The sequence below is a fragment of the Epinephelus lanceolatus genome, chromosome 8 (genome assembly GCF_041903045.1).
Source record: "Epinephelus lanceolatus isolate andai-2023 chromosome 8, ASM4190304v1, whole genome shotgun sequence".
In the NCBI taxonomy this organism is placed as follows: domain Eukaryota; kingdom Metazoa; phylum Chordata; class Actinopteri; order Perciformes; family Serranidae; genus Epinephelus; species Epinephelus lanceolatus.
Window position 1 is genome coordinate 33,829,887 of NC_135741.1, and position 72,089 is coordinate 33,901,975.

Sequence of the window (72,089 nt, forward strand, 5' to 3'; positions counted from 1 at the left end):
ACATAAGGACTGGTATTTACTGTTGTGATTAGCCTCTGCTAATCCCCCTGTCTAAGAACGAGCGGGGATTTGTCCCGCCCTGACTCTGTATTAAACTCCTCCATGCCTCAGCCATTGTCTTATAGTAATCTGCTAATCACATCAGTGCAGCATCACCGACTGCTCAAGTTCATGTTTAGTAAATAGCGGGCAATTAGTTTTCCTGCCTTGTTGTTCTGCCTGGTGCTTATGAGTGGAAACCATATGGATGTAATGTGTTGTTCTGCAGGTGTTTTCATCCTGGATAAAGGGTTTATAATTAAATGTTTTCTTCACAGCATTACCTGGAAGTTTCTGTTTATAACACACCGCACATCCTGTTACTGTGTGAAAAACAAGCATGTGTGTAGCTGTGTACATCCTGAAAATGGTATCACTGAATTGAATACACTGCAGCTCTGAAAAAGGTTGTGCAAGAGGCTCTCCTCTTTTGTTTGACATATTCGGTTCCAAAATGTGACGCATAACATGCCAAAGAAAACCACAGAGGTTGAAAGCTGCTTAAATGCTTTTTTCACTTCACAGAATGTCACCGCTTCTTCCTCCAGAAGTCACTGATTCTAAAAAAACCACATTTAAACCAGCCTAACCGGTATTGTCTCTCTACAGCTGTGAGGAAAAGTACAATAAATAACACTTCATTTACGTTTTTGATGAAGTAATGATGCTGGTTGCGCTTTGTTCCAGGATCCAAGTTCAGCAATAAATGTGTTAATTCCCCACCACTACTTTTCTGTTTTTGCTTTAAATTGTAAATGTATCTTTGTCTTACCCTAAATTGTCTCCAGAGAGTTCCAGGAGCTCAATCTCATCAGGGCCCACCTCGTCCACTCCAGTATGCCTCTGGGTCACACTGCAGCATCCCATGACGGACGAGGAGTCTGTCCCTCTGCGCCTCGTCTCAGCTTCTAGTCCTCACACTGAGCACCATCTGCCCAGACAGTCATCCCCTCTGTGTGTGTGTGTGTGCCACACTAAAACCAAAGAGATAACAAAACACGGGGGCTGGTTGGGTCCAAAAGAGGATATTGTGCACTGGAGAGGAGGAGGAGGGAGGGGGGTGGCACTGCTAAGCTCTAGTTCCCCCTTTTTGCCAGCATGTAGTGTATGTTTCCATCCAGCCACGAGAACGAAAGGTGTAAAAGCTTTTGAAGAGGAATTGAAGATAAAAGTTCTTGTCGAGTTGCAGTGTAGTAGCTGTTCCTTCCTTCCTGTCAGTTGGCTGTCTGCAGAGAAGTGAGCAGCTTCCTCACTCTGTTTTTTTTACACTCCGAACTCACACCGGGAACCTGCTGACACATAACAGCATGACAAATAAAAAACGGCTCTAGTGTCATTCCAACCTTACCATATGTAGATATTAAAAGAATGCCTCTATACCTCTTGGTGTTGATAAGTCAGGCTCTCCGATGCACTCAGCCTCCTTGTTGAGAAGCATATGGATGAAGCAAGCATCCTGTTGGGAAAGATGGGACCATGCCTGCCCGTGTTTGCATGCAAAGGGCCCGAATATGGATAGGCAAGTGAGATAATTATGAGTTATGAAACGGAGAGGTAGAGGGCTGCAGTCAAAACAACAAGCCACAACAACTGTACAGTGGAGCCATGTGTTGATCTTCCTGGTTAGAATTACAGTAAGATGGTGGGAGGGTTTGTACACAGTCTGTCTGAGCGGTTATGGATTTCCACGAGGCAGGAGCTATTTCTGTTTCTGTAAAGTGACGCAACGCCATGTAAGATGACTGATGGATATATTTTCCATTTGCAACAGCTTTCTATGTGTGCTTTGATTACTGTAAACATGTCTGACTCTGGGACAAATAAATAAATAAATCAAAATCAACCATTATTGGAGGAAAAAGCTTTCTTTAGAACATATTCCTTACATAGCACCAGTTAAATGAACGCAGTTATCATTATTCAAGTAATAAATACATTCTTTCATGTCACAGTAAACATTTATTTCTTTGAGAGGAAAACAGCACCAGGTGTCAAAAGTATAGGTCTTTTTTATCCAGATAAAGCTTTAGATCTCAGCTGTTTGCATCTGATGCATCTCAGTTCCTCTTTCTTCTTATAAACTCAGCTCTGTGTCCTCTCTCAGCTCTTCTTCACATTTGTTCCCACACACTGGAGGTCCATCATGAGGAGGGCTCTCTGAAGAGTCACTAACAGAGATCCCTGGTGACGACAGCGCCATGATGATCCTCGTCTTCTGCCGTGCCGTAGAATGCGTCATGTCGTCTGCAGCTTTTAAATGATGATGCAAAGTACATTTGCTGGGCTTGAATACAACCCGCGGCCTGAGGTTCTTACTCCTGACAGTCTGTACGATGGTGCTGCTGCTGTGTAAATGTAAAGGCCCCTGCATTGACAGAGAGCTTTGATGGAAAGGTGAGGCAGCAGTGGAGGTAGAAGTGGAGGTGTTGGGGTGCTCGTCAGACTTTGAACTACCCCTTCCTTCACTGCTCGCGGAGACATTCACATTATCAAGGGGCACAACTTTGCCCTCTGTCCCTGACTTAAATTGTCTGGCTTGAGTCTTTTTGGTGCTTTTTTGGTTGAGGTCACTGTTTGTGTTGCTCTTGCTCCAGGCCAGCACTGAATCAGGAGGGAAAACTCCATTGTAAAGCAGCACAAAGTCCCTCTGACTGGCCAAAGGAAGAATCCTCTGCTTGAGACGACACTTGCTGAAGATCTCCAGAGTTAAATCTAGAGCATGAAGGAGTGACAGCAGATATTACCAACATATTATGTTGGGCGGTATCACACATCAGCCTGCTGAGCAAACAAATAAGTAGAGCAGCATATTTAATGAAGGGAACTCTGATGCATGCAGAGAAATGATGTGAGAACATTATAAACTGTTAGTAAAAAAAAAAACAAAAAAAAAACTGTTGTGTGTGCGTGTGATCAGCTCTGTTAATGTGCGCTCACCCAGTGTCTCAGCAACAGTGCTGGGTATCACCTCCTTCAGCACTTCACAGTTCGTGTGAAGAGCTGGGTTACAGTTCATTTCCAACAGCCACACCTATTTCATACACATGAAAACGCATTTAGTCCCAAACCGCGCAAACTCTGACCAACATTCAGATACTCAGCAGTGTCTCACCCACCTTGAAGTTCTCGTCAATCATGAAGTCACAGCCGATCAAGTCAAAGAGGCCCAGTCGACGGTCTAACTTGGATTTGACTGCCAAGAAACACTGCGTCATGATCTGCTGCATGCGCTTCTGATGCATGAAAAAAAACAACAGTTGGTCAAATTAGGCGTCAGAGTCTAAGTGGCATACATCATAGCAGTTCTTCCAGCAGCCATTTTAGATGTCTGCAGCTCTCAGCAACAATATCTGAGAATGTGTAGTTAGATATCTTCAATGATTTATTTTTCTACTCTTTTCAAATGATTTGATCATTTATAAATGGCCTAATTCTGAAACATTTCGCTGCATTCTTGATTTTTTGGCCACTTGGGGGTATCAGAACAAGGTATACACCAGGTATAAATACATCATTGACTGTTTGCTGTTATGTGCCGAGCACGGAACGTACAGTGGGTTTTAAGGTGAAAACAGCTACCTGCTGCTGCTGGAACCAAGGCTGATGGGAGATATATCTGTGGGTCAGACAACCAAAACAACAACTGATATTCCCCTGGGATCATTTTAAAGTATTTTACAACAGAATCCCCAGTGCAGGGTTTGTAATGAATGTAAGTGAGCACTGTGCAGGAAGAAGTGGACACACTATGACTTTTTTCTAACCTACTATACAATGACTTTTTTTTAAGGTCATGTCTTAAGACATACTACACTATGAATTTTGAATAACTTGTTGACTTTTTTAATGACTTTAAATAACATACTTTTTTTTTGATAAAATACTATTTTTAAGACGTACTGTACTATGACTTTTTAATGACTTTGTCATGACATACTATACTATGATTTTTGGATTGCTTTATTTTTACATACTATACTTTTTCCATGACTTTCATGACATATGTATTATTACTTTTTCTATGTCTTTTTTTTTAACAAACTATAATTTTAATTTTTAATGACATAGCCTACTGTACTGACTTTTAAATGCCTTTTATAACGTACTGTATTATGCCTTTTATGGGTTTTTAAATGATTTATAATATAACATACTATACTATGACTTATATGGATTTAAAAAAAAAAAGAAACTATATTTTTTAATGGCATACTGTACTATGACATTTTTAATGAATTCTTCATGAGACACCATACCATGACCTGTTTTTTCAAAATGATTTTAAATGATGAATTTTTTTTTATGAAATACTATACAGTGACTTTTTCAACGGCTTTTTTAATGACAAATTATAGTATGACTTTTTAACGACTTTCTCATGACATACCATACTATGACTTTTAGAATATATATTTTTAAATTACACACTATATTTTAAGGCATACTACACTATGACTTTTTAATTACTTTTTAATTACATGCTATACAAGGACTGTTATGACCTATGACTATACTAGACTTTTTTAATGATTTTATACGACATGCCATAATGACTTTTTAATGACATTTTTATGTCATACTATGCTATGAGGTTTTTTTTTATGATTTATGGCATATTCTCCTATGACTTTTTTTTATTACTTCTTTGTGGCATATTATACTATGGATTTTTTAACTTCTTTTTTAATGACATACCGAACAAAAGCATACTTTAGTCCTGCCATGACTTCTTTATTACATTTTTTTACAACTTGCTGTGTCATGAAATATTGACATTTCTATGGCATACAATACTATGACATTTTTATTGTGACATTTTTTGTGACATTCTATGTTGTGGACCAAAAGGAGAGCTTGTCAGACAGCTGGGAACTATCGTCAGCTGTTTATATCTATTAGTAGAGTGTAGACCCCGCTCACCTTAGCATCACTTCGCTGTTTAGCTTTAAATATTACAAAAAATAAGGTCACAGATTATAATAACTATGCTTCGCAGTCTTGACTAAACTAGTATCTGGTCTAGCCACCATCTGAACAAGTGCTGATTCTCTTTCTTTTGAATCCAGATTTGGAGCATAAATGCATTCTCGTTAAATGTGTTTACTGCTAAACTGGAAATTAGGCTACTGTCATTTGGTGTTAATTTTATGCACTTTATAAGATCACAGCAGTAAAACTAGTCAAAGTCAATACATGTAGTTGTACATTATTTTTCAGGGCGATTTGATACTTTATGAATATTGGGGGAGACTTGTTCTGTAAGCTTTGTAGTATATTCACCAATAAGAAGCTATAATTCTAAGTGAAGTATTTAGATGTAATATTTATTAGTGCAGCTTTAAGCTTGTTACTGTATCTCACTAACTCACTAATATCTTACCAGCTAACACATTACCTGACAAAGGGTAAGTTTAAAAATCACGTTAAGGAAATATTAAGCTGCACTTGTAGCAGTGTTAGTGCAGTAACATAAGTTGCAATATCACTGTAAAGAAGTTTTTATCACATTCCAGTAGGCCTACATTAGTACTGCACTTCCATAAAATCTGGGGAACTGCAAGTGTTTGGAAAGGACAGAAAAAAAATCAAAGCAACAGAACACAAGATATATGCTGACTTTTAGGCTGTAATTTGATTTCATTTCCAAAAATACTAAATCCTACACTTCCTATGATGTAACTCCATGACTTTTAAATCAACTTTGACATAAAATATTTGTGGAGGGCCCTTTTAATTCATTCATTCATTTATTTTAATTCATGTATGATTAATAATAAAGTCATGATGTGTTGAATTCTTATTCTTATAAATCTAATGATGTAAGTTTTTAATGTCTACACAGACAGGCTTTACTAAGATTAGGTTCTTTAACTGTAAACAGTATGAAAGGTCTCACTTGGACTCTGTTAAACCAAACAACCACACTGTGGTTTGTATACACTGAAATATATGTCACTATCAGAGTTTGAGGTTTCATGGGAACAGGTGCAACCCAAAAATGATTCAAATGTACACACTGTACCTTTCTATGTACTGTAAGAGGCACTATGGATGAAAATATAGAAATATATTATAATAACATGATGTATCCTCGGACAGGAATGAGATCATCCGAGTCTAACCACTACCTCAATTAGCTGCAAACGCCAACAACCATCATTATAATGGTAATTGGTCCCCGAGAGCTACAACACACAGCAGCACTCACTGCAAAGGTGCCCAGCACCCAGTCCCTGGGCAGACCCATGGCAACCTGAAACCTGTCGTTGACGTAGGTGTTGAAGCTCTCCATGGACCACACGGTATCCTCCTTTAACTGGCTGTACAGAGGGTTCTTCTTCTGCATGTACTGGAGATGGACACCAGGGGGACCAGAGACACACAAAGCAGTCAGCAGGAGCAGAGAGACAGTTCGTGCCACAGCTAATGCCACCTCTTGGGAAATTACAAGAGTAATGCAAAGAAGGAAGGGAGGAAAATATCTCTCCGCTATTATCATGAATGAATTGTCCTTTTTTAATTTGTGTTAAACAGGAATCTACATAGCAAACATTAGGCCTTAAACAGCCTAAACAGTTAACTTTTACATGAAGTATTCTCCACTGGAAGTCAAACCCAGAGTTTCAAAATCAGGCCTTTGTGCCTAGCTGGTGAATGAATGACAGGGTGCCTTTTAACTCCGAAAATGAACAGTCATCTAATAATTTCACCCACACAATACTGTACTGTACCAAAGGAAAACAACAAAACTGCTTGTTCACACCCAGTGCTTCATTTTATTCAGTGCATTCAGTGGTTTCTATTATTTCACTCAATCTCACTGGTATATCTTTATCTATAAAGCCATTTTGGACAGACTCCCCGGTTACTTATAGGTGAGTACCTATGCCAAAAACTTCACAACCCTCTCATGGGTTGTGATCCCAGGACATTATCACCATGACTGTCCCGAGAGTTCGGACTGAGATGGGCAAAAAGGCTTTCATGTACTCTGCCCTCACAACATGGAACATTCTACAAAACACACTAAAACTAAGGACAGAATCACAATAAATGAATTCAAATGTGCTGTAAAGGCACCTTGAGCTAGTTTGTGTCAACATTTGTTGTCACTGTTGTGGCTATTGCTCTTGTTGATGTTTTTGTTATCTTGTTGTGCGTCGTAGCCTTTATGTCGTTTTCAGGAATCTGCGTTGCTGCCTTTCTTGGCCAGGATTCTCTTGTAAAAGAGATTTTAATCTCAATGAGTCTATCACCTGGTTAAATAAAGGTTAAGAATGTCTGACTGGGAAATAAAAATGGACTGAACGAGCTGTGTGTAGGGACTGTTTAGTGTTTCAGTGCTGATAACCCAGTAACCGCAAATAACGGGATATCTTCTAAAGTGTAAAAAAAATCTACATGATTTGTTTAGCTCTGACTGCTGAAGCCTTTTATCAGCTTCAGATATATATTTGAACAACTGTCACTTACACTGAAAGCTTTAAAAGGCCGGTATGAACAGCAGAAGTGATTACAGCCAGCAAAACCTATTTTAATGCTCATATGGACACATGACTACTGTTCTAACACTGACTTCACAAACGGTGAATCTGTCCTTTAAACTTCGGCCAGTTAACCCTGGATATTTTGGCAGAGTTTGACACATATTGAGGTGTACCTGATTGGTCAGGTGGGCAGAGAGGTTGTTGGAGCTGGGGTCATAGAGGTCGCAGGTCAGTCGTACATATCCATGGCGAAAGAAGACCATGTAAGGTGCAGTGCAGGCAATCAGAAGGTAAGAGCGCACATCAAACTTTTTCCCTTTCAGGAGCAGTGGACTCTGGATGTAACTGGGGGCAAAATGACAGTTGACTTTCAGGACAATTTCTCAAGTTGTCATTTGTCAACAAGAAGATGCTGCCTTTTTGGAGCCATAAAATGTGACATGCTATTCATTTTAACAACCCAATAGTTACGTATGTTCACCCACTGCTGAACAATGCGAGCCTGAGGCTGGCGGTGGTGCGTCTTCCTGTTGGTCTGGCTGTCTTCTGAGTGCTGCAGCTTCAGTTTGAAGGCGTCGATGTCCTCTTGGCTCTTCAGCAGAAAGATGCCTCTGCCCTGGTTCAGACCCGTAGGCTTACAGATCCACATGTGACTCTCATCATTGCTCACACCTGGTAACAGTCATTAAGTTGTGAGTAGTGCTGAATCTGAATTTCACTCCATAACTGTGTCCTAAACATCCCACAAGGCAATTCTTCACCTTTTGTAATTGTGTTTTCTAGATTTGTATGCTACTTTATACTACACCAATACATTTTAGAGAGAAACACTTTAACTTTTTACTCCATTTATATGATGGCTGTAGTTACTAGATGCTTTGAATATAAATAAAGCATATAAAATCATATGATCAACCTATAAAATATGCTGCATTGTTATCAGTCAAGCTACCCAAGTATACAAAGTAGCTAAAATTAGCTTTGCCTCAAGTAGCTAAAACATTAAAATGTTACTTACATGTTGATGCATCAGTAACAATAATGAAATAATATCATGTGACACTCTAACAGGAGCTATTATACTCTATAATGAGTACTTTTGCAGCTGTACTTCCTCCACCACCGACATTACTTGACAGTACTACTACTACTGCTTTTCCAGCAGAGTTTTACACATGCTGTGATCAGTTTTTAAAATGTTTCTGCTTGTATAACTGTTCCGATGTGTCTTTTTCTCTCGTCTTCCTTTTCATGGATTCATCCGTCACCCAGAGATCTCAGCCAGCTGTCTGTCTTCCCCTGTTTACTTAGTGATAACCATGTTTGCCATACCCCGCACACCACTTATCATAATTCTGTGTGTCTGTATCACCACAAACATTACAGGAACCAGGGTATTGTTTCATTCCCAGTTGGTAAAATTGAGGAAAAATGTTTTTCAGTTTTAATATTAAATGTATTTCCTTTGTGTCAGGCCAGCTTTACATCCACATCCTGTCGAGCGTTTCTCCTTGTGTTTGTGTCTCAGCCCTGCCCTCTACTGACTCATCTCTATGGTAACAGCATGTTCCCCTGGTGATTTAATCAGGGCCTTATGGGAGGTGAAGTGGATTATTTTCCAACGTCCTCAACCTCTTGATTAAACAATCACCAAGGCAACAGTTGTCTTAACACCGCCAAGCACAAACTATTCTGTTTCTTGTCATTACCGGATAAATGACAGGTCAAATTTGACTGATCTTATCTTAAACTGGAGCCTCCTCATCAAACACAAATCCAGTTGAATCAGTGTTCGTTGGGTTATTGTTGCATGTATTTTACCCTCCTGCTGGGCAAAGAAAGCCTCCCTTTCTTCCCTCACATCCATGCGGAAGGTAGTGGGAATAAACTCTTCCATTTTCAGCCTCCTGTGAAGAACAACACAACAAGGAGGAAGTGCACGTGAATGGCTGTTTTCTCAGCTGTTTGAACCTGCTTGTGTCATACACTGAAAATCAAAACTGTGAGAAAATGACTTCAGATCACTTTATGTTTAAACCACAAAGTCATTGAGTGCTTAAAGGACCATACCTGTGTGTTTACATGTTTTTTTATCTATTCAAAAATAAATCATACTCTAGATTACTGCTGAGCACTTTTCAAAGCATGCTGTCATCTTGTACGTGTGTAATCGCGTACCTTTTTGACAGCCATGTTTGTCTATTAATGTATTTAACTACAGTAGAGAGCTTACTTGGGTTTGATAATACATTGCAATGATTATCATATTTGCTTTTAATATTTCACAGTAACATAATCATTCAGTGGTAGGACATTTGCACCATGAGTGCAAGTTGATTTCATATCTCATATATAATGTTTACTGTAATGCACTGACGCAAGAAAGTTTTATATCTCTAAAAAGTTGATTTACCAAAAGAGTAAAAGGAAAAACACATTCAGGAATTTAAATGAATCAATACACTTGTAAATTTTCAAAGATGCTGTATGCTGGATTTGTTGCATATGGCTACAGTATTACTACTAATTTGGTCCATTGTAAGTATTGCATATCTAACACGAAAATGTATTTTTTCAGCTTTAGTTTAAGTTTTTTATACAGAGAATAATATTATATTATTTTGTATATATATTTATTTTGTAAGTTATGATATATAGGCCAAAATTCACAATATAAATACAAATGTAATATAACTATAAATAAACTAAGCAGTTATTTTAATAATTGTTGCAAAGGAGTTTTTATTTTTTCTAAGTGGAATCTGCTTGCACTGTACGTGAGAGAGCAGTTTACAAAACATTCGGGGTCATTTAATCCAGTATAAGTAACATTACTTGTTGGGTACAGTTACTGGAATACTGTATACATGTGTTTATGTATGTACATGAATACACATACAGTACAGCATACTGTATGCACAAAAAATGTAGATGTGGTATATGTGTGTTGTATTACAATTATCCTGTGCAATTATCAATCATGAGCATACAGTTTCTTTATGAGTGAAAAGTGTAAATAGCGTTTATATTATTTTATTTATTTATTTTGCCTTTTTTTCATTCATTTCATTTCACTTTCATTTATCAGTCAGTCACTTTTCCGTGTCCTTGCTTTTGACTCTTCAGCTGCTTCAGGACTTCCCCAGTGTGGGTTATTAAAGTTTGTCTTATCTTACATCAAAGCATATTCACTACTGTACTGCTACTTTACTCTGTTAAGTTTTCTTCTTCTTCTTCTTATATTGTTGAGGCCTAACAAACATGCTCAATGCATTTCCTACCTTAAATATCTACAAATTATTCTTTTATAGCTTTAATTCTGCATTGTCCACATCAGTGTTTGCTAGCTAGCAGTTTTCTTCCTGACCTTTGCTGAGGCACTGCTACATCTCTTGGCACTTTACAGCCACCAGCTGTTTGTTAATGGAATAGTGTGAAACCTTTGACAAGAATGTGTATACAGTAGTTTTGGGCATGCATGTACTTGTCCTAGTCAGTGTTATTATAGTCTTGTTTTTACCTTAGTTTTTATTTTATTTCATTTTTAAATTAAGTTTAGTTTTAGTTTCCAGAGTGCCTTGCCTTGTTTCACTTTAGTTTAAAATGCTTAAAGTGATTAGTTTAATTACTTTCAGTATTTGTTTTAGTTTTGTTTTTTTAAATAAAATGTCAGATGCAGTTGACGCACAGTCATGTATACATCCCAGTCTCCGTAAACATTTGCACCAATGCATCAATATGCTTGCTGTGTTGACAAATTTGACCATATTAAAAAAGACTAAAACTAAAGACATTTCCTGTGGATTTTTATTTAATTTTAATTAGCTTTGTAAGTGTAGTTTACATTTCTATTTCACTTGACTACATTATTTTTCAGGTGAAGATTTTAAAAGAATCAGGTTGTAAAACATTATAACTGTATTCACGTACTGTCAATATGTAACCACTGGAATAGTTTATATAACTGTCACACATAATGCTCGATACCAAGCTTGTGTGATTCAGGTGGGAGGTCTGATTTCTAATGATGCCGTTTGCCCGTTTATTAAATAGTATCACAGGCTGATATGTCTTTCAGTCAGTATTTGCAGAGCCGGGACTCTATTGAACACCCATGATGGCACCAGATTGTTGCCAGGAGATTTGTGACACAACTATAAATTCTGTAAAGGAAAATAGCTGTTATATCTGTCTGCTTTTCACACACACAACCTCCGTCCTCGACCGTGGCTGACTTTGCTGCTGACTCGCTCATACTCCCGCAGACTGCTGAGGAGGCCGATCTTGGTGGTGAGCACCTTGTTGTTGGGAATCTGATACACCAACTGTTCACCTGGGAACAACACATGAGGATTACAAGTTTTCTTTCTGTGAACTGAAAGCAATAAAGCTCTTTTTCTACTAAAAGCAAAATGAGATTTCCAATTTTATTTAATTTTCTATGGCATCTCTTTAAGACAGGCAACATTTTTACAGTTTATAGTAGAACACAGCATACAGATTATGTCTTGTGATTAATATAGTACTTGACCTTCCCTGAAGTTACAGTAGTTGGCTGGCGATTTGGTCTCACACCACTTGAGTTTGAAATCCTCCCTGTGCTTGTTGTAAATCCTCTTCCATCCTTTGCTTTCACAGTAACCTCTCACTCTAAAGGAACAGTCCCAAAGGAAATCAATCACACTTCTGCTTAATTACACAACAATCAAGAGGTCAGGTGTCACATGTAAAACTAGGGTTCAACCCAAAACAAAATGGTGGATAATTTTTTTCTCCTAGTGTGAGAGCAAATGTCTCCAACACCTTTCTTAAGCTTTTTATTTGTACTTAAAATCCAACACATTATTTTATATTTCTCTACTTACATTTCAGCTCCGTTAGCTCCTCCAAAGAAGTAGAAGGGCCCAGGCCCCCGGGGCTCCTCGACCTGCTGCTGCATGTCCCTGTCTGGGAATGAGAAGGTCGACAAGTCCCTGGGGAAGGACCTCCGGAGGTATGGCTCCACCAGACCCGCACCTGATACTTTTACACGCACAAACACACAGAAATCACACAGTCACAGTCATTTATACTCACACAAACATATACAGTAAGTTCACTATGCACATGTAGACTGTGTTTTTGAATTGTATTTTGTTATGCTGCAACAAAGGCTCAACATATGGAAAGAATAACAAACTACATCACACTTGATTATCCACTTCTCCCTCCACACACCTGACCCTCTATCCCGGCTTTCCTGGTTGACAATCACATGGGAAAACCTCTCTCTCTTTTCCCGAGTCTGCGTCTCCTCCCTCTGGGCCTGCTCCAGTCCACCTTCTAATGTCACTTCCTGCATGCCACTATGGTCAGGTGATAAAGGCCGTTCTCTGGGTGGCTCCTCCTGCCTCAGGCTTTCTGCGGGCTGACTATCCCCACAGAGAACCTCCACTTCCTCCTCCTCCGCTTCTTCCCCTTGTTGCCTCTCCAGTCCGGTCTCCTCTGCCTGGCCTTCACCGCAGGGCTCCACCCAGCACTCAGATGACATGACCTTGTGTTGGTGCAGATCGCTGGCAATGGCTAAAAATGCTCCAACATGGGAGGACAGGTGGGCCCTTTTTTGGTTTGTAGTGACACTGTAGTCAGAAATTCAGACCAGCAGTGAGGTGTGTTTGCACTGAAGATTTGTGGCAGTATGAAAGGAATAAAACAAGGGAAGCTGTTTACCCCTCATCAAAAGTTCATGTACATGTCTGCTGGTAACATTATATTATTTTCATCAGCCATGCTGACATCATGGCTCTAGGGATAGCTGTGTCAGTCTCTTGGCAGGTCGTTCAGACTGAAAATGTGTCAACAACTACTGGATGGGTTGTAATGAGAAGTTTTACAGGTATTCATGGTCCCTGTGGGATTAATCCTAATGACTGTGGTGACTCCCTGACTTTACTCTGGTGGTCATCCTTTTCAGAATTTGTCCAATATTTTGAAAGAAATGTCTGCAAAACTAATGACATTCCCACCATCCTTAGCTGTACTTTGTGTTTGGGCTAATTGCATTAGCCTTACAGCATTACATCAGCATGTAAATGTGGCATGATGAGCATATTAGCATGCTGATGTTAGTATTTGGCTCACAGCACCTCTGTAACTAAGTACAGCCTCACAGAGGGGCTGATGTAACAGTCATTTTATTCAGAGGTAACCCCTTGACCTTTTGTTTAACACCAAGCACTCAAACTTTGCACCTGATCATCACTTTGGCCCATGGACAGTTGGGCCAAAGTAGTCCCCAGAGTCGTGGTCTTTTTCTTCTAGCAACAACATCAGCCAAAAATGTCGAAATTTCATTTTCTAACAGGCAGATTGCAATGAAATCCATCACCTTTTACCTTTTTATCAGAAGAACCCTTAAATGTTAAATGTAACTACTGAAATGTTTGGTTTAGTTTAATGACCATTTCATCCTTTAGGGTTTGCTAGCACCGTTTATTGGGTTTATACTTTGAGCTTTTTTATCAGTATTATTATTTTGTCTGTATAGTTCAAACTTAAATTACATTTAGCAGACTTGAAAAATACAATAAAAGATAAAAAAGAAGTGTGATGATGTGCTATCAGAATAAATGTGTTGTTTAGTATTAGAAAACAGGAGCTGAACTGTGACCATATTGTAGCTACAGTTACAGTACAAGCAAAGGGGTTTACCTGTACCTCCAGTGTCACCCACAAGGACAGCCAAACTCCATGAAAACCTACTCAGCCTGTTCTTCCACCATGTGCACTCAACCTTGCAGTCCAACGGTAAGGCCCAGGCAAACAGCAAACCTACAGACTGAAGGACAGGCTTGGCGGAGGCGGAATCACATGGTCTCTCAGCAGTTTAGCCCACTCTAACCAGCCATAGTCTGTCACACCGCAAGTAAGGAAACCCACTAGACCAATGTAAACAATCACCGGTTACTCGGGTAATGGGAACTTAGCAACAGTTGCCACTCCTGGATTGAATCTTACAACAACAGCAGCTCAAGACAAACTAACTACTCAAGATTATGTATCCCACACCTACCCCACCTCTAAGTTTAGCTTCATACAATATTAATTGCCTGTAAGCCTCTGTTGTGCAAACCCTATGGTAACATGAGAGGAGAGTGTCAATCAACATGGATTTGCCAGTTTTCCGGGGTATTATATCCTGACACAAAAGGTAAAATAATATTTTCTGCAGGCTCTGTGACATATGTTTAACAGAGTGAGAATCCTGTCCAGGGGATATGTTTTAATGAAGGTATAGTGGTATTCACCTTACATTTCATACCGGTTGACTGTTTCTTTTGGAGCCTCATATCTGTAGCTCCATTTACACCCTTAACACCAAAGCCTGAATGGTTATGTATCTACAAATACCAAAAAAGTTATTTACTGTTTCAGATAATGCAGAAACAGTGCACTAACGGATAAAATGATGAATACAAAGATGAATTCCACCTTGGTTATACCTACAGCCTCATTACATTTTTTTATATTTCACATTTATTGTGAAAACCAATTTATTTTAACATTTAATTTACCCAGATGCATAATTCCTGGAATCATTATTCTTAAGTGCAGTTATTATCATGAACTGTATTGTCTAGAGCCAGATCCAGTGGCAGGTATGCAGTTGAGCAACATAGTATTTGTCTGCTCGCATTGCAAATCCACTTATCACCTTTCTGTCTCGGTGATTTGACTCAGGAGGAAACACCCAGGCCCAGCTACGGTTGGCAATTATGCATAATCTCCTCTCTTCCTCCCAACAGTCTGATAATTGACAGGGGAGGGTGCCTCTTAGATCCAGCATCCATGCAACCTTATAATTATACATTTAGTAGGGTAACCAGGAGTGACGCAGGCACCTAACACCTGTAGTTGAGGAGCATATTTAGAGTATTTAGAACATATTTAAAGCACCTCAGTAAAAAAAGTGTCATAAAAGATGGGGAAATGGGGAACAGCCCTCAAAAATGCAAGGGTTTAATTGCTAAGGTGTTAAGTGCAAGGTTTATGGTATCAGAGAGAACTGATGTTGACAGCTGAACAAGCCGACACAACCACAAACCTTGAGATTTTCTTGTTAACAATCCAAGAAAAACAACAGCCAACTCTTTCTACATGGTTCATAGCAAAGAAACGCATACTGTATGTTACATCGCACCCTGCAGTATGTTGTTACATATTTCATGCATGACTAAATTTACAAGAAGGAAGCAATAGTCTTGTCAGCCCAGTCATTTACAGACATTGCAAAATGGCAGCGATAAAAAAGAGCTGCTTGGCAATGATGCCAGTTCGGCCACAGCACCCCACTTATTAGAAACGGGCCTCCCATATTCTTGTTTAACAGAGCTTTGTGTTGAGCCAGTGTCAGCCACACCTTGATAAAGAGCCGCCATCTGATAGACACACTGTGCAAAGTGCTGCGTAGGTGGACAAAGAGAACAGGCTTGTTTTACAGCCCTGTCGACCTCATGGTTCACCATCTGCCAAGAGGCTGTGTGCATTTGTGTGTATAGGAGAATAATGTGTGTATGCATGTGTATTTTGTGTGGCTGTTTGTATGTGCGAGGCTTAAATAAAGGTTTGAGTGTTTGAATTAAAGTTTTCTTTTGTGTATGAAATATTTTTTAAATGAAATGTTCTCTCTTTGATCTCAAACAGTGGGGGCAAAAGTGTGCCACTTTTTACCTTTTGCTTTACTTTTGTTATCTTTGAGTTTCTGTGGGTGGTGCTCGTCTGTTCATCCATGGCAGCTGCCACCGCTCATATGCTAACAAGCCAGTTTTTCTCCTATTTACTCCAAACAAACCACACACGTAAGAAAGTAACATCAGCACAGTGCATCACTCCTTCAAATCCTGATTTTCAAAAGAAAGACAGCGGGTGAAAATGTATGAGCATTTCCACAAACACGGTAATGTGATCTATCGGAGAAACAAAATATTCACTAAGTTATATGAAAATGAAACTGATCAATGTATATCATTAGACAAAGTGTAGTGTGCGTGTGCCTGTCTGTCTCAGGGCGGTTACACCATAAAGTGTGTGCCTTTGGAGACTCGCCCATTCCCATGTCATCTCAACTGCCTCCTGCACCAGGAAGTGCTCAGCAATTACAGGGATGCAGCCTGAAGCAATGGTGTCCCTACACAACCTATTATTTGGAGGGATTCTCCTTGTCAAGGTGTTATAGTGGAAGGGACGGAGTTAAGTTTCGATGTAAAGAAAGGCTCGTCTCAATAGGGTCTCTCTCTCGCCCGCTATTCATGATTTCCTTACAGAATTACACTGGGAAAGCAGAGGGGGCTGATGTAGTGGGGGGTGACATTTTATTCCCAGGGTCTGCATTCACTCATTCCCACTGGGATGACTTCAAAGTTCACCAAGACTAACTTCAACATGGGAAAATGTAAATGCCATATGCACATTTCTGTCCTCAGATAAACAGTTGTTTAGAGGCAGATATATAAAATTAAATACATGAGGTGTCATTGTGCTTTTACATGTCTGTAAGTCGGGCGAGCAGTAAGAAATCTGAGTGCTGCTGAGGGTTTATGGTAGTTTTCTGGTTCACTTTAACCTTACTGCAGTAATCATCAAAAAAGCACGACCAAGTAGGAAAGACGTGGTTAATGTGACACACATGATGTAAAAATCACTGATATGGCTTTAAATAATGACTTCATGTACTACATGCACCTTTGGTATTTCCATGAAGGTTGAGAGATACTGCCTCAGTCGCACCCAGCGGAGCCTTTGTGGTTACTCCAAATGCAGAGAGACATGTATGTGATGCGTACTATTGGCAACCTCCTGGATTAACGTCATTCAGGTTACACCCTCCAGAGTTATGAAACGACACTCAAGGAATAAAGCTTGGTTTTGAAGTGGAAAATGACTCACCGATAGTAGACTTTAGCAAAAAAGAGTAGAAGGGGAAGAGATGCTCCCGGTGTGCGAAGTCTTAAAATATACCAGCTAATGAGAAGTGCTTGATAACATGAGTGCAGGTGCAGTACTTCAGAAATTAGTCAAGTCATTCAGGTGAAATCCATCAACATAGGTCTATCAATACAGAGCTGGGAAAGAAGGTAATATCACTGACATAAATGGTTGGGTAATCAAACTAGAAATGTCCTGGGCCAGTGCTTATGTGGCAGAATATTTAGGCCTTAGTTAATGGGACATAAGCGCCAGTAATATATCACGGTGCCCAAAATTAATTAGAGGGATAAAACAGGGAAACTTATGTACTTGTAAGAACACACCTCTTCAAATTACCATCCATGCATCCATAATGAAAATGATTCATTCCCATGCATTCATTCTCTTTTTTACTACCAGTCACTGGCAGGTATCACCATTTCTGTGCTTTGGTAAATGTAACTGAGTACCTGAGGTGAGTCAAGTCAGCTACTGTGGAAATTTACCAGCAAAGAAATGTCAGCCAACTCTGTAGAAAGACCTGACTAAAATGGAATTGGGGCAAATTAGAAATATACAGGCAAGAGTAGCAATACCTCAAATCCTCCTAAGATTGCTCATGTATATTAGCAAAGCTTTTATCTCAGCCTACTAGTCCTTATGTCTAATAACAACACACAGTTAACACACCAGGTTTGCCAGAAGGCTAAAGTCAAAACTACATTTGACAAGACATGTCTATTTATTCTTATTTATTGTGCAGTGTCGTCTGTGTTGTGTGTTTTTTAAGCCACTGTCAAAGACAAATTTCCATTTTATGTAAAGTTTGATGGACATTAAAGAAGTCTATGTCTAAGTGGTTGTTTTTGAATTTGCCCCAGTGCGATCAGCCAAAGCTAAGGTGAAGCAACTATTAGCTTAAGTAGCTAGCTACATGTTACAGGGTCACTTTGATTCATTTTAACCAGAAATAATTTTCTGTGTAGTGAGGGCTATGTAACATAAAACCTACTAACACCCTACTAATTGTCATTACTCTTTCTGTAGTTTGGAACAGTCAGTTAAAACAACAAAAATCGTCATGTTAGCTCTGCTAGCTAAGGTTAACTAGCTAGCAATACAAGTAAAGAGTTAGCTAACATTAGCAACAGTAGATACCAAAGAAAAACATTACCACATTCATTGTTGGTTCTTTATTGTTTGTTTGGTTTTTTTTGTTTGTTTTTTAAATAACATTACTTAAATGAATATATATATTTCAGGTCATGTTGTCAGAGTTAAACCACAAAAAGCCTTAGTGGACCACTGGGGACATGCAGACCAGCTGCTAATGTTAAGCTAGCATCCAGCCTTAAAGTTTTACTGTGACATTTAAATGTTAGAGGTTTTAATGCTAGACTACACCTCTTGGAAATGTCACATAATTCACTTACAAACTCGCATCTGGCACTGGCTGCAGATTGCAATAATATTACCCTCCTATCCTCTCTTAACTGCTGCTGTTGTTTTTCTCACTGAAGTGTGACACAGGTTGGACGGTTGAACTGTTGCTACAGGTCTAAACTGCTATGTTTATTAAATCGACTGTTTTTGGCAGGACGGAGTGCGGGTATGTATATTTTCTTGAAAAATTATACAACAAAACAAAACAAAAAACTAGTGGCCTCACGACAAGATAATATCATGATACTTCAGTCACAATACAATATTACTGCATCGTTAAAGTTGTTGCAATATGCTGAGTATTTTGATAACATAATTTATGACATATTGTGATTATTTTTTTTAAACTGTTGATTATGTCCCCTAAGGAAAACTTTTTCAACATCTGTTGCATGTAATAAGATACATTTTTCAGTCTGCTCATTCAATCTTCATCATCAGTCTATTGGACTAAAAAAAGCAATTGATTTTATTATTCTAGTTGGCTATCAAAACTTTGATTTGTATTGGTAAAAAAACCTATACTTGGCTCCCACAGTGATACAATATTGCTGAGTGAAAATATGTCGATAATATGCTGCATCCATCCCCCCCCCCCCCCCCCCACCCCTAGTTTGCATGTAGAGCTCCCTAGGAATGATGTTTTTCTGTAGGCTGACGTGGAAGTTAGCATCACACTGATTTTCTCATCAAGAGGCCTATGGGATTTTTCCATTGAATTTTGGATTATTGCCAAAAATAAACTCTGCAGCAAACAAAGGTTTGTGATACTTACACATTTTGTTCATCAAGATAATCCTCACAAATGAACACCACTTTTATGATTTTTGAAGCCTTGATGTAATCGCCAGATGTACAAACTACACTACGGTTGCATGACCTAACCCCACCGTCATAACAGGACTGTAAAGCTGTGTTTGGCCCAGTTAGGCATGATGTTGTTCTGTAGTCTAATTTTTTCAACTTGTTAGCAACCCGCCTTTTTTTTCAGACACATAGAAGCTTCAAAGTTCATGAATGTGGTATTTACTAAGGTATTTTATGTCACAGAACAAAACATGGAAGTCTCTTAAGCTTGTGTAACCACAGGCCTTGTGTCAGCCATCTAACCAAAAACCCACTGACTTAAGATAAGAGGACTGAGTGGTAAAATACAAACTAATTTCCTAGTTTTATGACTCATTCCCGGGACACTCTATGACCTGCTACTGCAATATTTGTCATTGTCATTTTTCGTAAAACAAGCTATCAGTTAGCAGTTTTCATAGTTTTGTACCCAACTTTGGTTGGCTGTGAATGGGAGCTTAGATGGTTGTAACCCAGTTTCTCTGCGTGGAGAGACCCATCTCTGGATCCTGTGCATATGAAATATAAAGGGTGGAGCGATAGTCTTGACCCAAAACAAAACATTATGTTGTATTTAACACCTTATCAAGAGCTGTGAATTTATTCATTGATTCATTTTCTATAACCGCTTATCCTGTTGAGGGTTGCAGGGGGGCTGAAGCCTATCCCAGCTGACACTGGGCGAGAAGTGGGGTACACCCTGGACAGGTCGCCAGACTATCCCAGGGCTAACCAAACTATTGCATGCTCTGAATTTAGCCATCGTTAAATTGTTTTTCCCTTATCCAATGTTGTGTTAGCATGCTAAAATAGCCCTCCTGTCCCCTTTTGACGTGTAGGTTAATACACCCAATTTCAATATTTAGGGACCCATTTTTGGCAGGACAGCATCATGGGCAGGGAAATATCTGAACACATAATTTAAAATGTGTGGATAATACTAGATGCATAATACCACTTAATTTAAGCTTGACGTATTGGAGTATCCGGAGTAATATTACCAGACATTTTTTGGGGAAGTGAGAAAGTAAAAACCGTCCTGGGTAATTTGATTATCTGTTATAGACAGGCCTGCCAACTCCACACAGGTGTGAATGGGGAATAATAAATGTATCGCATCTCATTTTCTTTATCTTCCAACTTTATTTTGCTTCATTCCTCTGTACATACAGTGATCTGACACTACAGATTCTACAGTCAATGTAATAAACATCATAAATAGGCTACAAAATAAATGAATAAGGAAATGGTTTTGCAGGGAAACTTTGACAGGTTTTTTTTTTTCTTCTAATCTTCATTTTCAATTGAAGTATGCTGCTCACATCACATCACACCAGGCAACTTTTTCTAAGAATATGGGTAGTGGGTGGAGTGTGTAAGAGTAGTTCTTAGTTGACCTCTGTTCAGAAGCCATTTGTATGAGTGTAGGCCTTATCTTTTGTGTTGAAAGTATTAAAGAAGTTGGTTTATAATCATCCATCCATATTTATACCCCCTAAAAAGCGTTCCCGTTCTTAGGGACTGAATATTTTTACATACGTTTCCCATTTTCTAACATGTGTGCTGTGTTTTGACATTGACGCCCTGATGTAAAACCAAGATTTCAGCAGTGAGTCATTTAGTATTTTGGCAGAAGTGGTGTTTCTTGTTTATATGCAGTACATAGAAGTATGTTATTTGTGTGTTGAGAGCACAGCATGTACTGTAAGTACAATACAGGGCACAGACTGCAGTGGTGCTTCAAGATACTCCTACATTTGTCCTTTGATCAAGGCATTAACCTCAGAACTGAAGTTAGTTAGGGGGCTGCACTGTGGCTACCCATTGGTCATGAATAGTCAGAAAGAGAATAATGCAGTGGAAAGAAATCTCACAAGGATGAATAAAACCAAATTCAAATGTTGCAATGTGTCTGCCTTCACCTGTAATCAGTTCCACTCCTCCATGACTAACTGTTAAAGGAGTTCCCTGCATGTGACAGCTCCTCAGATCGACTGCACGTCAGCACACTTACAGGTATGTCACAGCTGTTTAGCTTCTGTTGTGCTCCTGTTCCACCTCAGTGGCAAGCCCAGCTAAGTGAATCTCCTCATCCACAACTGGCAGAAGTGCAGGAATCTGGTCTGACTGCACCAAGCATGCACAGACCAGCGCAGGAATCCTCTACAGGCTCTCTGCCAGTCAGGAATGTGATCCAGTGGTGTGACGTCACAGAGGCGGGGACGTAACTAATTACAGTTACCTCCTGTTACTGTACAGTAGAGTGCTTATTTTAAATTTTACTGTTTTAACTGTAGTGCCTTTCTTTGCCGCAATGTAAAACTATGTATATCACAAAGTAAACAATAACCTGCGAACCAATTGAGACCCACAGGGGTTAAAGGTTACTTTTGGGGGGAGATAATCTGTGGTGAACAGTATATTTTCTGTAAAGGCAATTTCAAGGCATATTAAATAATAACAATACAAAGTGATTACAGTTGATTTGCACTACTAATATCAGTGTCCATCCTGGAAATAGTAAATGCCTCATCCAATGCTAAGTAAAATAAGCCATGCAGTCAGTGTTAGTAGTAACACTATAGAATAATCTGGATTTTTGTTTGATATGTTTGTTTGTTTTACTTTTTTTGTCACTGATTATTTAAATTTATACATTTCAGGACTGTTCACTTTAATTAAATTTAATTAATTGTGTGGATTTTTTTTTTCAACTTTTTCTTAACTTTTCATTTTTATGGCAGCAATTTGGCACAAAATGCTAAACTTCTTACTAAGACTGAATTTTTGGTGCTCTTTCTATAAGGAAGTATCACACACTTTTACGATGGTTGCCTATCTATTGCTTGTGGCCAAATAACACACATTTTTCACTGATACTGGACAAACACTAAACTGTAAAACTCAAAACAGGTCTGCACAGCATTGTCCCACCAAAATAAATATACAACTTGTAATCCATTATAGGCCTTTTTTAACTTGTCGTAGTAGGAAAATCAAAGGTGTTATTATTAGTATTAATGATGGCTCTGTTCTATTAAAGTGTCCCGGCAAGCCATGGCAATGACAGTGAGCCAGAGTGCACAATACCAGGACCGTGAAAATATATTCAGCCACCATTAATATGTGTTTCTTTCAAGTGTGTCTGTCAAAATATCTTAAATAAAAAAGGCCTTTTCAGTATGAATACACCTGTCGACATCAGCTATATATCACTGACCTAGGGGCAATGCAAAAGGCCTACATACAGAATGATTTGGCAAAATAATGCACACTGTGGTTTCTTTTGATGCCATTTTGTGTTCCTGTAAAAGGTGAGTCTGCTTTGAATGCTTGAGATTAATGATTAAGTTGGCTTTTGTCTTCCTCTTAGGATTTGGATCTTTTATTTGAATAAGCTTTTGCAGGAAACCATTTAATCACCAATGAATAACACAGGACAACAGTATAAGTGGAAGGACAAAACAGTTTCCTTTTTTTTGGCCTGCTAGCATAAAATAATGCTAATAAGCTAACTTTGATGTTGCTAAAGATTGCTGGATTTTACAAAACATATTTCCCATAAAGTGCTTGACTTTCTCTTAAAAAGAAAGCACACAAATTTGAAATATATAATATTTCTGGGATTAACAATCTCTTTCTTTGTGAAACAGTAAGAATGTGAGCCTCCCCAGCATGGGAGATCAATGAGGCCTGGGGCCTGTTATGTTAAACGGCTAAATGGTTTTTGTGTTTGTGTTCCAGCTGATAAAATCTGAGCTGCGTTTAACCAGTCAACTGAACCCCTGAGCTAACAGGCCTAATTAAACACCATAGACATGCTATTGGCTCTGTGTGTGTGTGACAGAGGGAGATACGGAGATAATGCTGCTAAAAAATACACAAAACCTTTCCTATAAGTTTGCAAATGACCATATAGACTAAACGTATAGATTTCAGTGGGCAAAAGCAACCTACTGTAAGTCGCCCAGGATCTGGCGGTGAAAACACGCCTTGTGCCGGTTTATCAAGCTAGCCTACTGTGTGCTGCCATAGACTGGGACACAATGAGGGCTTAGCTGATGGGGGGGACCTCATGGGTAAATTGAGGCATTTAAAAAGAAGCTCTGTTCAGCAGTAACCTGATCCACACCTGACTGGGGCTCGGCATTCCGGTCTGGCTGAGGGAAGAGTTCACAATGACCAGAGAAACTGCCACAAAGGGCCAACACAGAAGATCTGAATAAAATGTTTAAAAAAGGTGACTCTGAAAATGTCTCCAGAAAGAAAAAATGAACAAGAGAGATATTTTAAATTTCACCCCACTTTATTGAATCTTTTGTTTTACATTTCATGAAATCACATTACAGTTAATGCAGTAAACATGATGTACAGAGTGTGTCACAGATAATGAAGTCTCAAAAACTGCGTGCATTGTTTTACTGTACCTGGACAAAAGCCAAGTCCCCTGGAGGAATTCAGTTATTGCAGTAAGAGGAAGAAAGCAGATCTTTCGACAGACAAAAGTCACAGCATTTTCGAGAAACCTTTTTTTTTTGTTTTTTTTTTGGCATTCACATTAACATTCCTGACAGAGGCTAATTTACGGCACAGCATTCATCAAGGAAGCCTACGACAAGAAGAATATCCTGTACTGCTGCTCAGTGAAGAAACTTTGACTCAAGTCACATGGAAGAAACCCCAAGAAATCAATCACTCTTCCAGTGCAAGGATCATAGTTCCATAGTCATCATCATTCAGCCCCATCTGCCACCGCTATAAATATGGTGATGTGTGACTGCCCTTTGTCAATAATACACTGCATGTCAGATGCACGAGAGCGAGAGAGGGAGGGGAACTAAGAGAGCGGAAGGTAATGCCATTTAATGGACGGCATTACCAGACAGTATTAGACACCAATAATTACATCTAACCATGTCTGGTAAGACGCCTATCAACAGGCTGAGAAGGATGACCTCTGAACTTTCACCTGTGCAAAGAGGAAGAAGAGAGCTGGAGGGAACAGAGCAGTGTGGCAGAAACAGGTTGAAATGAGCAGTTCCTCTTTTGTTGCAATCGCAGATTCTGTACATGCTACACGTTTCACTCATTCATACATTTAAACTGGCCAAGCGTGCAGAGAAAAGAATATAGCCATGAGCAAACAGACCGAGGCATGAAGCAAAAGTGAGCTCCGTAAATTCTCTCTGTTCCAGTCCCTATATATTATTATATGAATACACAAATGTGTGACACCAACACAAAGAAAAGGGACAACTGGAGAGAGGAGAAAAAAGCTATTTCATGTTTCTGTGGCTTGGATAATGGAGCTGGGTGGGCAAATAAAGGTGCGGCTCAATATTTGCGGGGTAATTCTCCCTCCTTAAACAAACACTAGGCCTCTGCTTGCTCCATGTCTATTATTTGCCTGTTTCTCAAGTCTGTTTGAAGGCTTTGCCCATTAAATTCACATTTTAGTGCAGACATCGATGAAAAATGTCTAAAAGCTTCACTTCAGTAATATTCTAAAAGTTTATCATTATTATTTATTTATTGTTAAGAGAGTCCATTTTGTCTCCTCTTAAAGCACTAAAGTATTATTTGTCTTTTTGTGGATAAAAGCGTAGAAAGCTGGGAGGAGGCCACTGCATCTGTAGCTCCATTTTTTTTACCAGTAAAGCACCCTCAGGTGAGCTCATGTGTCAGTTTCAGGATGTGCCACGCAGGTAAGGCTAGTTGGACCAATCACTGCCACACAACACAAAGACTAACACGTGGGGGAAGGGGAGGGAACAGGGAAGTAAGGCCCTGCAGGACCGGTGGAACCATCAACGGACTGCTATTCTTTAACTTGGGTGGGGTGGGTTTGCCATAAAAGTAAAAAAAAAAAAAAGGACAGGGAAGTTAGTAAAGAAGTGAAAAAAACATAAAAGTTGACCTTTAGAACCATTACCGGATTAAAGACCTCCTCTTTCTCCTTTAGCAATCTCAAAGTATTTTCAAAATAAAAGACATACTGTAAATGCTCATGTAGATTTACATAAACTAATACTGTCTGACATCACCTGTGACCTTTTTCTGTGTGACTGATCGGCATACAGCCTCTGACATCTGTACAGACAGGTGTCTGGCAAACAAAAAAGTTAACCCTTTCTTGGAATTTACTTCAGAGTAAAAAGTAAGACACCTAACAACTATTTTGCAACCCCAAAACACAAAGCCATGCCTGCTTCGTACCCTTAAACATCTAAAGAGCCCTACAGTCATTCACATTTTTGGATTTAACACTTGATGAGCAACTATCACCGGAGACCACAGAGTCACCCAGGAAACATCGTTACCAGACAGTGTTAGAACAACAGTTGTACAATCCAGCACTGTCAGGTAAGATGGATCCTGAGAGCCATTTCTGTTGCTTCTGCTGAAGTTTTCGAGCCGATCTGGGGCCCAGGCCCAGAGCACGCTGATGCTAACGTTGCTAAAGCTGTTCGCAGTCGGCAGATGACTATCATCATCATTACCAGGCAGTATTAGAGAAAGTGATGATATCCAATGCTGCCTCGTAAGATGGAGATAATCACCCAAACATAACATCTCATTACTACACTGATACAAGGGGTTGGGATATCTTTAGTTGTAGAACATAATGTGATATCAGTGATAGTTATTAAAGCTTAATGAATGAATGAATGAGGCAGATTTAAGAGTGAGTAGTACATCTAAGTGTATATACCTTTGTCTGGAAGAAAAAAAGGGAGCTCAACCTTAAATAATTAGAGTACACGTGAATGTAAGTGAGTATTCAACACAAGTATAGCCTAAAATATCTAGTTAAGGTATGTAGTTTTATGGCGGCACAGTTTGAAATAAAACTGAGCCATGTTTAGCCAAAATATAGCACTGTAAATAGAAGTCAGGAGGCCCATATTTGGAGAGCACCTCTCCATAGTATAACTGCTGAGCCCTTGTTGTGGTTTTCAGCTTAAACTCGCTGTCACAGAAGACTGGGCCACAGTAGTTGTTAATGATTGCCCAAACCTGTTCCGACTAGTCTAAATCTATGGCACAGCATGGTTGGGAGGCCTGCTCTTCACACAATACATGGCAGTTACTAATTTCAAACACCGCACATTGCATGCATTCATTTAAAAACGTTGCAGAGTTAAAAGCACATCAGCCTCGGGGAGCTGTTTCTGTTTCATCATACCCCGGCAGATTTTTTTTTTTTTTTTTTTGTCTTTTACATTGCAACATACTGTTTTGTCTCTAGTAAAGCAGTGTTGTCAAGTCTGTTTCGACAGATGTTTTATGGTGTGGAAGAAAGGAAAAGCCAAATTTTTTTTTTCTGTTTTCCGTTGGTGGACCTCTCAGGCCGTTGTCTTTGTGTTTGCTGAGTGATGAAAGGCTGATGGAATGCTGTTCAGCTCGACCTGAGTCGACGCTGTGTATGCAGAAGGTCACTGAAACAGCCCTCGTTTACTGAATAACGTGGATCATTCACAGGTACACCGCGTGAAATCCTCACACCCCATGAGGACATTTTAAAGCGCATTATTATCCTCTAAATTAAACATTAATTAAATATCATAGTGCATTATGTAGTAAGTCTAACTAGACACTTTACTTTATCATGTCACATTAGATATGCAACATACTTCATTAAATGACGCGTAGGTTAACACTGGGGAGTTCCCCTTTTCTTTCAACAAAGATTTGATTATTTAAAGCAATACGAATCTTTTTAAAATCTTTTACAAAATGACTACCTTTCTATCAAAAGATTGAAGCTCAAATGAAAAGATGAGACATTATTGTGTTCATTAAGAAAGAACAGGTTTCCAGTCATCCTGCGAGCAATGCAAAAGTAGAGCATGAGAGTGAGGGAGAGGGGGGAGGGAGAAGGAGAGAGAAAGAAAAGCGAGTATAAGGGAGGGGAAAAGTTCAGGGAAAGAAGGTGGAGAAGGAAAATGGAGAATGCACCTGTAACCTTACCGTCATGAAAGGTACCCCAAGGAAAGAATGTAACAAAACCAAAGGAAAGTGAGTATGTTTGGAGGGAGTGGGCTGAAAAAAGAAAGAGAGAGGGAGAAAAAAAAAGAAAGATCTTGAATTTCCACCCCGCTGCCTGAGAACGCTCCGTCTTCCTCCTGGTCAGTCAGGCCCCCATGAAATGAGAAAGCCAAGCAGACCTGCTCTCCCAGACCCAGACTATTTAGTTAATCATCAGCATTATAAACCAGTGCTGCAGGCCCTCTGAGGAAGAAAAGAGGGAGAGAGAGAAAGAAAGAGTGAAAAAAGATTAGCCCAGAAAATTCTAGCTGGTAGAAACAAGCAGTGAAAATACCTGATCAAAGTAGAGCACGTCTTGTGTTACCTTTCTGAATATCTAACCAGCTACATCCAACAAACTAGGTCTTTGTCCTCCATTTGTCCAAACACATCTTCTTCTGCTCGTGGTTAAAAACTGTTTTCCCCATTGTTGTACATGGTGCTCAGTGCAGTGGGAGTCTTAACCGCTTACGGCTGCCCACGCTTTTTGCCTATTGGAAGTGAGGCGTGATCAGGTAACTCTGCCCTCTGTGCTGGAATGTGACTCCACTGTGAAGTCAACAGCCCGATAGGTAAACTGGCCTGGCCCTTAATCAATAGTTGCTGTCTTTGTGAGAAAACAATGGCAGGGAAACCCAAAACCTTATTTAACTCCGCACCTTATCTCAGCGCCACCTAATTGGGCCTTCAGACTGCCGAGGGACGGCCTAGTAACCATGATATTTAGGCCACAATACTGCTTATCATCCATGTGCCACTGCAGCTACTCAGCTGTGCCTCCAAATATATACTTAGTGATTTACATTTGTCATTTTAGAGACAGTAGCTCCTCCCCCATGGCTAAGTGTCCTTTCACCTTTTGGTTTTGAATATTTCAAATGAAGCACTAAACATTCAACCAATTTGATTATAAAAAGGGACTTTTCCTTTTCTTCTCAGTAACTTTTTGCATATTTTAATTTAAGCCACCCCTCACCTTACTGACAGGCTGCTTTTGCGTGTATATTCTGTCTATCCAAAAAGGCAAAAAAGTAAAATCCATGAAAAATTGTAAAAGATTAGAAAATGTTAATTATTCATACTGCTATGAATAATTTCATATGCATGATGTCATGTCCCTGGAGGCACCAAAAATAACATTACACCTGTTAAAGTTGATTCAATGTTGCCAAAAATAGGAAATTCTTCGTATTGTTATTATTATTTCTAACTGTAAGAAGAAAATATATTGAATCATATTGCCTCACTATATGGCCTCTTATCAAAAAGGGTAAATAGCATTCTCAAATGTTAGCATAGCATTAACGTTTTAAAATGGCCCTGGCCCATAATGCACTGTCATGCACCCTGTCAGCTGAATCAAACCGCAGCTTTAACTCAACCTCTCACCCCCATGAGGTGATGAGGCCTGCACACTCCTACTTCAAACCTGTTACTCAAACATGAACAAACAACGTCAAATCAGCCCACCGTTTCGTCTGGCCTTCCAATCATTAAAGCTCTCTTTCTGTTGAAATCCTACTCTGCACTTCCCGCCCTGCTGCCTGCCATACACTGGCAGAGCACTCATGTGACTCGCAGCTATTCAGGTGTATGAAAGAAATGCACAAATGTTGTTCTTTCCACCAATCACAATCCTCCACCTCGCTCTGCAGCCGCCGCTGTACAGTATGCGGTCGACATTTTCCCTCCATTTTCCCTTCTCCTTCCTTCTCCTCCTCGTCCGTTTAAAACGATCTAAAGAGCTTGAAAACTTTATAATGTATGCTTTCTGTGTAGTGGAAATGATCTGCTCTGATAAGTCCAACGCTGCTGTCTGTCCTAAGCAAACCTCAGAGGCAAGGGAAACGCATGAGCAGACATTTTAAGTCCGACACACATCCACTTCATAACAGACTTCCTTTTTTTTCATGTCAAAAGCTCATGAAACAGGCAGTAGACTATCAAAGCTCTACCTTAAAAGCCAAAAAGGAAAGCGGTAGCAGGTAAACCGAAATATAAAAACCCTAAAGAATATCTTGAAAGATTAAACGAGGCTTTACAGTTCAACAGGTTGTACAGAAAAGTTGCCAAATGAGTTCTGAACTCAGAAAAGTTCACACTAAACACACTAATCAGGTGTTACTATTAGAATATTGATTTGTAAAGTAGTTTCATACCGTGGTTGTGTCCTCGTAAAGCACACTTTAGCACTCTAAAAGAAGGAGTCAGCCTCTGTCCTCATATCCTTTGACAAGTCTGGCAGTTTGCCTTTACCTGCCCCAACTGGTCTATCCAGTTTAGGAATGAGCGTTGGCTTCTATTGTTTCCTCTTCTTTCTCTCTGGTTAAAAGGAGCTGGAATTCGATACGCATTATTTTCGCTTCCCATCGAAACTACCTAGACCCTCCTATGTCGGCACACAATCGCAGATGGCTTCGTACGACGACCTAATTTGTTTGCCGCACATTTCCTGATCTTAGCCGGTGAACAAATGTCCTTAAAGTTTTAACTCTACCGTCGCTGAGCAACAGGTTATGACGACAGCTCAAGTCTTAAAGATGGAGAATGAAGACAAAGAAGGGATCACGTTTGTGAATTTACCCAGTCTTTCCCAGGTGTGGTCACCGAGCCAGAAACCCATGACAAGAGGCATCATTGTATGAAAGCTCTTGACTCCCCGTTGGCTAGTCTTCCTCTTTCCTGCTCCTGCTGAAGGACAGTCGACCTCTGGAGTGGCGGTTAGGAGGAGAAAAAAAACGAGCCGTCCCTTTCAGGTAGATGCAGCCGTAGAGTTGGAGGAAGAGCCAAACCCCGGAACAAAACCAACCAGTTTGAAGCGCGTCAGCTCTCTTCCTGCTGCCCGAGCAGAACTTGTTTTTTTCCAGGAGCTCTCGTCTGCGGTGTTAGGCGGTTAAGCTCCTCAAGAAGACAGAGGCTGAATTTGTAAAGGGCTTGGTTTACATGTAGCCTGACCCCCCCTCCTCCCCTTTTCCCCCACAGGTGTAATTTTCAGGTCACAGCCAATCTCTTTAGCCTCTGGCGCCCACAGGTGTGTCCGCCGCGCTGTCTTTAGCCAATGGTGATAGAGATGAAACCCCCCCCCCAAATCCCTCAACTCCCACCTCACCGGTTCGCTCACCTCCGCCCTCCCCATCAGCCCCCAGGTAGTTTGTTGTGTGTTTTTTATGATGTCAGCTCAGGCTTCTGTGGGAACAACCTCCTGTGTTCCTATTACAACACAGACAACAGCTAAACCACCATCATCCTCAACTGTCGAACACACCCATCCTGTCCGAAAAGGGAAAATAAATCATGAGGCCAACACACTGTGAAGGCTAGGTATTCAAAAACATGTATGTGTGAGGTATTATCACATGTGTAAACCTTTGCCTACTTCTCTGCTGTATAAGCCCGCCATAACCTGAAATACCTGCCCTTTGCTCTCATGCCTCTCTTTGTGTCCACACACCTTTTTTTTTGCCCCAACAATAACCCGGCTGAGTTACAGCGAGAGCGACAGGTGAACAAAGTGCAGGTGAGTAAAACTTGAGAAACACACACCAGCAGTTTGAGGAGTGGGAGATGGGGGAGCAGTGACAAGGGGGCTGGTGGGGCTCCTGGCCCCCAGGGGCAAACGGGGGCCTAATCCAAAGCCTGGACAGGGCTTGGGTGGATGCGGGGCAGGGCAGCCACTTTCGGTCTCGAGGTGTAATTGTTGGGATTAGTCTCTCAACAATGAGCACAATGCCAGAGCCGTATCCTGTTTCAGATGGGGCGTGGCACAGGTTGCTGCAGAACTACGCTGGCAAAGATGGAAGAAGGCGATTGTTTGAGTTAAACAAACAGTAGTCTGTAAAATACTGACCCAAAACACAATAAAATCATTCATTATCCACCAATCAAACACCTTTACCTTTAAATTCGAAGATACAACAAGCTCTGTGTTAAGCCTTAGCTCTGTCCTGTGGATAATGTGATGAGGCTGTGTGGTTATAACAGAAGTTGGAAAATAAAGATAGAAAGTCTGTGCTTAAACATTAAATGTAACCTATTACCTTATTTTAGTAGCATGTCACCCCTGAGTGAAGCTCAGTCACTTCAAAGGTAGCAGTTAGTAAATTACTCTGCTCTGAAAGCTTTGCTTTGTTTAGGCCTTTCATTTGCAAACCAAATGAGGTCTGGAGTGAAGCGCAGGGGCCTGACCTGAACTTATTTGGGTACTGATGGCTATCTGGCTAGCCAGTCACGCAAGTCAGGATGTAAGGACATCCATCAGCAGCGCTGACCCAACAGCCTCAGACAACAAACACACGGAGGCAAATACATCTGCCTGCATACACATGCTCAAACTCACACCTGCTAACAGGAGCAAGTAACAACCCTTTTAAAATTACAGAGACAGGTGTCATGGCAGGTACAAAAATTAGTGTGCACAATTTAGTAATTTGTGCTCTCAAAGATAGAATAAATGCTTTTGATTTAGTGTACCTCATCACGTTCATGTCATTAGTGTAGCCTTCACAGCAATATGGATTGCTTGAATTTAATATGGTTTTATCTAGAGTTGTGATTGAGATTCCACAACTCTTACTCTGTGTTTGAGGAATACTTCAGTTTTTTTAAAGATATTTTGCCTTTATAGATAGGACAGGTAAGTGTGAAGGGGGAGAGAGGGGGGTAATGACATACAGCAAAGGGCCACAGGCTGGAGTCGAACCCAGGCCGCTGCGGCAACAGCCTTGTACATGGGGCACCTGGTCTATTCGCTCCCCAAGAGGAGTACTTCATTCCCGAAATTACCAATGTAATCAGTTGCTCATCCAGTGTTATGTAGAATTTGTGAAAAAAAAATCTTTCTCACACTTCCTCAGATGAACAAAGAATTCGAAAAGGGAGAAAACTCTTGATGGATTTAAGCATGAATTGAAGGGTCTGCGACTACTGACAGCAAAACTATATCGAGCCATTAGTTTACAACTCCCACACAACTCGCGCAGTACAATCCAACTCTCATTTATCCAGTCATATGCTCAGCACTTCCCAGACAGACATTACTGATGGGGAACTAAACTAAAAGTAAAACGTAATCTAGTTATCTTCTATCTATGTAGCTTTGATTATCTATCCTCAAAGCCAGACTCCATCGACAAAAACAGTTCTACCTCGATTAACACAGAAGTCACTGGTTTACCACTGTCTAGATGACTAAGTTAGTTTAAGTATATTGTGTGACTTAAGTGTTTTAAAGGCTTAGTTTGGTTTCACCACAGCCACACAATAACACAAACACACTAATTGATCGAGGCAGTGGTAGACCAGCAGCTTCTGTATTCAACAAGGTAAAATTTGTGTTTTTGCCAATGGAGTCTGAAGAGAGCATAGATAAGTTTCACTTTCAATTCAATTTCTTGTCAGAAAGGGCTGTCTGTCTGTTTGGTAAGCACTGAGCATACGACTGGATAAATGAGACTTATTTAGATTATACTGCACGAGTTGTGTGGGAGTTTTGATATAGTTTTGCTTGTGTAAAACGTGGCCCCCTACTAACTTCAGTTCATCAATTCATTCTCCATTTTTTGATTCTTTGTTCACCATGGAAATATGCACCAGTTCAATGTGATACAGGGTGAGTAACTGATAAACAAAAGTTCATTTGGTTGTGAAGTATTCCTTTAAACAAATTTCACAGGATAATGGATTGTTTCTAAAAAACAAAAAAATAAAAATCAGTGAGGATACTGCAAATGTCATCCAGGTCATGAGAACTCTTCATTTCCATTGTTCAAAGGGATACTATTTCTGCCCCAGTTTGCCTTATGGCCTGTGATGTATGATGGACCTTCACTGAGTCACAACCACAGCTTTAGTTCTTGGTTTTCATGTCTTTACAGATACAGTATAATCCTGATTGGGTCTGAGTAGTGGATGTACTTACAGTCTCAGACATTATGGGGATTAAAAGATGAGATGACAAACAAGTACAACCTTGCTCACTGTAAAGCGGTTTCAGTTCACAAGCGACTGGACAGCAGCCTTTCTATCAGTCTTCACAGTAACCTGACAGCAGTCATGTGGATCACAGTCTGGATAAATGCCACAGCTTGTCAACTGAGAAAAGGAAAACAATGACTCATGTTTGTTTTACCTTTCCCCATGTGCTGTTGCAGAACATTTTCATGTAGCCCTTCACTAATCTGCATTCAGTATCCAAGGTGACTAGTAAAGCTGGACATGTATCTTCCCCTCAGGCGTCTAACTGAAGCCATGATGTAGCTTTTATGGTGCTTAGCCAACTGAGAATCACAATGCACAGAGGAGGTGACCTTGGAGGGCAGGGAGTTTTCTTAAAACACAAAAGAGTCCAAGTGAGTGCTGTTTGCTCATGAACCATATGCAACTGTGAATTAATCTTTTAATTTGTCTAACATGGCCAGACTTTTCAAATCAGTCTGTGCTTTCAGAATTATTGCAGAAAAGGAACCAAAAAATGTGTTTATCACTTCAATCCTCAGACCTTCATCAGGTGAAAACATATATTCCTGATGAAGGAAAACATTGTCTTTAAGAGAGCACAAGTGATTGACAGTGTGCTGGAGTCTTTTTGATCTGTACCCATTAGTGAAAATGTGCTTCAGTGAGTTATGAGTCTGTAAGTCGATTTTCATACAGCACTAAAATAAACTGAGACCAGGTGCAGCAGGGGAAGAAGGGAAGACATTCAAATAGAAATATGGAAAATACTTTGGTATCATTTGGAAAATGACCTGGCAGTGATGGAAAGTATCCAGTACTTGATTCTGGATAAATAGGCTGAGATACTGTAGACTGCATCATGAGCTAATCTCAGATTCAACTAATTCGTTCCATTACATACAAACCTGCTTAAGTACTTCATTATTTCACCTCTGTAACCTTTGTTTTGTGATGGTTAGAGATGTTATACACTTTTATGTGATGAGCCACGCCCTCCGCAATATTCATTGCCTTATAGAGTGTGCCAGTAAACCCGGAACTCCATTAGCGCTTTTAGCACTTCCAGTTCTCTCGTCTAAAATTCAATACGTTTTCTGAATGGGATTTTGGTAAAATGCCTCAAATAAGGTCTGTGGTTAACAAAAGCTTAAGCGAATTTCAGGTTTTGTTCTACGACATAAAACACGTCAGTAAATACCCTACTTGTGAATTTTGAAGCTTTTACGTGTCGTAAAAAAGGCAGTTGCTAACAAGTTGCTCAATACGACTACAAACCCTGTTGGGGACATTAAACATCATCACCCCCGAACAGGCGAGAGTGCTGGCAGTCCGCCTGTTACAGCTTCTTATTTAGCTTAAACAGTCCGATTTCCCCATTATACAATTTTTTTTTTTTAAAAAATGGCTGAAATCAGTTGAAAGCTTAGTGGCAGTGACGTCAAGAGTCATGCAACCGTGGAGTAGTCATGTAGTCCGTTAAAGCCTAACGTTAGCTTTTTACTTCTGGCGATCGCATTTAAGCTTCAAATGCGGTATGAAAGGTGTTCATATGTGAAGATTATCTCGCTGAACAAAATCTGTAAGTATCATAAACTTGTGTTAGCCACAGAGCTTATTTTCTGTCATAATACAAAACGCAATGCAAAAATTGCATTCACTTTGAGTTTCATGCAGATCGGTCAAACTTCCTAGGAAGAGATCGATTTTAAGTGTTTTTCAAAAAATTCAAAATGGTGGAAAATCTATATAACCGGAAGTTATGGGTTCTTGAGGCAAATGTGTTCCTCATGAGGAGAGGCATCTCTGTGCAAAGTTTCATGCCTCTACGACATACGGGGCATGAGATATGCCCATTCAAAGTTTGCAATTTCAATCGGTTGTTATAGCGCCCCGCTTTGGCCAATTGATGTAATATTGCTTCATTCGCATCCTCCCATGACCCTCTACCACTGTGCCAAATTTCACATGGATTGACCAAGTCAGTGAGGAGAAAAACGTGGAACAGACACACAGACACACAGACACCCACACTGACAGAGTTTTCGTCATTATATAGGCCTAGTAAGATGGCAAATGGTTAAATGTCCTTTCTATTAATTTCATTTCTATGAGCAGTTGACATATTGCATATTCAGAGTCTGTCTTAAAAAAAAACAGACCAAAAAAAAAGGGAAGACAACAGGTTGCAGTGGTGAATTTTGAGATTTTGTGTTTTTTGCTTCCTTATCCTCCTTCAGACTAGTGAAAAGAAAATGTCAAAAATACACATTTAAATGTTTTGGTTCACATTTCTATTCAGGAAATTTATCCAAAGAACATATTTCATTAGATAATGCCTCATTTGCATAATTAAACACTAAATTCCACAATACATATCTTATCAGGTTTCTTCCATACTGAGCCAGGAATCATCACTTCGGTAGCACTTACATACACCAGACTTTCCAATTTTATTCCTATCTATACATCAAAGGTTTTTGTATCATTCATATGCTGATTTATATAACATTGTATTCCTAAAAACATGGTGAGATCTTTTTTTATTATTGCTGTTGACCATATTTTCTGATTTATGTAGTGATAAAAAAAAGACATCTAAAATCCCCTCTGTAAAAACCTTTGACTCTTTGACCCAGTTTCACAACTGTGAATAAGATCATTGTGTGTGCAGATGGACTCAATTGTATTATGATTATTAAACAAGTAAATATATTACATAATGGATAACTAACACCACTATGATGATGCTGCGTGCTGATGCTCTGCTTTGCATGTCTTGTTGTAAGTCACACCTTGTACTATAAACCACGCACCCCACACTGATCTTGAACAATATCCCTTGTGTATATATATATATATATACATATATATATATACATTTTAATCAGTGATGAATAATGAATAACAATGTTTACACAGTGCCTGAATGGTCATAAGCAGAAGACATCAGTAGCTGCTATTCTTGTAGGTCTCTGTAAATTAGAGGCCTTATCAGTCAGTTTACAGCATCTGTCCGGTTCTGTTGTTTTATCCACCTGTCTCCGTGGTCTGCCCTGCTGCTCAGGTGACTATGGGATAATTACAGAGATTTACATTGTCTTAGAGGAAATTGGAGGACTTAGCCCAGGTGTGATGTTTAAAGGCCCCTCATTACACTGATCAGCACTCAACCACTGATTTCTACCATGTCTCTCGCCAATTAGCTCCCCGTCTGCCTCGGCAGCAAAGCTCTCTCACCACATTAAAGCAGATAAAGAAAATACAGAATACATAACTCTATCAGGTGCGTGACTGTTTTGACATTACAATATCTAAGATTGTATGTTGAGCTTTTATCTTTGCCTGGTTGTGAGGAGAAACGAGCATCATTTCTTTTCACAAAGCCAGAGAATCACCAAGGGAGCAGCGTGCACACAAGCAGTCTAGCAGCCACAGCCATGCTCTGACTTGCGGCTTGCCACCAGCAGCGGGTAATTGGCCCCGGAGGATTTAGGGTGGGATGGTGTGTGTGGATGGCGCGGCCGTATCCCATAATCTCCAATGGGGCAGTTGCCATAGAGAAGCGGAGCGAGGCATACCAATTATTACTGCATCTTATTCCACAACACACCTGTTTGGCTCATCTGCTGGTTTAGAAACAAACTGCTGCTGTGATCAGGCTGACATCAGTGACAAGCACACTGATAAATGGAGTATTATATTTTTAATAATGACAGGGAAAATATATAGGATAAATCTTATACTGGGTACAATACATTTACATGCATCTAATTAGCATAAGCAAAATACATGTTTGTTTAGAGATGCATCACCAGGATCATAGCAATACACAGTGTTCTTGTTGTGTAAAAACATTCACTGTTAACATTATTTCCTTCATTTTTTCCTTTCCTTCAGTGTTCATGCATTATGCATTAAGATTGTATTGCTTGTTTTAAAGGTTTTAAACAGTCTGGCTCACTCCTTAGTGGAATGTTTGTATCATCATACTCCAGCTACAGCACTGCAGCTGACCTATCAGATGCTCCTGGTTGTTTCACACAAAAACAGAGGTGACTGAGCCTTCGTGGACGCTGCCCCTAAACTCTGGAACAGGTTACCTATTTTTTAAAACTGCTCAGACTACAGACACCTTTAAGGGATAACTGAGATTTTTTGAAGTAGAGATGTATGGAGTACTTATCCATAGCCCCTAGTTTAGAGAAGCAGACAGGAGTACCACCATGGAAGCTAAGCAATGCACTGCTGTGGATGGGGGGAAGCAATTAACATATTTTAGCCTCTTAACAAATGTATAACAGTTTAAGTGTATTTCCCTCACTTTACCTTCCCATTAGACAGCCCGTTCCGATAAACAAGCTGTTAACAGCTTCAGTTCCCCATCTATGTGTATGTATGTATGTATGTATCTAGCTTGCTGAACACATGAGCTGCTAGTCTACTGCTAGTTTGATCATTTAGTTAGTTTGAGTTATTGTGTGACTTTAGTGAATCTGAACTTATTACCTTTAATAAAAAGTTACACAAACAAAATAACTGACTGAGTCAGAAGTAGACCAGCAGCTCTAGTGTTAAGCAATGTTAAATCATTATTTTTCTCATTGGAGTCTGGCTTTAAAGAGAACGATATATCAGCTTAATTTTCTCACTGGAAATCAATCTGACAGCAAGGTAAAGCAGTGAAAATAGTTGGACCTTTTTGTAGGTGCCTAAAATACATCTTGTTGCTGACCCCTCCACAGCAGTACATTGCTTAGCTTCCATGTTGCACTCTGGCATGACTCTCCAAACTGGGGGCGTGGCGAGAGACATCTACTGTGTGTAATACACTGCTGTAGCCTATGGAAAAGTGACCCATACAACTCCACTTCAAAAAATCTGAACTATCTCCTTTAGTCACTGCTGAGGACACACCTCTTCTCGTTGGCATATGATTGATTTGAGCTTGACACCTTAATTGAATTCACCTTTGTTAAGCCTCATCCTCTGTTATGCTACAATTTGTTCTCTATTATGTTTATTGCTTTCTTTTGTTCCTATTGTTGTTTGCATCTGTATTCATGTTTTTTGGTATTTTGTACCTGTTTAGCCTTTTGGTTAACTGTGGTTGTTTTTAAATGTACTCTACAAAAAAAGTTTGACCTGACTTCATTGTAATGAAAACATGTTTTAGATTACCAAAATCAAAAATACATATTTTTCTTCTCCTCTGTATTGCTCTTTATCCATCTAGATTATGCTGGTGTGAGTTGCAGAGTGTTGGAGATATCTGCTGCAGAGATGTCTGCCTTCTCTCCATTATAATGTAACTAGATGGTCTCGATTTTCTGGAAAGGGACATTACTGTTGAGTTTTTTAAATGTAGTTTTTGGTACTTTGAGCACCACAAGTCGAGTGCCATCTAGTTCCATTATGTTGGAGAGAAAGCATACATCTATACAAGCAATATCTCCAACACTTGGCAACTCACATGAAAACAATCTAAAGTAATAAATAGCACAACAGGTGAGAGAAAAAAAATGCTTTTGTGATTTGGGGTTGAACTGTCCCTTTAAGAAAAGTTTGTCATTCAATTGTTGAATCAGAAACACAACATCTGTGACATGTTGTCTTAAACAGGATGTGATTCAGGATGCTGTTGTTGAAGGCAAACACTAATCCACCACCCAGACCTCCACACACCATTTCTACACTGCACTACTTTGACATTGTCCTTAAATTTGTCTCTTCATGGAAATTATAAAAATGTTTTGTGTACAGGAAAAAAGCAAACACCTGTTTGCGTCATATTTTCTGAAAGTAAAGTCAGTTTTTGTTCAAATTACTGAAGGTACATTTCCAACTACCTGTGTGATTAAAGAGTGTTTTCCTTGCAGAAAAAAAACAATAGACCAGCCATTTTCTTAACATTATTAATATTATTAATTATTAATATTATTAATGTGGGGCTATTTGTAGCAAGGGTGCATAGTAATTAAACTAATACAACTGACACACTGCTACTACATTTACTTATTATTATAATTCTTGACTGAGATTCTTGTCGGGTTTTGGCATGTGAGTCGGTGGTGGGGGTGTCACCACTGAAATGATTATTTTTGTAGTTGTTTTTTTTCCTGTATGCTTCTGAGTTTCTATCTTGCTATTTTTATTAAAAACATAATAACAAACTGTTGATCATAAAAAGCCAAAAAACAGTGAAAATGACAGAAATTTGGAAAAACTGCCAAAAACATATAAAGAAAATGTTATTTACATGTGGAGGAGGAAAAGTTAAACGAAATAATTTGCAACAAAGGCTGATGGAAACAATTTTTTTTTTTTTCAAAACAAAAGCCGTCAGTCAAACAAATGCACTGAGAGACAGTAATAGTTAATTAACAGGTTTTAGTTTCCAGTCCCAGATTGTCCATTCCTGATTTGTGTTACAAATGGTTCCCAAATTTCTGTGTAAATATCTATCTTACCATTTATTTTATATATTAATTGTTCATATGAGGCTGTTTCTGTTAATGCATTGAGCCATTCAGAGTAGGTCGGACTATTTTTTCCTGCCCAATGCCTCAATATGACTCTTTTAGAAGTGGTGAGTGGGAAACAAATTTTTCAAATACGTCCTTTGCATCATCTATTACAGACGATACAATCACAAATATGGAACAAAACGAGCTGAGGTCCCATGACCACTGTCTGACGGGAGTAAAGAAGTAAGTCTGTGTAAGGACTTAGGCTGAGATGGTGGCTGGGTCAAACAACACAGGACTTTTCCCCAGGAGACCGGTGTTCGTACCCAAGTAAATCCTGATTTATTTTAAGGTATGTTGTCACCATGTTACTTTTCATAAACCTAACCTAGATGATTTTACTTGCCTAAACTTAAGCTGCGTTACTTTATGTTAAGTACGTAACATCATTCATGGGACGCTAATTTGTTAGATATCACACAAGCTGTTGTGTGATGATATGTAGATTACCTACATTGAACATTAAGCTAATAGGAAAGGAAATCATCAATGTAAAATTGTTAATAACTACATGTAATGTGCCAGATGTCAATAACAAAATTAGACACTATTCAGTTCATGTGTAATGCACGATGTTTCTTTCTAATTGTGTACACTATAATGTTGTAATAACTTTCATTTGAGAACTGAGCATAACAAAATGGCTGAAACACTCAACAGTTTACTAGACAGTTGGTGATTTTAAACAGCCATTAAGTTCACTGGAGAAGTGCATGATGGTATCATAAAAGACACTGTACAATACGTAGTGACAAAGATGAAGTGCTGCTGCTGTTGTCTGTAAAAGTAAGATGCAAATCTTCTACAAGTTTTTGTTGGTTAAGTTCAACGTCTCTGAATGGATTCCTGTCTTAAACCTACATGTGCAGTCACACACACACACACACACACACACACACACACACACACTCTCTAAAGTTTGACTCTTGTTCCCTGTCAAACACAGCTGCAGAGCTGCTGGCCAGGTCAAGTTTCACTCATTCACAGTTGAGACGTTGCCGTTTGTTTAGGAAATGAGCGTAAATGCTGACCTTGGGGGTCATCATTCATTGTGCCCTACTTTAAATAGCATGTCAGCCTCGCCTGCCTCGTGGCAACCTTTGGCATTGTCAAAGCTTTAAAGGGTTTGTGTGTGTTCAGTTTGAGGGCATTATGAGGTGCTATGATCGCGTCCCATCTCCAAACACACCTGCCTGTTTCTTCCAAAAGACTTTCTATTTGGTCTCATGTAATTAGCTCACTGTGTAATGTGTTTACTGAGGCATTAGCATGCGGCAATGATTTTTAGAGGAAGAGCTATATGCTTTATGCTTTATGTGTTGAGTTCAACCAGGCATGAAAAATGTTGAATGGTACCAAGAGAGAGTGAGTGCTCATGACATGAGCCTTTTGAGATTATTCAGAGAGGAGACATCATTCTCTGAAGCTGTACACACAGCTGATGATCAGTTGGGTCAATATATAATTTACTGTTTTCTAATCAGGCTAGATTAAGGAAGAGCTCCTTTCTCATCCAGTTAACTGGTGCCAAAACATTATGTATAATAATTATAGCTGGTTTAGTGAAGTGTGGGTTGGCTTTATCGTAAGAAACATGGCCATGGTTCAGCCTGTGTGGTCACCAGGCATGACAATGTGTTTCTGATTTCACTTTTGATTTTCACATACATACACACACTTTTGGTGGTGTTATGTATTTACCATTCAAATTTTTTTCCAGGACAAGAACTAGTCGACAATTTGCCCTTTTAACCCAACAGCACCAGGAACTGCAAAGTCCCTGGAACTGAAAGTCCTTGTGGGATTGTGTTTGCATTGACAGTACACCACATTTGAACAACCAGGAAGACTAACCAAATAGGCCAACGACAAATACTGTGAATGACGAAACAAGAACACAGAGACATCCCATTGTTCTCATTACTGACTGTCAAACAACTGGCAGGAAGCCCCATACATGATTTTTAATCCGAATAAATATTCAAAGATTTATAAATGTATGATTCAAGTTCACTGAGGGAAGACTAGACTTCTGCACTTCCTCTTGACTCCCTTTTCAGATTTTAGAAATCTAGCCCCTGACATTTCAGATTGAGGGCGTTTCTACTGGCTGTTCTACAAATGCAGATGTGTGTGCACGTCCCTTTGGTGAAAACCTAATTCTTTGTCAGAGAATCCTGCAGAGAAAGTTGCTATTTCAGCATCAGAAACAACTGCCTGAACTGCAAAGCAACCGAAAACAGGAAGACAAACTTACCAACGAAATCAAGAATCAAGAAATCAAATAAAACACCTTTTAATGTCAGCGAGCATTACAGAGGTGGAGAAAAAATGTTGCTAATAGATTAGCCTTCTGCTAATCAGAGACAAGGGTTCACCACTGTGGCTTAAAATTCATGTTTATGTAACATAAGCTAACGTTAGCTAGAGCCTCAGATCACAGTGTATCCTCCGCCTCACTCCCCGCTGCTACTGACCACCTCGGTTGGAAGAAAGCAGGCAGCAGTTCCAGAGCCAATCCAGCTCCCCAGCAGATCAGCAAACTTTATGTTGCTGCTGTTGCACTGGTGGTGGCACTGTCACTGGCCACCAGCCTGCTGTGACCCTCGTCATGGTGGTTTCTGCTAGACGATTTTGAGCTGCTACAGCTGCTGACCAAAGGTCGGCCTCTGGAGCTGCTGCTCGCTCTTCTCCAGGGAAGCAGTTAGGAGCAGCAGGAATTGAGGCAAAGTGACTGTGATGTGGCTTGCCAGCTAATTTTCTAAACGTTTTGACTGGGTTCTGCAGAATTATACAGCATTTGTATCAAGGACAAATACATTCACCTTTATAGTGTGTCATCAGGGAACAAAGACATGTTTTTATATAGAATGACAGCTAATGTTTGTGCAGGGTGACGGAACTGAGCAAATCCACTGCACACAGCTCTATGATGACATAAGATCAAGTAAATCAATGTATGGAAAACACTGGGTTACTGTATGAAGTGCATACATATGCCTGCGGTCTTCTGATGGGCTCAGGGTGGAGAGGGGAGAGCTGCAGGAAGAGGGTGTTCTCAGACTTTGCTGTTTTTGTTTTGTTCTGTCTTGTTTTGTTTTTGCCTTAAAACTGCCTACCCCTACTTTAATGGCTTATTAAATCACTTTTATTTTAGTAATGAAACCAGGTGGCCATGACACATCTAAAAGCAAACTCCATAATGGCCCATTACTGATAACTATGGACTGGGCTGATTTCTTAAGGGTCATACACCTGATTAAAGATGCAGGTCTATGTGTGATTCTGGCAGATTTGTATTCTTGTCAGCATTAAAAATCAGGATCATCAGTGGAAATGAATATCAGTATAACCCCCAGCATTACAGATGTTCTCATTACACTGTGAGTGAAATTACTATTTCTGTCATTGCTAATTCTCCTTTTGTTGAAACTTCCAACCTAAAGCTATATCTTTCTGTACATGTACAGTACATTCAACATGTGTTGGGTAACGACTGATCGCTCCCACAGAGTGTATCACGGGAGTCTGGCTGCAGGGTAACAGCCGGTCCTGCTAATGATGCAAGATGTGTTTGTGATGTGGAGGCTCTCTGGGGAGGCAGGGTTCAGGTGAAGGTACAGCAAGGAGGCGGCCCACTGGGACCAGTTACCAAGGTAGAAGCACATCCCTCCTCCACTCTTCACATGCACTGTACCTCTCCACGGCCTCTGTGAGTCAGAGTGGGGGCCATGAATAAAACTAATCAAAGACTATCTCATACATTTTGAAGTAGCTAAAGGAAACGGAAGTTACTCACATTGAATCTGGTTAAACAGGGAAGTGTAGCTTAAAAAAAAAAATCAATATATCATTGTCAGATAAAGAGTGTAGTTACCTTATGACTGCATTTCCTAGAACTCTGCCCAACTCTTCCTGCATCATTTGCCTAACTGAAAAAAATCACTATGTCAACAATTTTTCCAGCGACCTTTCACTGTAAAACAACATCCCCTCTCTCTTTTATGGTTGTAAAGCAATACTGCAGATCCCCCGTAAATCAAACCCCCAAAAAGCTGTCACACAAACAGGGCCACGGTTAGAGGCATATACTCATGTCACATTACAACAACCATGTTCTAAAAAGCTAGTACTTAATGCATTGTTCCAAACAACCAAAATTGACACAAAATCATGAGAGGAAAGTCGGTGTTTCAGTTATGATTGAACTGTCAGCCTGATCAGATGTTGCAGCAACAGGCTGAATGCTGCTCCTTCAAACACATAGCAAGTGACACGCTGCATTTCAGGTGTGGCTTACTGTTTAGTATTGATTATTTGCTGCTGCAATGATTATTTCTTCTGTGGAATTCTATTCCAGGAAGAACAAACTTGATTGTGTTATATCATACTGTGCATTCATCACACTTAAATCCAAACTGCTTCTAACAAACTACTGTTTGCTGTTATATGTGTTTTATGTTTCCGCAGGACATCGGCACATAAAACCTTCATAAAAGCATTGTTTCTCATCACTGTCTGTTGGAAGAAAGTTACTGCTGAGCAATGTAAAAAGATTACAATTAAATGAGATTTATAGCTCAGAGAAATTTACTGTCCAAGGTAATGCTGACAACCACGGCCAAAATATACATCTGACATAAGCAATGAGGTGTGCAGGGAGATACCAAGATCTCCAAGCTGCCCACTCAAAGGACAACATTATCCAAGAGACTTTAAAATGCAGTATTTAAGATTTTTACTGTTAATGTTCATTATTAATGCTTATTATGGTCAACCTGAAAGTCATCTGATCACAGATTTCGTAGATGAGTTGGTCTAAAGTGAAAGTGTCACTGGCTGCTTATTGACTGGCTTATGTAATGCTTTAGGTGAACGTGCTGCATATCTTATCTATGCAGATAAACTTAATGACTTCGGTTACATCTGTAGTTTTTGTTCCTCATGCCGACAGTGCTCAGGTTCCTCAACTGTAAATGATGGAAAAGGTTGTTGAGTCGATATCTTACAGGAAACTCAGTTTTCCGGAGCAATGGTTAGACTCATTGTGCAGTTATGTCCTTGTTACTCTGATGTCAGCCAGGTCTGTATGCAGTTCTGGAGAAAGATAGTTGATAACCTCATTCCCAGGTCATCAAACACTTATGTAGTGTTGTTCTCAGGTCATCAAAGCCCGACCACTGTGGGTTGGTAGTCGGACCAAACCACCATCCCAAAACTCTGGTTTTTGACAACCTTGTAATGAGACTCAACAATCCACTATCTTTCTCCAGAATTACATACTGCACCTTTAGGCCCAATTGCAAAACACACCTTGCCCCTACCACTTTGCCTTTACCCCTCCAGAACCCCTCCAGTACGTTCATGTCTAGGTTGAGGGTGTCCCGATAGGGATAGGGGTGTTTGGCAAAGTTTAGGACCACGTGGCCTTCCAAACAGATGTTTTCCAGCAGGTAAGCTTTAAACCAAGTGTTATGAGAAATGCTCTGCAAGATTGCCGTATGAGCAACAAATGAAACCCACAAATGTATTTTCTCTGTTAATAAAGATTTAAAAATTACACTGACCATGGTAATATCTCAGGTTAATACCATTTCAATGTATTATGGTTTCCTTAACAAAAAGGATATCACTAATATGCTGTTGTAGCTAACGAGCTAGCTCAAGTTACATTCTTATACTGATGATATACTGTTATACTCCCGAATTTTGACACTTGTTACCACTCCTCTAATATCAGCACAGACTGGCGGTGTACAGTAGGAGCACAAGTTGCTAACATTAGCCTACAGAGCACCGCCTCGTAATGATGTGACCCTTTTTATTTGATGACTTGTTTGATCGATTTACTGTGTGAAACTCTGTGAACTAATCACAAGAGTCCTGACATCAGTAAAAGGATGCCTATAGCCCACGTAAAAGAAATCACCGCAGCAGAAGATGGCATATTCGCAATGTCCGGCAACACTCGTCTGTTTATGTAAAAGCCATTGATGATGCTACTGATGACATATGAGGGTTATGTAGGGTTGTCCCATTTCATAGGGGAAGATTTTAACCACTGCCCCTTGTAACTCTGCTCTGAGGGGCAAGGTGGCACTGAAAAACAAGGCATATGGGTAAAAATAAAAAATGGAACTGGGCCTTAATGTGTTACAATGATCACCTAATGGAGAGAATTTTGCTATAGCCATGAATAAAATATTATTTGAAAGGGTAGGTGCCAGTAAGGTTAGAGCTGAATACTGCTAAATGCAGGCACCCCAGTCTAAATCCCCACGTCAGCAATGACACAGACTCTAACAATCTGCTCTGAATTCATAGGGGTCAGTATGCAAGTAAATGACTGGCAGATTTCATTGTTATATAAATCAGGAAGAAATGAGTATCAAAGTCCACAGGCCTAAACATTACCTGAGTGTCTCTGTTGCACAGACCTGTCACTGTAAGACAGCTACACATTAACACATTCAGAACACCGGGTATCTCAAAGCTCAGCCACAGTTTTACAACCCTCCAAACACACCCTTTGGATTTGGGCGCCGCTCTGTCAACAATGCAGTCTCCAGACGCCAGGCTAGTAGGTTCATCTAGTCTTTCCAGCCAATCAAAAAGAAGCAGCTAAGAGTGACACGATCCCACGAGAGCCTATGAGAGAGCAGGAGCCATGGAGACCAGCTGTTAGCGTGTAACTGATGGGTGAGGAAGTGTTGAGGGGGGCAGGTAGAGGTGACATTTTGGCATGCAAAGTGTATACTGAAGATGCTTTGGGTCAAAATCCCAGTAGACTGTAGTCTAACAAGCACAAAATACATCCAATGCTGCATGCAAACAGCTTAACTTCAGCAAATACAGTCACATGATCTACCTTTATCTATTCACAGTACCTCCAACTACACTTCATACCAGCTCCTTAAGGATAAAATATGAGCAGAGTTTGCCAACAAAGCCCCTGCCTGTGCATCTCTCATGAGTAAAATGCCCTTGCTCTGTTTCCAGTCTGTCTCCCATCAGGTTAGAGGGTAAAGACACACAATAGATGTGGGAACACCTTCAGCTTTAACCCCAGCTGACCTACCTCTTGATGAATGTGACCTCTGCCCTGGAATCATCACCCAATCGCTCCATCTCTCCGAGACAAAGCAGGCTGCATGGGAATCTGCAACTTACACTCTCCAGCTCACCCAGAGCTCTGAGACACACTGTATTTAAACGTGAATGGGGAAAAAACCAAAGGCAAAGATGTTGGCAGCTGTGATGTGTGTTGAGAGGAATTCACCGTTGTTATCACTCACTGAGTTATGCAAGAACAGGCCGGTGGAAACCTTTGCCTGGTACAGTGTTGGGCCTCAGCCTCATCATGCACAGGCTAAACACACACTCAACAGCATGCTGGTACACACACACACACACACACGCAGAGAGAGGGAGAGAGCCAAGAAGATCCTGCCCTGAGGATTTTCTAATTACCCTCAGTGAATGGGAGGTAGTCGGACACACGGAGGGCCAACCGCCTGGGTTATCACACACACCACTAAGACTCCCTGGTCTTCTTTTGAACATACTATTTTTAGCTTTCATCTATGGCTTTTTTTCCTCAGAGGGCATGAGGTGTATGGGAGACACAGTGAGGAGAAGATTTGTTTCTGCCTCACTCTGTAGCCAGAGCCAAAACAACAACAAAAAAACTCTCTAAAGCATTTACTGTAGTTGCTTCTTCTTTACAGAGGAACTCATCATCAGACGTTTCTTAAGAACTAGTGCTTGAACTAAAAGTCAGCTACAGAAAAAAAACATTTTCTGCACCGGTTTATTGGTTGGATGCTTAGTAACTCTTCTGTTTTAGAGATTTTACCATCACGTGTGGCTACAAGTGTCGCCTTTAATTTGGTCTTTTACACTTCACACAGATCTTTTAACTTTTGTCTGAGTTTGTATCTCGCCAGGGCGGCATGGTGGTGTGGTGGTTAGCACTGTGTCGCCTCACAGCAAGAGGGCACCTGGTTCGATCTGGGTGTGGGAGCCCTTCTGTGCGGAGTTTGCATGTTCTCCCCATGTCACTGGGGTTTTCTCTGGGTACTCCGGCTTCCTCCCACAGTCCAAAGACATGCAGGTTAATTGGTGACTCTAAATTGTCCATAGGTGTGAATGTGAGTGTGAATGGTTGTCTGTCTCTATGTGTCAACCCTGCGATAGTCTGACGACCTGTCCAGGGTGTACCCTGCCTTTCGCCCAGTGTCAGCTGGGATAGGCTCCAGCCCCCCTGCGACCCTCAAGAGGATAAGCAGTTAGAAAATGGATGGATGGGTGTATCTCGCCACCATGGCCTCATTACCCATCTAGGAGGCCCCATAGCAAAAATGTTCTGTTGGGCTCCTGTTGGCCTTCCATTTAACCTGGGGCTATATTCCTATGCTGGAATAGCCTAATACTGTTAGCCCAGGTTTTCTGTTTATCAACTAATTTTTTTAACACATCTTTAATTAGAAAAATTTATATTAGCTTGAAATTAAAGGGTGGGTCCATCTGTGCTCCTTCCCAAGTTTTTAGATTGGAATCTCCCACTCAGGCGTTATCAAAAAGCAGTGACGCAGGTTACGGGCCGATGCCCTCCACTCCCTACCTGAACCCCACACATGCTGTTTGCTGACAGCATAAACATGGAGAATAAGGAATGTGTTTGCATGGAAGAGTTTAGCTTGGCTGTGGAAGATGGTGCCATTTTATTTATTATTGAACCTTTATTTAACCAAGTGAATACTTATTGAGATACAATATAAACATATATTTGCACTGTATAAACACATTCCACACTCAGTGTATGAACTTCAATTAGATGGCGTTCGGCACGTCCCCAGTCTGGAGAAGCAGAAAAGAGATGAGTTAAGCAATGTAGGCTTCTGCTGTGGACGCCACGTTACTTTAGTTCTGAATAACCAATCAGAGGCAGCAGTAGACCGACAACTCATTGTGTTCTGCGAATTAAAATGACTCTTTCTTTTCGCAGAGCCTGGTGGCTGTGGATGGGGGCAGCAGCAAAACATGTTTTAGCCTTCTTAAAATAAGGACCACCAAAAACAAAGTGTAAAAGTAAAAGCTTTATTTGGATTATTCTAGCACTTTACCCTGCCGTCTGACAGCCCTTTCTGACAGGAAAATGAAGCTGTTATATTGCACTCTTTAAAGACCCCAGACTCCATTGACAGAACAGTAAATTTACTTTTGAGCAGACGGGAGTTGCTGGTCTACCGGCGTTTAGTTTGTTTGTGTTTGCTACAGGAAAACACATGGCAGACATGAAAAGTCTTTCCTGAGCTGTCTATGTATTAGCTGTTTATTCATTTAGAGTGACTGTAAATTAAAGTTTGTGTCTTAGTGGGCAATTTGAAATCTAAAGAGCACCAGACCCTCAGACTTTAACATCAGCAGCTGAGACTCATTCTGACTGTACTACAACACTGCTTATTTCCAACGCAGCTGCACTTTGTTCTTAATGAAAGCTTTTTTTTTCCTCTCCCTCTTGGAAACATTCAGAGGCAGCACATGAATCCATGGACTCCAGAGGTTGTACGTGGTAACAAGCCGCAGCCCCGGGCCACAGAGCTGAATGGAGTGACAGTAAGGTGAGGAAGCACGGTATCAGATGAACACATGAAAGAGGGAGGTCGCTGGATTTAAGGCCTTTTGTCTTTGGGCGTTCAAAGGAGACAGCTGTCGACTGCACAGGGCCCGGCTCTATTCATGTGGGGGGACCGCAGACAGAGACCACGCCAACATACACACACACACTTCAAAGGGAAGTCTGTGTGCAAATGTGTGTGTATGTAACTTTTCCCAGCAGGTTCAAACTGTTATCATCATAGAACATTACTGTATTGAAGTAATCAGGCCTGAGTATCCATTTACATAACTTTAATGTCATCCATGTATTATTTATACGGAAGGTGTGTAACACCAGTACTCAACAGTGTTCCCTGTATTGAGAGGTGTCACTTCAGGTCCTGAGACAGGCTCCACACTTTAAAGGGACAGTACAACTTTTAGGGAAATACCTTTGTTTGGTGTCTTGCCCTGCGTAAGAAGGTATCATTTTGATCTCTGTGTGTCCACTACACAGAACATCAACATCACAACTCAGTTTCATGCTATCTCTTGTTCATTTGTCAGATGTAAATGTGTAAAAATGACAAATTAAGGTTTCTGAAGATGGTGCACTGTTGAAACTACAGTATTTCTTGACATACACCCACTTACTCGTCCTGCACCTGTTGGCAAGTCTAAAAGGCCGGTGTCTCTTCAAAACGAGCCAGTTCATGAAATTACATCTGTCCGCGTATACAAGCAAAAGTGTTTATTCCTGTTTTGAATGGTAACACTCACAGGCAGGTTGAAAGAGACGGGCGAGACTTGATAAATTGAGCTAATGTGGATAACATTGGAAAGTCTTTCCTCAGAGGCATTTGTGCTGTTGCTCTGTTAGCTAGCTAGCTAGCTAGCTAACTAAATTAGCTAGTTAGCTAACCTGCTAGACTTTTCCAGTTGTGGTAAGGCTCCTAGTATGTGTAACTACTTCTAAAACCATGTTTTTACATGATTTGTTATCATGTGTTAAGGCCCAAACACATCAAACTGACATCAAAGAATTAGTGGCACACTGAGTACTGACTCACCTTACCTTGTCTGTGTCTCAGCCAAAAAGTTGCACTTGAACACACCACAAAGACTACAGCCAAATAGCACATATGTTCAGTGCCTGCATGAGATGAAGTAACTCTCCACACAGGTAGGCAGCAGTGGTATATTGCTGTGTTCAATGGAGTCATGTTTACTGTGTTCACAAGTCCACACAAATGCCCCCACAAAAGGTGCATTAGGCCTATGCACAACCTCGTACTAGCTAGCTACCTTAATTAGCTAGCTCTGGGTTTTGTTGACAGATAACCTGCTAGACTTTTCCAGTTGTGGTAAGGCTCCTAAATGTGTAACTACTTCCAAAACCATGTTTTAAGATGATGTGATATTGTGTGTTAAGGCCCAAACACATCAAACTGACATCAAAGAATTAGTGGCACACCGTTGACCCACCTCACGTCGCTTGTGTCTTGGAAAATTGAGTTGCACTTGAACACACCGCAAAGAGTACAGCCAACTCACACATGCATTCAGTGCCTGCATGAGAGGAAATAACTCTCCATACAGGTAGGCAGCAGTGGGATATGGCTGTGTTCAAATGGAGTCATGTTTACTGTGTTCACAAGTCCACACGAATGTCCCCACCAAAGGTGTGTTAGGTCTATGCACAACCTCGTAGGCTACGTGGAAATTTTCTGAGAGCTCAGGGTTCATGACTTGCTTGACACGACAAGCTCACAAGTTCCATTTGAGCGCAGGGAAAGGGAAACCAGAAGACTGACATGACACTTTAGCCACTTAGTACAACACAACCCAATGATGAAAGAACAAAGCATGTGTAAGCTCAATGGCTAAAACAATAATTGTACCCAAGTTTGTTTGCATCTCACAAATTGACTTTAGTCATTTGTTTGCTTTCCACACTTCCGTTTCTCTTGTCATGCACTGAACTGTACTGCCAGTCAGAGTGATATCAATCATCAATAGCTCCAACGGTCTTAATGTCAATTCAACAGCCGAAATTGGCCAAACGCAGGCAACAAGGGCTGACAAGTGTCAAAAGAGCAGGACAAACTGCAACAACTGGGGCCAAACACACTCACCAACAGCCTGACATTGACCAAGGGCCGACCATCAGCTTGATACATAGCCTGTTAACACTACAGGACTATTATTTCTCGTTGGAGGGTGCTATGTTACCTGTTGCTTTTTTGGAGAGCAGAAAACTCCAAAAACCCTGTTCCTTTTAAAGCGATATATGTGAAAAAGACTGTTGTGTTTTTGGATTAACATGAAGTCAAATGAACACCCATTTCTTGATATCAGGAACCAATTTGAAACTGGCTGCACTTTTTGGCTGACACATAATCTCAAGGAAGTAGAAGAAATGACTGTGTAGCACCAGTGACGTCAGAAAATAGATGAACTATTCTCCCACTTTATTCATCACACAAGTAGTAATTGTACAGCAGTCAGATTTTTTTTAAAAAATATGCAGACATGATCAAATAACCCAATCAGTTTACACATCATGTAACACATCTCATATCTAGGATGATAGTTTCATCAATAATGGTTGAAAATTTGAATGATGAGGCCAGGTATTCAGTAAAAGTTCCCCAGGTGAATGGAAAATCCCTGTCTGGTACTGAGAGCTAAATGTCTCTCTGTCTTTGCGTGAAACCTTTTCTCTGCTGTCTGAGCTGCATCGTCACTGCAGCACATCTTCAGTTGGCATTTGCATCAGAGGCAAATCAGTCAGCCTCTATGAGTGAGAGAGATGTGTCCACCAGCAGAGCTGCTACTGAGCATTACATATGAGCCATATGTTGTAGAAGCAGTGGCAATACAGGGTTTGTTAGTGTAATTCTGTACTAATAGAGACAATTTTCCTGTTATTCACTTGTATATCGCACACTGTATTTATGAAATTCTAATAAGAAAACATGTTAGCCACAACAATGGCTAAAGTTAAACTAGTAGTAGGCGGTCAGAGTAGTGGGCTAATAAAAGTTTAAATAGTATATTTAATACACTATTTTCTTTCTTTACGCACAGTACAGAAAGAGTCTCAGTGTACATCATTGTTGCTGAAATTCAGTTTAGAAACTGAATCCACTCCTGTGCTCCCAAAGACCTCACTTGTATTTCCCTATGCAAATAACTTTGCATTGACTGAGTAGATGCAGTACCTGCTGCAGGAGACAAGGCTACTCTGTCATGCTCAGATCACTTCCTGACCTCTTTTGTTCAAATCAAACTAAGATGCAAAACTGGCTCCAACTGCAGACATCACCAAGACAACATCTTTTGTCCACTACAGTCTGCACAGAGACGACCAACAGTGACTCTGAACTGTAAGGTGAGGGAAATGTATTTTAAAAATTAACAGCATCAGGGTTTTTTAGTTAAAGCAGTTTATTGATGGTGGTGTCAGTTTGCACATATACTTATCTTACTGGTAAATATACAATTGCAATATAAAGATAATTAGTGCATTTACGAAACTGATACAAACACTGTTCTCTTTTAGAATATATAAAAATGAGAAAAAAAATAGAAGGAAAGAGAAAAAGAAAACAATAAACTCCCGGCCTAGACACCCAAAAGAAAATTGAAGGATCCTACATTTAATTGGTGACATGAATCTACAAATGGCATTATACTGATATCTCCAGATATTGAATACAATGTTTCCAGATGGCGTCAAAGAAGTTCACCTGCTCATTTCTAATACATCTGCCACATATTCACATCAGGGATATTTTTACCCTTCCACAAAATCAGCAAGCATTTCTTAGCTGGCATAAGGAAATAGTTGATAATTCATCTTTAAGCTGATTTGAGGTTGTTAAATGTGAAATATTAAAAATAATAATTTGTGGGTCAGACTCAATTCTTGAATCAAGACTGTCTGAAATTGTATAAAAAAAAATTCTCCAGCTTTTCTGAATCTTAGGACACAAAATATAACAGAGTATTGGAGGCTTTCTTAAATGTTACAATTTTTAAGGAAGCTGAGGCACCAGATAGCCCCTGCAAAGCAAACTTGTTGAGACATTATCCGATATAACTTATGTTTTCCACACACATCAACAGATTGGATTAAATCCCCACAGTATAGTACCGTTTAAATTTGGTAATCTCAGAAGAAAGGGCAACACATGTCATCTGGGTGTCATCAGGCCTTAATTAACCTGCTTCCCATACCCATCTGCTGTGGTAAGTCCCTCTACATATGGGCTGTATTCTCCTATAGGAAATGTAATGACCACCCTTTAAACAAATCTGCAATAACAGTGGAGCTGTGGGTTGAGGCGACAGCAGGTTGACTATAATGAAGGCAGGATGGAGTTTGGGGGGGGGGTCACAAGTCGGGGTATGGGTGGGCTATTGAAGTGTTAAGCAGGAACACAAAGGTGGGGTTGGTGTGCAGGGTGTTCAAAAAAAAAAAAGCTTTGCATCCAACATGGTTGTTCAGGTGACTTATTGTCATGTTAATGTAGTTTAAGTGGAATCACATTAAAAAGATCTCTGTTAGCTAAAGACACTGGCTCCAAATCGTGAGCAAAAACACCTCAGACCAAAATAAGACTATGCTCACGTACCCAGAGAGTTGGGTTGAGCTTGGCTGATATTGCATCAGTGGGAATCCCATCATAGCAACCAGGTGCCCGCAGCCAGCCTGGGAGGATGGAGAGAACAGGGACATGGAGAAAAACAAGGTGCTCTCTGTGCGTCTCACCTCCCGATCTGGACACGCTCATCCTGTACACGAACACTCCTATATTATCCATAACTATTGAACATGTAGTTAACACTGTAGTAGAACAAAGCACCTTAACCTGTGTGTCAATAATCATAAACTACAAATGACAAAGGATTGACTGCACCTACCATAGCTGACAAAGCAGAATACAAGTCTAGAACTCAAACTCACTGCTTTTGGCAGTGAACAGAATTTTGTAGCATATATTTCAACATGCACGCACCTTTTGTCTACAACAGACTGGGGCAAACGTTTCTCTATTCTCACATAATCATTGTGTAAGATGAAGTAATTGTATGATATCTGCTCTTATGTTTAAGGTGAAGGTGTGGCTGTAGTTTGGGTGATATACAGTAATAGGTCAGCTATAAATTGTAGGGTCGGTTGTTCTCCCCTCCTGTCCTTGTTGAAGTGTTCCAGAGCAAGATACCAAAGCACAAGTTGGGGCCAAAAATGGAAGTCACTTTGAAAAAAAAAGTGTTTCAAATGAATGTAATGTAAAGTATTGTATTTATTTTTTACTGTCTCTCAGCCATAAACCGCTTTTAGTTTCCATGTATGTCCAAGTACATACTGTAGACGTTCATCCTTTTTCAAAACAGCCTGGATGTCTTAAGAAAAATAAGTGCAGTTTCAACAGCATGTCTCAGTTTTTCCACATTCAGACAGTCTATATCTTACTGCCATTACATGTGCATTCATCCATACATTTCCTGATACAGGTGTGATACAGTCTGATACAGATTCTTTTGCACTGAAGCTGCTGGTTGACAATATTTTGCACAATGTTCAACACCTTAAAACATGGTCACAATAAGTATCCATTGTTATATCGGAGAACTGTATTCTGGTCAGGGTGGAAAAGCCTCTGAAGCAGAATTTTACATGAAGTAGGCAACACATTGTTTGACTTGCTCCTGAAACCTGGCACCTCTTAGTCTAGTCATCTAGTGGGCCGGGTTTGACCCTTTGGCGAGCCGGTTTTGGCCCACGGGCCATATGTTTGACACCCATGCTCTAAGTCAATTAAAGAAGGCAACCCCAATTAAATCATCAGGATTATTTTTTCTGACTTCTGTGACTGTCAAAAGCCCCCGAAGACATTATACAACTGATTTCATGGTGAGTAAACTGATGTGCATGCATCAACATGATGGATAATGACACTGTTTTAAATAATATTTGTAGTAGAGCAGATTATTTTACCTCTGGCCTAAAGGACTGAAGCCTTTCCCCAACAACAAGTTTAAAAAATCTCAGAAATCTCAGTACTCGGCCTCAGTAACAGTCGGCCATTTGATAAGTGATGAGCAGAGGTGGGTAAAAGATACTGTTTTTCAAGTTACAACTAAGTAACAAGTCTTTGCACTAACTCCCAGGTCAAGAATGACAGGTCCCAGGTCTAATCTTAAATCCTAAAGTTTGAGTTTTGAGTCCTAAACAAGTCATAATGCCAATCTACAAAAATCATAAATGCTCCTTAAAATCTGTAATTTTTTTTTCTTAAAATAGTTTGTTAAAAGTTGATGTCTCTGTCTGTAATTTTCGACCTGCTTGTTTTACATACTGCAATTCATCTTTTGTTGACCACCATGCAGTTTTTTTTACACAAACCAAATTATCTTTAGCAGAATTTGTATCCAGCTGGCACTCAGTAACATCATGGTTCTCTCCTTGCAACTTGATTGGATGCTGTCAGATTGGCTCAAACAAAGTGGATCTGGGAAATTAAGTGTTGACCAGCCAGAAATGAATAGCGCCAGTGTTAGTTGATTCAGGAAATGGAGGGAAATGAGTTGATTGTGGCAGACCTTCAAATGAACATACAGACTTTTCATCTTTCATCTTTGCTTGGGGGAAGGTATCAAGTGTTTTAAGTCAAAAGACTCAAGTCCAAGTGAAGTCACGAGTCATTGTGTTGAAGTCCAAGTCTTTTTTGATTTTGTCAAGTCCAGTTTACAGTCTTAACATCTGTGACGTGAGTCCAAGTCATGTGACTCAAGTCCTGTAAGTACTGTATGTGTTCACATATATGTCAACCCTGCGCATATTTTGTCCATTTTAATCTGTGCACCAGAAAAACTTTATTGACAAGAAAAGGCTTATAAAGGTAGTGAAACAGACAACTGATGCACACAATGCTCTCATAATTTGGCTTGAAGCTGTTGTTTGTGTAGTTTTGGGTGGAGGATTCCTCCTCATCCCTCCTCCCTTTGTTGTATTTAATGTCAGAGATTTTTATCTGGCTAGTCTCACCTCGTAAAACCATGCCTCCATAAAAGAATAACTTCCATCTTTCACAATCAACATCTGCTCTTCTCTCTCAGATGAGCTGCTGTAAGATGAAACTTGGGAACCCCGTGGGGAACACTCACTCGCTGCTTTCACCAAACAGTAGCAACAACACACAGCAACCACCCACTCATGATACAAACATCAGCAAATCCCCAGCAATTGTTCAACTGCCAGTTGATTTTTCATTCCTATAGTGAAATAAAGAGCAACCGATGCAGCGCAACTTGTTGATGGAACAACAGGTGTTTAGTGACAGTGTAAACAAAGCCACCTCATCTTGAATTGCTGGTTTCTTCCTGCTGCAGGGGAGTCGATTCACTAAATCCCGAGCTACGGAAAAGTCCCAGCATCTTGTGGTATTTTCCCCCAAAACATCTGAACCTGATAAGTGTATAAAGTTCAGAGGACAAAGAGGAGCAAAGATATTATTTTGTCAGTATGATGAAGTATTAACAAATATACTAAGAGCTCGGAGGAAATGATGGCCGTGGGTTTAAGTGTTTATAAAATATCAGTTCCAAAAGTTTCATTACATTTTGCAGGATGTTTGTTTTACACTATAATAATAAAACTCACATTTACTGTGATTGTTTGTTTGTGTATTTTGGCTGGAAACAGCACACCACTACTCCACAGGCAGAAAAATGATCTCTGAATCAGTTTTTTAATCTGCACTCTGCTCACCATGATGCACTAAATGATAAAAAATATTTGGATTTTTTTTTTACTTTTGTGCCAGAAATTTGTAAAGGTGAAACAAATCACCACAATTACAGGGGTTTAAAATTAACAATATTTTGCCTCTTATTTTGTGGTACCAAACATGAACCAAATTCTAAAATAAATCATTAAAATCAAGTTATATGTGACATGAAGAAGAAGAAGAAGAATCTCTTTATTGGTGAATCATAACAAGGCAAATTCACACAAGGCCATTGAAATTCATCTCTTCGCTCACCCCTTTCCTGCGGTGTCAGCCATAGTAAGGCTGTTGAAGCAGTTTTGGGTTTCTGTGCCTTGCTCAAGGGCACCTCAGCAGGACCCAGGATATGGACTGAAACCTCTCCAGCTGTCAGTCCGCACTCTATATTTGGTCTGTGGGGGGACTTGAACCAGCGACCCTTTGGTCCCCAAGCCAAGTCTCCCCAGACTGGGCTACCAATGCCAAGATAGTGTAAACATATTGAATATCTGAGCCATCCATCCATTACAATCTGCCCACAACCTAAAACTGGCCCCTGAGGCAGTGTGGAACGAGTCAGCAATGGATCCTGCCCTCATGACTGAACCTCTGCCCCCATCATGCTGCTCTCTTCCTCTATTCAGGGTCAGTTTTCAGTTTACTTACAGAGTTCGATTAAAGGGGCTCTGTGGAGTTTTCTTGTGAACAAGCAAAAGTTACATTTACATCCAGTGTTACTCACCAGGACACACTGTGTGTAATCAAAGTGTTGAATGTATTTCCTTCCTGGTAAAACATTTGCAAAGCTAATTTTCCAGCATTATTTACATCCATGCTCACTACCTTGCAGTCTTCTTCTTCTTCTTCCCAGCCTTTGCTAATACATTGCAGCATATCTTGGCTTGTTACTACCAACTGTTGATCAGTGGAGCAAAGTGAATCCATTGGCACCGTAGGATCAGATCACTTGCACTCGAGTGCATCCTTGTACGCATGAGATAAAGGAACCATTAATGGAAAAGCAAGACTGACAAAACTCTATATCTTACTGTTGACAAATCATATTAAAACACCAAACTCTATCAGGCTTCAGTCAGTCTCTCTGTGCTTTCCAACTTTTCTACCTTAAAACAGCTGAGCACTTCTTAGCAAACGTTAAACAGTAATCAATAGTTTATTTGGGGTCTATTTTCTGCGGTGGATTAGTACACATTTGGTGTGCTTCTGTCGCAATTCTTTCCATCAGCAGGAGTGTCTGTGTAAGGCTGATTTAACATGAACTACAGTGCCCATGTTCATGGTAATGAAGGAACATGTTACCCAGTACAACAGTGTGGCTCACTGATGAGCTTTTAATTGTTTTTGAACAACAGCAGAGTTCCATGGCAAAACGCTTTAGCGACACAAACAATACCTGTTTGTAGGTTCAATTCACTGTGGGATTTTAATACTGTCATGGGCCACTGGTTCTCAAAACCTGTTTAAAAAGTGCAAGAGGTAAACCAACCTGTGGGCTTTCTCATGGTTGAGTGTATAGGCCTACTGATAACATGTTGCTATAAAGTAGACAGTTGGCAAAGTGAACCTGAGTCAATTCTACACTAGTTTCAATACTAATTTCCCCTCATTGACTTTACATCCATGTTTGAGTTCTTCTCTCCGAAAGAAACAGGAACAAGTGACAGAACACCAGTTGGTAGGGAACTCATCCAGAAAAGCTTTAAATACAACTAATCGGTAATTTCCAGCGTCCTGAAACATGACAGAAGTCATCTCTTCCTTGCTGAGTCAGGAACCAATGGATTCCTGTAGTCTGGGAACAAAAGCTGTACGCTACAGTAAGGAAACCTTTAATCATTTTACATAAGTGGTCATATATAACCAAGAAGAGGACATCAGTAGCTACTTTTAACCATGTCTGTACAACAGATATCAAGCTATGGCAGCCAGTCATAGCTTGATATCTTAGCATATTAAGCATTTCTAGGCTTAGCTTAGCTAGAAGACTAGAAGCAGCAAGCTAGCCTGGCTTCTTCAAAACATTAACGCTATGAAATGAACATATCTTACGTAGGCTACTTATATCTTATAACATACAAACAGAAGTGTAAAACAGTAGTTTTACAAACGACAAATTGTGGACAAGTAAGCTTTATTCTACACTCAGCTAACCATCTACTGGTTCTAAATATTAAGCTACAATCCGTCAGTTAGCTTAGCTTAGCTAGAAGACTAGAAGCAGCAAGCTAGCCTGGCTTCTTCAAAACATCAACACTATGAAATGAACATCTTATATCTTATGTAGGCTACTTATATCTTATAACATACAAACAGAAGTGTAAAACAGTAGTTTTACAAATGACAAATTGCGGACAAGTTAGCTCTACGCTCAGGTAACCATCTATTGGTTCTGTGCTCTAAATATGAAGCTACAACCCACCGGTTAGCTTAGCTTAGCACAAGATAAGTCTCCTCTTGTCTTCACCATGAGGTGGCCAGGAAACCAAAGGAGACTTCAGAGTGTCACTCGATGTGTCCTGTCAAGAAACAGTCCTAATACATGCATAATACAATACACACAATCCCCCCAAAACCACAGCCTGTCACTTCAGTTATTGTAGGCTACAATCATACAAACATATAAAATATTAATTAGTTTGCTTTAGATGTGCTGGTAGAAGGATACTGTGACCCTTGGACAGAGCCAGGCTAATTTATTCCTGGTGTTCATTTTTGCTCTGGAACCAGAGTGATAGTATCTTCTCATCTAACTCAAAGCAAGAAAGCAAATAAATATATTTCCACAAATGGCAAAAAGTTTAATCTGAAGTTTTAGTTAAACTAGTCTATGTCATTCTTTCTGAATAATCTACGATGAGTACACATCGTCCTAGTGTGGCTGAAAAACTGTTTTTAACTTGAATAAACAGGATGTGCTCTGCTCTGCTTGTACGTTTAAGGAGTGTGATGAACAAAAGCCTCTCTGTCTTGATGTAAATGCACTGTGCAAGAGAGCCCATCTCTACCAGTGTGATGAAAAATCATCATCTAGGTAAAGTCATTATAATGAGAAACTTTCTCAAAACAATGATTTAGTAGCCTGTTTCAAAATAATGATTATTTACCTATCTCAGAATGAGAAACTTTCTGAAAGTAATTCCTTACTTATCTCAAAATAATAACAAATTTTCTCAAAATAGTAAGAAACTTTATCACGATAGGGGCTTGATATCATTTTTCATTATTTTGACATTTCAAGTCAATGCTTTAAAAAAATGTCTCATTATCTTGGATACCAACTGATCATTTTGAAAAATCTTATTATTTTAAGTCATTATTCTGAGAAAGTTTCTCATTAAAATGACTCACATCTTTTTTCCCCATCACACTGATGGAAATGGTCTGCCACGGTAATAAATGCTGATATCATAATACAAAGGAAACAGAGGAAAAATGAGCCAGTGGGTTGATGGAGAGGCAGCCTCAGCACACATGGGGCTCAGGGAGCAGCTCTGTGAGCAAGTGCGCCCCCTGTAGGACACCTGAGAGTGAGGAGCTGATGTTCCTCTCCTCTCTGTACCTGCTGAAAAACACTTTCAACTCCTCATGCAGTCGACTGAAGAAAATGGCATGGATATAAATGATAACGTGTGTGCATGGTGACAATTATGCAACTATAAAACTGACTAAACCTCAAAAAAAAAAAAAAAAAATCACTCATAATCTTTTAAGAATGACAAACTTATTAAGGTGGTGAGCTCGATGAATGTTTGTGTTTTCTGACAGAATGTGGTTTGTTGGTTGGTTAAACTGTATCACTGAGGTTCCTTCAGGAGAAACAAGATTCAATACTTTCACACTTTCAATGCTTTCACAGAGACCACTAGATGGTGCTCTCATCACACCCTGTCAACACAAGCTCTGCTGGCACACATTAGGTGGACAAAATAATAGGACCATCTTATCTGCAAACTCCACTTTTATAAAGCTTAGAAAGATGGAAGCTTTTTGGATTTTGTCAGAGATGAGCTGGTTCAGCTCTTTGTGGTGCTGCTGTAGTAGAATTATCATTAATAGAAATAATGTCTATTATGTAAAGACAGTATTTCATCATGGGGAGACAGACAAGAACACAGTAAACCCACATAGAGGAGATGAAAACAACATCAAGGACACTTAAAATGATTAATTAAAGAGAGAGAGGATTTGGGATAACAGGAGCGCACGTGTGTGTGTGTGTTTATGTGTGAGTGCAGGGTTAGGTGGGGGGTGATAGTATACCAGTACTATCTGGTGATAGTTTATCAGTATAGTTCTTAACAAAATCTTATGATGTTATATTTGTTAATATGGTGGATATTTTCAGATATGTTTTTTAGATTTTCACCCTAGAGAGAGAGGGGGGGGGGGCTTCTCCTAATTTAAGTATTTTGGGGTCAACTGTAAGGAAGACTTTTCAATTTAATTTTATCAGAAGTATAAAGCATGAATATTTTGGGTTTTGGGGTTATATAAAATCTATTAGTCCACCAAACTGTCCTGAGAGAATTCTGCACACTTCACTGTATATTATCAGTACGGACTACGAGTGTTACACTGAATTCAAGTTTCTTTCACATTCATTTCTTTGTCGCTTCCTAAATACAGTATATACAACAAACAAAGCATGTGTTGTAGTAGTGGCGTCGTGGGTACAGCCAGTGTTCAAAGCTGTCATCCTGTCTTCAGAGAGTACGTCACTGCTAAAGCGCTGAGTCATATGCCAAAGCCATCTGAGACGTAAGACAATTAGAACTAAGAAGTGGCACACAGCAGCATTTAACTGGAGACGCTGCACAGATACCAAGCAGCCTAAATGGGTTACAGCAAACACAACCTGCTCACCTTCTGTTTCCCTGAACACAGAGGAGTGTGAATGTCAAGTAGGTCGAGAAATGCTGTAATATTTACACTTTTTTAATTTAGCAATATTGGTGTTGAATTCAGTGTTGAATCCCCCCTGGGAATACAATATTCATAATGTGAGTGTTTATAATAGTGAAATAGAGGGTACTTAACATCTTCACCATAGTGAGAAATTTAAGAGTAATACTTGTATTACTGTTCCATGACCAATTAAAGGTCATAACATTTGAAAATACTCCACAGTGACATTGCTTGAGTTACATATGAGTATTAACTGGCTTTTTAACCTACAATGCTCAAGTGTGTGCGATTAAAAACATGACTGGCAGTATGTGACATTTCTCTTCCCACATACAATGTTAACAGTCCTTTTTCAAGATTAAATGACACATAAATGTCATCAACTCAGACTGCTTTGAATAAGACTTTTGTGGACAATGCTTAACATAATGTTCCTATATTTTATGAGGACTTGTTTTTCTGGGGGCTTAGCTCTTTATCACATTGGGATCACTGGTGGGAACACGATATGCCTCTTTTAATTTCATGTGTTTGCAGTGGGACTACATTTATGAGACAATTTCAAAGTGAAAACTAGAATAACTGCCTCACGTTGAACGCCTCCGCCAAACAGTTGAGTTACAGTTTACATCCGTGTCCATCAAGACTCGTATGTAGCCATGACAGTTGGCAATGCTTCAAATATGGATGTTGGTGCAAAGAAGCTACAAATTCTAAAAGTGGATGCTTCATACATATCTTAAACCTGGCAGCACAGAAGATCTATACAATCAGCACAGTTTCAAGATGGACACCCAAGATTAGGGTCACCAAATCGGTATGTGACCAAACGTCTCACCTTCTGTTCCTGAGATATGATGTTAAATAATGGCCAGGTAAGTGTTTTTGCATAAGACTATGATGTCACAGTGAGGTTGATCTTTGTCCTGTGGATATAAATGTTGTCACTTCATCATTTTATCCTCTTAGACATTTGTGTGAAATATAATTATCTTATGAAGTCTCAAATTATGGCCAAAAGTGTGTTTTTCTGAGGTCACTTTGACCTTTGTGGACGTTTGTGCCAAATTTGAAAAATTCCCTGAAGACATTCTTGAACTGTCACATTCATTAAAAAGGACAGATGGACATACAAACAACCTGGAAACATAATGCCTCCAGCCGTGGCTATCGTTGGCGCAGAGGCATAAAAATCAAATAATTAAAACATCTACAACAACAAAACATCTACATCAAGTCCTTAAAAAACAGTTCCATATTTATTGCAAAATATTTTTGTACAGAATACAACTGAAAAAACATCAACAGAGGAGGAATGGACAGTAAGGCCAACATCAGAATTCCAAGAGCTGAACTGTACAAACACCAATAGTAACATTTGCTGCTTTGATAGTGTTTTTACACAGAAATTGTTTCCCGCCCTCACAGACGACCTCCTTAAGGGGGAGAAAAAGAAAGAACTCAGACATCTTCCTTGTTTTTCTAAAACATTATTGCCTTTGCCTGTAAAACCATTAACTTAAAACACCGATGGACAATCCTTAAAATGTTGAAATTTCTGTACGAAACTTGTCCCTTGATTGATAATGTCTCACAAAATATAAATATATATACTTGTAAAAAGCTCCAAACAATATGGGACTGATAATATTTTGAACATGGGTGTAGCGTCACTTGTCATTGAGAACATGAGGCTGAGAGCACTACAGCTAAAGTTAGGAGGCTAACACCATTAGCTCAACTTCTAACACCAGTAACTGAGTGTGCTGAGATAACACTTCTTATTTTGAACAAAATTAAATACTAACGTCTGCTTTTTAGTTTACTTCACACTGCTGGAATAATTGAACCCTCACTTGAGCTCGGAGGGGTTTAGCATAGTGCGTCTAGATAAATTCGGGCGTGCATGCCCATGCACATCCTCATGCGATTTGGCACAGATGTAAAAGTTCTTTCCTCAAAGTAAAACTCGTGGTAAATACGTCTCGGTCTCTCCAGCTCCATCTCTTACATCGTTTTTTTTCTTTATACATAAAAAAAGGCAGAGTGAGACAGGATACATTTTTCTTCCCCGACATTCAAATGTACATCTTTAACATTGGCTCTCCCAAAATTTGGGATCTAATGAAGACAAAAAAACCCTCCTGTCTCTGGAAGTTTGTCATAGAAAATAAAAATTAAATAACGATTAAAATAGATACTTTTTTTTTCTCATATGCATAAGCCCTTCAAGAAAACACACCAAAACATTAGAAAGGATGAAGATGATGTACAATCCAGAACTCCAGAGGGGGAGGGGGGGGGGGGGGGGGGTTCTTCTTAAATGACTCCAGTGGGAAGGTAGACATGGAACTAGAGGTGCAACACAACAATGTCACGTTTTTGCCCTTCTGATTCTATATCTCACAACACGTCTGGTGGATAATTAACGAAACACGAGCATCCGCTGCTTTTTGGGGTTCTCTACGCCAGACGACAGATGGACTGCGGCCTTCAGACACAAACAGGCAGACTAACACAATGCTGTAAAGCTGACTGCTGCTTCTGGGATACTTGGATGACTTTTAGGGGGTGTTTTTTGGATGTTTTGTTGCAGGAACTCTCCTGCAAACATTCATTTAACTAATGAGAACGAAACTTTTAAAGTTTATAGTGATTTTGAGTCACTATGCACAACTTTATGACCTTTTCTTTCAGTGACTCTCCACTAAAATGATCCCCTACACTGTAGCTCTGTAATGGTGGGTATGTGTGGGGGGGCTCTTTAACCTGTTATGGATATCACAAGTGCTTTCAATGATTTGATACCCTGAGTAGAGGACATAGGCTTGGGGTGAAGTTCAGTAGAAATAAAAACATTTTTGCCAAGCAAACACCAACTAAAATAAGGACATTACTAAGTAATACCACCTTTCACACATAAATAAAAACCTGTACTGATCGGTACATTAAAAACCACAAATGTAACCAGAGAGAAATAAAAACAACAACGACGACAAATCACCCATGACAACACAGTCATTTTCAGCTTTACAATATGCATATATTCATGCATATATAGTGTGTATTTCCCCTTGCATACAGGCGAGTGGTTGGGGACTATATAGAGAGCCTTTAGTTATACCAACTCCCTCTGCAGAGACTAACACTGATTATTAAGAGATTGGTACAAATGAGAGCAAACATAATTCACAGGACAAGCTGAGGGGCGAGAAGACGGGGACTGATTCTGCGCAGCCTTGTAAACAGAGGGGGCCAGAGAGCCAGAGAGGATGATGGGTAACAGACATCCACTTAAAGCAGCAAAGATAGGACAGATTACAGGAGGTGGAGGCTGGGTGGGAGTAAGGAAAAGAGGAGGTGGGGGACCTTTTTCCTCCCGCCACAACTTCGCTTCATTTGCGTCCCGTTGGGCTCGGCGAAACATCAGTTCTGTTGCTGAAAATTAAGTGATGGGCATGTTCCCGCCTGCGCTGCTCAAGAAGGAAACTACTCATAATGTAACAAACGGTGGACTCTCTGCGATGTAACACAGCGTTTTCTTGTAAAGCAACCTATGAGCTGAGTGAGCATTCGATGAGGGGGGGGGGGGGGGGGAGGGATGAGCAGGAGGGTGCGACAGGCAGATAAAAGTCACTGGGTCTTCAAAAGGTAACAGCTGCCCCCTCCCACCCCGCTTCTCCCCAGCCCCCTCCCACATCCTCTTTGGGTCGTTAAGAGCTGAGAGGACAGATAAACTCAGACGAATAGCTGGATGCGCTCGCGGATGGTCTGCCGGCAGATCGGGCAGGTCTTGAGTGCGGCGCTGCAGTCGATGCAGGAGGCGTGTCCGCACTGGAAGACCAGCTTGATGTGGTTGTCAATGCAGATGGGACAAGTGATTCGTTCCTCCATCTGGCGGTAGCGAGACTGCAGCTGCTCCAGCAGATTGTGCTGCTCCGAGTTCTCGGTGCCTGGGCTGCAGTCTACCTCTGTTTGGTCTGTGGAGTTTGGAGGGGAGGGGGGTTGTCATCAATATCAATAATGTCATAGCAGTAAAAAACTGAGTTTACAGACAGAAAAATAACTGTAGGTTATTGTTTTCTGATGTTATGAAAGCTGTGCAAGATGAGCAAGGTGTTTCACTACGCGGGTGGTTCACAGATAATAAGGCTGTATACTGCAGCAACTGACCAGGGATAGCATGACTCAGAATGTCTGACAATTTCATTGATAGCTTGTCCTCGACACAGAGGTGCTTTAACCTACCATTCAAAGCTGTTTCTCATTGACACAGTGATCACTGCTAAATAGGGATGTCAGTTTCGGTTAACTTACTTTTCAAAGCCCTGCACCCATTAACCAGTAACTAACTAGTCAATGTGAAATGCAAGAGGCTTTTCTTTTTAGTCCGGTGCTCCACTGTCTAAGTGAGCTTTAACACCGCATTTCAAAGCACTGTCCACATAAAAGTGGTGAAATTTAATGTTTTCTGACACAAATTTCTTGCCTTTTATTTCATCTGTTGTTAGCTTTACTGACAGACAGACAGACAGCTAGCCACGTTACATGCAGAAACGTTGTGCCCACTGCCCACGCTCCAGTCTCCACTTGTTAGCTAATGTTGGCTGCTCTGCACTGCGGACCACCCGGGCAGGGTGGCAGCGGCACTCCTTCAGCAATTACCGCTAGCCACCCTCCAGTCTACCCCATGTCACCCCAGTGACCAAGTGGCTTCAACGCTGAGGTGCAAACCCCCTTTGGCATTGTTAGCACTGTTAACTATGTTAGCACCACTAGCTGCGCTGACATTGCCAGCACAGCTAACAGTAGTTAACAATGCTAAAGGAGGTTTGTGGCTCAAATTTGGGCAGGGTGCTGCAAGCTAATGCTAGCACCAAGACCCTGTGGTGGTGTGCAGTGCAGCAAACTGAAAGGTAGCAAAATCAACCTGCACACCAACTTGCTAAACCTGTCAAAACAATTCTCTGCAATTAACCAATTAACAGTTAACCGCTGACATCCCCTGAATGAACGTTACGGCAACTATCAGTCCCAACTCCAAAAACTGAATTTAACACTGGTTAAAACAAAAAAAAGAAACATACAGTACATGTAGATAATAAACTACAACATCAAAAAGTTTGCTGTCTGAAAAAAACAAAACAAAAAACAAACTGAAAAATCCAGAAATAAAAGCTGCCACTATTACAAGGGATATGTTTGTTCCAAACATGAGTGTGTTTATATATATATATATATATATATATATATATATATATATATATATATATATATAAAGGACCTAATTCTTTGTCTAAAAATGTTCCATGCCATCCTTTTCCTATTGACACACCCCTGATAACAACAATAATGGGATTCTTCTTACCTTGTCTAATTTTCTTGGTGATTGTGACTTGGCATTTGATGCATTTCTTCATTCGATGGGCACACTCTGTTAAGACAAGAACCAGATCAGCATGGAGATACAGAAGACATACTAAGAGAATACAAGAAATAGTGCACCTACAGTATCAAGAAAAATGTCTGCGTTACTTAACATCCGAGACAGAAAGTGAAGCAAATGGTACAGAAACGTTAAGATATTTTAAAAAAATAATAAAGCCCCTTTTTTGGCCATCACATAGTCTTCCACTAACTCAGGTCTCCACCCACCTTCACAGGCCACGCTGTGCTGGCAGGGGCAGAAGAGAACCAGCAGAGCCAGCTCGGAGCAGATGAGGCATTCACTGGGACCCGGCGGTGTGGGAAGAACCAGGTTGGTCATGGTGTTGGGCGTAGTGTGGACCCGCCTCAGGCTGGCACTGCTCAGGCCCTGTCCACATGTGATGGCCTGCAGACGTTGCAACCTGACAGACAACACATGGCTTTAACAACACAGAAAACCGAGTGCAGTTCATTTGTCTCTAAAGTGATTCCCACACAAAGAAACATTTTCTGTAGCAGCTGATTTTTGTCCATCTTAAAATTCAGAATTCATTTGCATGTAAAAAGGCAGTTTGAAACACAACATGGCCTTAAAAATCTACTCTTTGGTTAATAATATTACCAAAAGCATTATGAATGTTAGCAGTGCTTTTATAGACACCTACCTGTGTTTCTCAGAGAAGCCCTTGATGAGCTGCATCATGGTGCTGTCTGCCACCAGGTCCAGGGGACTCTTTCCCTTGTGGTTGGCGTAGTTGATGTCAGCCCCTTCCTGCGCTAGAAAACAAGCAATAGCTGCACCAACACTCAGCTCGGTATTCCCCAGAAGACCTGAAGCGCTCAGCTGTGGATACACACCATGATTGGAAGAGAGGGAGAGAGAAGTTGCAGTTAAAATTAACATGATTTCGAGGCAGTCCCTAATCTACAAACACACTCGCACGAGCACTAAGAACTGTAGAAATGGCAGAAGTTGAGAAAACTTAGTCAAGGTCACAGCTGACAGTGAGCTAAAAAAAAAAGAAATGAAGTAAAACCAGCAAAGGCTGAAACATAAACCCAAATCTAATCTGCACTGAAGAACTCCCCAAATTACTCATCTGCTGACAGTGGCCAAAACAGCCCTGAGCACTCAAGTCTAGCCACCTTCATGGGGTGTGTGTGAATTTGTGTGTGTGTGTGTGCTGGCTTGGCAGGTGCCCAGGATGTTGAGTGGAGCTGCAGTGTTTGCGGTCATGTAGACTGGAAAGGACATTCTTCATTGGCGCAATGATATCAACACCAACTGATGTAACAGTCATGTAAAAAGTGCTGCACAAAGCCCAAAGTCAAGGTCTCTTAACATGGAAGATTAAAACTAGTTCTTGTGAGTAAACGACTCTCTGAAAAGCACGAGGAAGATTAAACAAGATGCTGTGACATTATAATTCTGATCCATATCAGGTGGACACAGTTATAATGTTACAATGCAGGAGTTTAAAGCTGCTCTAACGTTTTTTAGGGGTGCACCAATGGTGACATTCTGGGCTAATGCCGACACCAATGTTTAAAATAACATTTTAACATTAAATTACTGTAGATAATATGAGAAATGTCACTCATAATCAACAGAGAATTATAACCTAATGCTACCTTTACCCTCAGCTCTACAGAGCGTTTTAGCATCTGTTTTGAGTTTATGACCCATACCTTTACTGTGAAAGAGCTTAGTTACACTAACTGTATGCTACCTGCTCAGCAAACAGACACAGTTAGTGGCTAGCTGGTGAACATAGTGGAGCATTTAGCAGCTATAGAACCAGATATTTCCCTCAGGAGTTGGTGGAGACCAAAAACTGAGCTAAAATGAGGGTAATTATTAGACTTAACCAGGTCACCTGATGCGCAACTCAAAATGAATGTTGCTATAATGCTCCTCTGGTGTCTTGATGCTAACACATTCACATAAAGATTTTATAAGGTGATAATGTGTTAGTGTTGTGTTTACAGCTTGCTGTGCTCACCCAAAGTGGCCAAAAAAAATCAATTAATGCCGGTTTACTGTTACTAAACTCGAATAATCACGTGTCCTTAAGGTTCACTCAAGGGCTTGTTGAGCTCATTCAAATAACTATTTGTGCTAGCAGTAGCATTTTCCTTTGCCTGCCATATTGAATAATGATGTTGTTATGGCTGGTTGTTGACTCTGTTGTTGACTACAGCATTACACAAAATGACTTAACAGAGAAAAACAACCCAAAATGTCAAAGTGTCACATTACGGTTAGATGTAATAGAGGGAGGCCTGAGGATTCAGATTTGTGTGCCTCTGTTGATGAATAACACCACATGACTTCTCTTAGACTCCTTCAACTAACAGAGCATGGTCCTATCCAAGTTCAAGACATCCTCTGGGGAAGTAATGACATGGCGTGTTTACACCGTACTCTTAAATTTATCATGGACATCTTAACTAAAGCCCCGTCTGCGCCAAATCTATATTGCTCCGCTAAGTGGGCCCTCTTCACTTCTCAACCTTTCAGCACTTGTTCTTTCCCTTCATTACACCATCGTTCTCGGTCTCTTGCCAGTACTTGCTCATAAAGCGACGATATGAGATTACAGTCGAAGACGAGGTAATCTTTATTTCTGAGAAAATAAATCCTAAATATGGAGACTTAATATCTTAAATTCATGTGCTTATTAAGATGTGCAATTCTCTTTTCAATTTTTTATGTTTTCCTCCAGAAAACAAAGCTGTAACGCCCACATTCACTTTCACATGGTACCACTTTAGTGCACTCCTATCTGACAACTTTCTCCTTAGTTAACCCCTCTCTCCTGCCGTGTTTACACAATAAAGCAACGTCCTTTCTCCTCAGTTAACCCTCTCCTCAAAGTAATCCAGCCTGACTTCTTTTCCCGCCTCTTACCCATTCATCCCCTCATTTACCCCGTAAAGCCAACTAACTCCTTTATCCTAAATCAACCACTCCCACTATAAACAAATACCTTTACATTCCGTCTGTCTGTTTTTGTTTACCAATCCCTCCTTGCTTCAATATCCTTTAAGTCTTTATTTACTTCGCTGTGAGTCTTTTTACTTTCTTAATCCTTTTTTCCCACCTTCAGTCCTAATCTACCTTCCTTTTAATGTCTATTTACCCTTCATTCAGGCTATATTTACTCCTCTTTGAATGTTTCATGTGCTCTTCCTCTGGTCATTTATTTGTTGTGGATCGTCTTTGGTAACCATCTCTTTAGTCTTAAATATGCACGCTCAGCAGTCTCAAGTATTTAGACGTCATTTCTCATCTTTTGAAAGTTGTGCTGTCTCTCTTCGGCTTATTAAGCCCCAACATAACCACAATTCAGTGGTGATCCATCCCTCAGCAGCTGTAGTTACATTAAAATCCCTTCCCATTGTGAGTAATGTAAGGTAGTAAAGCTTACTTTTTTAATGTGGACATATATTATCACGACTTTGACGAAAAACTGCCAGTTCAAGCTTTTTAAATAACGTGTTTAAGGAACAAGTCAACAACATGCCACCTCCCCCGTCGGTTCTCACCCTGCAGTAGAGCGATGTGGAAGAGCACCCCTCGCTGCTCTCTTCACTGCTGCTGGTTCCCACGGCGGGGCTGAGCATAACATTGGCCAGCTGCGGGCGGAGGAGGGCAACGTGCATGGCTGTATCGCCGTCCTCGTCCTCCATGTTGACGTCGGCACCCTCGGACACCAGCAGCTGCACCAGGTCGGTGTGACCCTGCGTCACCGCCAGCTGCAGCGGCGTCTGGTTCCGGTTGTTGCGGATGTTGATGTCGCAGCGTCCCTGTGGAAGAGGATAACGGGAAGAAAAAAAACTTGTAATTTTGAATTAAATGAATAAACAAATCCGTATTGAATTACTAAAAATTAAAAAGCAGTGAAGTGTCAAAACAGTTTTATGATTCTCTTGTCTCTAGCTCACCTCCTTGATGAGGATCTCAGCGACATCCCGGTGGTTATTGAGGGAGGCCAGATGCAGTGCAGAGAAGCCGTCCTCCTTCTTAACGTCCACCAGCTGCCGCGCTCTGGCCAGGATCTTCTCTGTGGCCCTGCCGCCAGAACAAA

General features: G+C 40.3%; 2 protein-coding genes across 6 annotated transcripts in view; both read right to left on the reverse strand.

The window, feature by feature from the left end:
• Positions 1–904: 904 nt before the first annotated feature.
• On the reverse strand, positions 905–13,137 carry ttll10 (tubulin tyrosine ligase-like family, member 10). 2 transcript variants are annotated; one of them, XM_033627882.2, is made up of 12 exons: positions 12,744–13,137; positions 12,392–12,548; positions 12,058–12,176; positions 11,739–11,859; positions 9,348–9,433; positions 8,012–8,198; positions 7,700–7,871; positions 6,248–6,388; positions 3,156–3,272; positions 2,977–3,070; positions 1,420–2,751; positions 905–1,328 (listed from the first exon to the last, which is right to left on the reverse strand). In XM_033627882.2, exons 1-11 carry the CDS (start codon positions 13,054–13,056, stop codon positions 2,114–2,116), a joined length of 2,145 nt encoding a protein of 714 aa, XP_033483773.1. In that variant the 5' UTR covers positions 13,057–13,137; the 3' UTR covers positions 905–1,328; positions 1,420–2,113. The 2 variants fall into 2 exon arrangements, with proteins under 2 accessions (XP_033483773.1, XP_078026336.1); XM_078170210.1 differs by having other exon boundaries at positions 905–1,331.
• Positions 13,138–63,817: 50,680 nt separating this feature from the next.
• The window catches only part of mib2 (MIB E3 ubiquitin protein ligase 2), a 50,538-nt gene continuing 42,266 nt past the window's right edge, over positions 63,818–72,089 (reverse strand). For all 4 annotated transcript variants that reach the window (XM_033628754.2, XM_078170213.1, XM_078170212.1 and 1 more), the window contains exons 14-19: positions 71,947–72,073; positions 71,548–71,808; positions 68,664–68,842; positions 68,227–68,420; positions 67,940–68,005; positions 63,818–66,551 (exon numbers count right to left, since the gene is read on the reverse strand). In XM_033628754.2, coding sequence (XP_033484645.1) covers positions 66,310–66,551; positions 67,940–68,005; positions 68,227–68,420; positions 68,664–68,842; positions 71,548–71,808; positions 71,947–72,073 — 1,069 coding nt within the window. In that variant the 3' untranslated portion in view covers positions 63,818–66,309. The remainder of the gene's footprint in view (positions 66,552–67,939; positions 68,006–68,226; positions 68,421–68,663; positions 68,843–71,547; positions 71,809–71,946; positions 72,074–72,089) is intronic.

What these genes read in the sequence shown, in the direction of transcription:
- ttll10 (XM_033627882.2), bottom strand. Translation starts at nt 13,056, where the DNA reads ATGTCATCTGAGTGCTGGGTGGAGCCCTGCGGTGAAGGCCAGGCAGAG. An exon ending in GGAGCTAACGGAGCTGAAAT is followed by an intron (nt 12,177 to 12,391) that starts GTAAGTAGAGAA and finishes CTGTTCCTTTAG; the next exon opens with AGTGAGAGGTTACTGTGAAA. An exon ending in CTGCCCACCTGACCAATCAG is followed by an intron (nt 6,389 to 7,699) that starts GTACACCTCAAT and finishes GTCCATCTCCAG; the next exon opens with TACATGCAGAAGAAGAACCC.